At 39.7% G+C, this 53,043-nt stretch overlaps 2 protein-coding genes across 3 annotated transcripts; one reads left to right on the top strand and one right to left on the bottom strand.

Annotated features, from left to right (window-relative positions):
* Positions 1-15,031: 15,031 nt before the first annotated feature.
* Positions 15,032-22,462, bottom strand: alg2 (ALG2 alpha-1,3/1,6-mannosyltransferase). Of its 2 annotated transcripts, none has more exons than XM_034697671.1 (5): positions 22,314-22,462; positions 21,491-21,662; positions 21,207-21,344; positions 20,638-20,805; positions 15,032-16,704 (listed from the first exon to the last, which is right to left on the bottom strand). In XM_034697671.1, exons 2-5 carry the CDS (start codon positions 21,659-21,661, stop codon positions 15,964-15,966), a joined length of 1,218 nt encoding a protein of 405 aa, XP_034553562.1. In that variant the 5' UTR covers position 21,662; positions 22,314-22,462; the 3' UTR covers positions 15,032-15,963. The 2 variants fall into 2 exon arrangements, with proteins under 2 accessions (XP_034553562.1, XP_034553563.1); XM_034697672.1 differs by lacking the exon at positions 22,314-22,462 and adding an exon at positions 22,223-22,308.
* Positions 22,463-22,774: 312 nt separating this feature from the next.
* sec61b (SEC61 translocon subunit beta) lies at positions 22,775-26,101 on the top strand. Its single transcript, XM_034697673.1, has 4 exons — positions 22,775-22,907; positions 23,416-23,513; positions 24,498-24,602; positions 25,551-26,101. Exons 1-4 carry the CDS (start codon positions 22,905-22,907, stop codon positions 25,636-25,638), a joined length of 294 nt encoding a protein of 97 aa, XP_034553564.1. The 5' UTR covers positions 22,775-22,904; the 3' UTR covers positions 25,639-26,101.
* The last annotated feature ends 26,942 nt before the right edge of the window (positions 26,102-53,043 follow it).

The raw sequence follows: 53,043 nt of genomic DNA, 5'->3' as shown, positions 1-53,043 counted from the left end.
TGTCGCTCACACCTGTTCGCACACACCCACACTTTACACTGAGACAGTGTTAGCGATTTGCACTGAGTTGCTATGAGTTTCTCTGCCAGGCTTCCAAAAGTAGCACATTGTGCTCAACGTACCATATTTACATGGTGGTCATTGTTCTGATCATGCTCAGGGTGGGGTGATTAAATGCTTTGGGAATATCATGTCACGGCTCAGTATGTAAGGTTGTAAGATGTATAAATATGGGTACCTGACAAATCATTAATATTTCACAGGCAAATCAAAATCTGGAGGAAAATCTGTCCGTATTTTGAGTTTTAAAAACACGATTGATGCCACTAAAGCAACAGTTAGTAAACTGGTAACATTAGCAGTGACCACCTAACTAGCTAATACACCAATTAGCTAAGAAGAAGTTTGTTTTGCTTGGAAACACTTAGATTGTATGTGCCCAGAGAGGAGCGTCTATGTGCTCACTGCTCTACAGTGGACATAGAGACAGAGATGCACTTCCTCCTCCACTGCAGCAAGTTCTCTTTACTAAGAGATTCCCACTACAGGGAAATTACTAAAATAGTAACAAACTTCCCAACATTAACCCCAGAAGAGAAACTGTCGGTTCTCCTGGGGGAAGGGTCAGCAGCTCTTTTGGCTGCTAAATATGTGTCTGCCTGTCACAGCCTGAGGGACGCACCATCCCATAATATTTGATTTTAGGTGAAGGTTTTATAAGCATACCGCATCAAGTGAGGACATTGAGATATGCTGTATGGGTGACACCATTGTTTATTAATGCGTATAAAATATGTAATATATATATGTATATGAATCTTTTGTGCTTTGGCAACAACATGTCTTTGTTCATGCCAATAAAGCAAATTGAATTGAATTGAAATTGTATAAAACAGGAACAAAGTCTCTGTGACATCATTCATTACTTTCAAATGAGGTGTTATGAAGCCGACTGATAGCTGTCCCTATATTAGAAATGTTAACTGTAGCTAACTTTTACCTAAGTACAAACCAAGCGGCAACCTTCGGTCTCAAACGATGAAGCCCATGTGGAAGTGTTATAAACTGCAATTCATCGAGAATCCGCTTGAGGCTGGCTGCAGAAACACCGGAAACCACATAGACAACGATTGAAAAAAGACGATCTTTGCAGCATTAATAAACATGTTTACAGCCTGGTTCAAAAAACAACTTGGCTCTACGAAGCTAATTTCTGTATCGGCACACACTGTACGGGGGTGAATTTTTTTCTAACTTGACGGTTAAGAAGATATTAAGATTACGAGTTTTTGCCCAAATAAGGACATGACTGACTTGACCCCCAGACGGGAACACATAGCTGTTGGCTAGGAGGCTCAAACTCCGCCTCCTTACGTCACACTCTGCCTGGTTGAGTTCCGCATTTCCAATATGGCTGCCTCCGTCGATTTGCTTCAAAACAGCTCTCAGGAACAGATGGGTGACATCACGGATACTACGTCCATTATTTATACAGTCTATGGTACAAACCAGCGAAGAGGTGCCGTTGAGGCCATAGACTTGCTGCCTGATTAACAGCGACAACGCGGTACAGTTTTTACAATAAAGAAATGAGAAATGTTCAGGTTGTAAACACATTAAAGTATTAAATTTAAAAGAAGGGCTTTGTCGTATACCTTGTGTCACAATTACACAAAACAAATTCCTGGTTAATTTGATGTTAGCTATTACATTGAATTCTAGCATTCCCTCTTGATAAATGGTAGGGAATGGGTTGGCAGTTTTGTGTTATTAAAACAAGAAATAGGTCCAGATGACCCCATGGGTTCTATCATGTTTTATTGTTTTGATACTTATTTTTCAGGAAGCAGTTTAATACCAACAATATTGAGATGTCCTACATTAGTACGGTTAAGTCTTAGAGTCTGGAGCTGTGACATTGGATGTCAGAGGGAAATGTTTGCTGCAGAAATATCGTGAATAGAGTAAACAAACACATAGATAAATAAATGTGTATATAAGTAAAGTCCTCTGTGTCTTCAAGCGAGCATTAACCTGGACTTTTTTTTTTTTTCAATCATATTTTTACTGTTTTTTTTTAAAATTAAAACGAACATACAAGCAAACAAGAATATGAACAGGGCAGCTCAGACATTTTACAAAAGGACACACTACAAGGAAATAAAAAATACGCAAAACAGGTTATACATCATAAGTTACAGGTGGACCGAGAAGATGAAAACGTGAGTCAGTCTGTTAGGCAAACAGGACAGTCCCATTACGGCTATATTCAGGGTAAGGTGCAGTCACTGATCCTATGTGTCCTGGTTGACAGTGTCACTTCTGTTAAGGAATCCCACAGTTAATGTGTTAGCTAGGTTGGGATCAATATACTGTAGATACAGATCCCAAACCTTGTAAAAGGTATCAGTTGTTGAGTGTAGCATACTGTACATGTAAGAAACTCCATGGGCATACACTGCACGATCATTTTGTCCAGGATAACAGAATGTTTTTCCTTGCAGCATATGTTAAAAAGTTAACCTGGACTTAATGACCCATGTAATTTAACATCTAAATGTGTTAGAGTACTTAATGTGTCCATTTCAAATTTTATTTTTTAATTCAATTGGCTTTATCGTGGAAACAAATCGTTTGCTATCATTGAACTTGTAATATATAGAAAGATTGGGTTTTTGTGCAATATATTGGGATTTATTGTTATTAATAAAATGAAGATTAGGCTGTGAGAAGGAAGTCTGCTCTTAGATTTTTTACTTAGTAAATGTAGAAACATGCAGGAAATCAGCACAGTCTTTACCCCATGATAGACTCAGAAATGTTTCATTATTGTTGCCCGAAACAGCAAGAAATCAGTTAAATGAAGGAATCGTAATCAGGGACAGGAGTGTTTCATTTGAAAGCTTCATGTGGAGCTTTGTAAGGTGGCAATATTTTTAAAATTTCCAAAAGGCCACAACAAAATGCTCAAATGCCCCCGTCCATTTAGTATGATAAGAACTAGCTCAGCAGAATAAATGCCTAATGACCACAGGGACTTTCAAACAGGGACAACCCAGACACATTCACACTCATTCACAAACAAATCCCCACAGGACCACAAGGGTCTCTGCTCAGCAGGGACCTTCTGGAGGAGTGTATCTCAGTCGAGCATGCCATTGCCCAGCCTCCTCCATCCCAGTGTCCCCTGTGAGCTCATTAGCCCCAATCATAACCACTTCCCTATGTCTACATTACATGCTCCATCCATCGCCACCCTGCCACACACAAATTACACTCTCTATCAGGATCCCATGGAAAGTGTGTGTTTGTCAGCGTGTTTAAAGGACAAGGAAGGTCGTAGGGCCCTGCGAGCTTACCCGACATGTCCCAGTGGACTCTGAAGACCCCGGTAGAGCTGGGAGGCAGCAGAAGAGGACACAAGCAGGGGCTGAAAAGTAGGTAAGAGGTTAAAAAGTGTGTTTTCAGGTGACTCAGAGGCCCTTGTGTTTCTCTTTTATGCCGTGTGACCCAGATGGGCGGCGAGGGAGAAAAAGAGGAAGGAGGGGGAGGCAGAAGAGAAATAAAGAAAGAGGTTTTTCATTTAAAAAATGAGTGTATGCTGCAGACACAGGAAGGACCCCAGAGGACGGCAGAATGGGATGAGACAACAAAGAGCCCCATCATCAGTTCAGTGAATAGATCTGTCTATCCTTCCCTTTTATCTCTTTTTTTTTCACCTCTTCTTCCTCTCTTAATCAGCCTCTCATTGTGCCATTAGCTGAACCTGTACTCTTAATCAGAGGCTTGGCACAGACATCATCACTTACCACTGCCCTTCTCACACACCAACACACCCACACACACACAACGCTAAATAAACACATTTTAATGCGACACCAATCATGTCATCTACTCAATGAGCCCCCTCTCTTGTCACCCACAACCCAAACATAACACATGAGACGCCCGTGTCTCCCGTCCATCACTCTGCCAACACTGTTGGTCTGAAAATGTGCGTGAGTGTGTGTGTGCACCTTCTTTTGGCATGAATCCCGAGGGGAGGGAGAATGATTTTAAACTCAGTAACCTGAATCACCTCATATCCCAGATCTTCTTTGCATGAATACTGTACACACAAACACACATTACACACAAGCACACTCTTATTTATGTCAGTGAGTGTGTATTGATAATGGCCATTAGCATATTTATGATCATTGCCAGCCTCTTATTGTTTGCATGCTCCATTAATCTTCATCCGCTGCCTACCGACTGACAGCTCAATCTAACAGGCCATCACTGGGCACTGGGCATACACACACTCACAGAGATACACACACACACACACACACACACACACACACACACACACACACACACACACACACACACACACACACACACACACACACACACACACACACACACACACACACAAGATTGCATACTTGTACATAAAGCAAACTTGCATCAACAATCAGAGGGCATTGTCTCACACATGCAGACACACACACACACACATTCAGGCAGACAGCGTGATTGACATTCACCCCTGTGAGTGTGATCACCGGGGGTTATCCTCCCCAGCTGTGTGGGGGTCTGCTCGGCTTTTCCCGTGTGGCACTATGGAGTCGAACCCGTAGGGGAGTCTGGGTTTCTTCTGGGCCATAGCTGGCCACCGGTATGCTAAGATCCTGCACAGCCCACTCCCTACCAGAGCTAAAACAAATGCACCCCCAAGGCCGTAAGAAACAAACGCTCCTCCTGAGGGCAAAAAGCAAGAAATCAGAAAATGCAGCGGGTTGGAGCGCTGCAGAAAACACCCAGGGTGATAAACTGTGCCACTGCTGAGTGCATGTGCGCGTGTGTGGGTGTGTTTTATGTGATGATGACAGCATGTGGGTGTGTGTGCGCAAGTGGAAGCTCATGAAACGTTCACTCAGATGTTAATGTGTTTGTTTAAAGGCAGTGTGACTGACTGACTCACAGCTGATTACTGGATGAATGAGGGCTGGAAGAGAGCCAAGTTCAATGGGAGGTCTGTTCTCCTGTTGCCTCTTCCTTTCTCTTCCCCTCTCATCCCTGTTTCATCCACCTGCTTTGCCCTGCTGCTCCAGGAAGAGCAACTAAGGAGCCAGGGTGTGTTTGTGCATGTGTGTTGGGGCAGATGCTTATCTGGGAGATGAATTTCAAATAGATGAAGAAAGAAAATAGATTTTTTTTCTTTCTTTTTGCTGCAAACCAGAGCACTCCTGCACATGCATGAAGTCTTCGTCTAGCTTCTGGGCGGTCAAACTAACCGTTGGACTTACATACATGCACTTGATAGAACTTATGTCTCTGATATACAGTGTAGTTGTCAGTCAGACTGTGAATGGGTGTGGAGGTCACATCATACAAGCCAGGTAGAGATACATCATTTAAGAAGGTATACTTTCCAAAATGAACCACAAGCTGGCCAAATTGGTGGTCTTCATTAATTGCTTTAGCTTTAGGTTCTTTTTTTTTTTTGTAACTTTATTAATAATTTTTTCCTGATTTTGAACAGATATTTACACGTAGAAACAAACAAACATGTAAATCTCCAACATCCCCCAAACCACCTGACACCCGTAAGGTTGTAAACAGAAAGGAAAATGAATAATAAAGTTTGGCTCTGGTTCTGTTTGCTTAAGTTTGGTTCTGGTTCTGTTTGCTCAAGTTTGGTTCTGGTTCTGTTTGCTTGAGTTTGGTTCTGGTTCTGTTTGCTTGAGTTTGGTTCTGGTTCTGGTTCTGTTTGCTCAAGTTTGGTTCTGGTTCTATTTGCTTAAGTTTGGTTCTGGTTTTGTTTGCTCAAGTTTGGTTCTGGTTCTGGTTCTGTTTGCTTGAGTTTGGTTCTGGTTCTGGTTCTGTTTGCTTGAGTTTGGTTCTGGTTCTGGTTCTGTTTGCTTCAGTTTGGTTCTGGTTCTGTTTGCTTAAGTTTGGTTCTGGTTCTGTTTGCTCAAGTTTGGTTCTGGTTCTGTTTGCTTGAGTTTGGTTCTGGTTCCATTCTGTGGATATGTTAGCAGATTTATGTTAATTTGTACAATCAATAAGTTTGATTAAAATACTAAACCAAAGAAAGAATGGTTTTGTAACAGAATAAATGCACAAAATTAGGCAATTATAAGGCTTCTCATAAAAACACTGTAAGGGTTTTCAACACACAAAGCATTAGTTTTTGCAAAGTTAAGGTAAAATATACGACTACAAAACATCCTTAATTAAGAGCCGTTTGGGAGTTGAGAGAGCCGGCTCTTCTTTGGGAGCCGAGTCAAAAGAGCCTGCTCTCTGAAAGAGTCGGACTTCCTATCATTAGTTAATGGGTCCACAATCATGTTTCTTTATAAATGTCCTGATATCCCCAAAGAAATTTGAAGAGGAAAAACAAAGATGTTTTATGTATAGGTGCTTCATTTAATGTCAAAGTCAAAGTCAAAGTCTTCTTTATTGTCAAAAGCTGCAGTTTGCACTAGACATACAGAGGATTTGATATTATGTTTCTCTCTCAGACCCTAGCAAGGACAACAACAGATAAACATAGGAAATACACACAAGACAAAGAGAATGGATTAGATCTAGCTAGTAAAAGATAAGCTAAAATTAAAAAGAAGTAAGCTAATACAAATAATAAACTACAATTTAAAACAGTGCAAAACTTTGCTATAGTGCAAATCTTAACTTATCCCAGATTTTAGGCTGAACATCTTGTTTTTCAAAACTGTGATGTACTCTGAAACCTTTTCAATTATCACAGCAGATGTTTTTATAATGAATGAGAGCATCCAAAGTAAGAATCAGAAAACCAACAGTAATGAGTGTGTTTCTTAATTTATATGAATCATATTAAATATGTTGAGGATAATTTATGGACCCCCATGAACATTTAGTCTTATCATTAAGTTACATTAATATAAATCAGAACAGTGAGCATTCTACATATATTGTTTTCTTCTCTTCATGTTGTGTTTCTTGTCTGACAGCCAGACAGACCCCAATCAATGATGGCAGAAATTGTGTAACTCTGCATCTTAAATGAGACTCCACTCTTTTTTATGAGCTTACCTACTGTGAATTAAATGACATCCTATGTTTGAAATCTATGGATGCATTTATCTTGAAGCTATTAGAAGGTTTAAATATACCCAACACACAGCGTGGAACAAGTCGTAATGCTTCCTTTTCCTTAGCCATAAAGTTATTTTTATAGAGGCTATCTATAATATTCCACTATCAGAGATTAAAGAAGTTTTATTATGATCTCCCACAGAGAAAAGAGTTTATGAAGCTTTAGTAAATCATTCCTTTCCTCTGTGAGATCAGCTGCTGGGACTGTTTGCCTGTGTGACTGTAAGAGTTGTGCAGCATTAACATTTATGAGGTGTAAGCTAATATATTTGAGTAGTTTATGGAAGCAGTAAAGAGTGAAATACATAATTTGCTAGCATGTACCATGTAAAACAGCTCTTAAAGATGAGCTGTGAATACAAATGTGGATGTTTTTTCACTAGTTGAGCAGATTCTATCATTCATGACCAGGATGGCTCCGTCCCTGCACTACATTTACCCAGCAGTAAAACTCCTCCAGCCTGAGGAGGAACACAAATATGGAGAGAGAAGTTGTTGTGTACTATGTATCTACACAAGACACACAGAATTAAGGAAAATAATCTTTTTTTCAGTCTTGTCATGATACTATTCTAGTTTTTTACCAAATGCAACAGCTTACAACATATTAAACAGGGATATCTTTGAGTATTTTTTTTTGTTTCATTGGAGCAAATTAACTCATCTCTTGGTACAGAAGAATAATACCAATATATTACCCACTTGGCTAGTTAGAGCTCCTGAGGATTTTTTTTTTAAACTGGTGATGAAAAAGACTGACAGCAAAAGTGACACCTCTTTCTAACCTACCAAACCAATCCAAATCATCAGCAACAAGTCTGCTGATTTCACTGTAGTTACTTTGATGCATGGAACCAATGCCAAGGGGTAGGAATCAGATAACCATGCCAAATAAGCAAATGTGAAAATGACTCATACATTTGACTGTCAAAATAAAGCAGGATGATTTTTATCATAAAACACTACAGACACAGGTCCAACAATCAGCAAAGAGATAAGACACACCTATTTGTTCACAGAGGTGCCATATCAACACAAACCCAAAGTTTCCCACGGTAGCTTTAAGATTATAGACACACTTAACCTGTTTACCTTAAAAACTGTAACCACACCCCTCACTTTCCTACTAATACTACAAAAAGGCTGCACATTATTATGTAATCTACTTTACTGTATACACTAATACTGTGCACACATGAGTTATTGTGCAAATTTGGAAAAGTCTTACAATCTAGACCAGGGGTTCTCAAACCTTTTTTTTTTTTTTTTTTTTTTTTACATTTGTCACGTACCCCTAGCAGTACTCCAACGTACCCCTAGGGGAACCCCCATTTGAGAATCACTGATCTAGACAATACAATAAAGCACTATGCACTAAGATTTTGTGTTAAGTTTGGGAGTTAAATCATTTTGTGTTTATGGTGGCTTCGTTTCTTTTCAGGTTTTCCTGTTCCAATTTTTTTTGGGATCATTTTTGGGCTTTTTGCATTTATTCGATAGCATAGATAGTACAGAAGATGAAGGGAGCAAGTGGGGGATGACGTACCCAACAATGTTTGGACCAAGAATCAATTCTACAATCAGTAGGACAAGGACTGTAGCATCGCCCACCCCATACATTTTTTTTTTGTATTTTTGACAAACCAATCAGAGAAGACGATAAATTAATAATTGTGCTGTATAGTAGCAATAAACACTTAAAACTTACAAATCAACTTCCCCTCTGTATTTTATTATAAGTGTTGAAAAAAAAAAGGGGAGGGGGGGGGATTTTGGCTTTTAAAGGCTGTGGTCTTAAACTTTTGATCTGCTGATGAACGGCCTATTTTAGTTTAATTGCTGTTTTCAATAAATTGCTCACTCAAATTTTTTTATGTCTCCCCCCATTTCTTCTTTTTGCATTTTGAAGCTCCATTTAGAACCTTTTTGAGATCCAACAGTGCAAAATGTAAATTTTCATGCAATTTTTCAACTGGTCTTAAAATTTTGATCAGCACTGTAGTGATTATGGTTTATCTGTTATATTTGTTTACTTGTTGTTCTTGAACAATTGTCATTTCACCTATTGAAGTAATGTTAAAAAATTAAGAATATCATTTCTGGTTAAATATTTTTTTCCAATTTGTTTGTATTGAGTTCTTTTATAAATCAAATAAGCCTCTGTAATAATCAGAGAAAAATCACTATGTTTGAATGACCTATAAAAATCTATACCCTACACCATCCATTTCATTACAGGAAATAAATACCACCCCCATGCTTTAAACACCATCCAGTACCTGCAATATTTTTAAATGTCAGGTACATTTCTCTGTTTCAGGGCAATGAGTCCATGACCTGGTTAGAGTGCTGGAGGAAGAGCTCAGATTGATGCATTAGCACTAACTGTGTTTCCTCCATCATCATCTTCATTTAGCCCATGATTAACTCCCAATCATCAGGCAAGATTAAAAGTCAGGGTAAAAATATTCCATACATACTTAATATTCCACTAACAAGGAAACCAGCTCCCAAACTGCCAACAAAATAGATCTACACTCATGACACACACGCACATACGCACTCAAGTACACATACATCTCTCCGTTCCTCGCCTGAAAACACACACCTAAACATTTCACGGCTATCTCCCCCACAGCCCGGTGCTGGCTAGGTGGAATTAGAAAACCAACCCTGCGGTCTCATTAATTAATTAAACACCATGTGCCAGTGGCACCTGGGTACCGGTTATCAGTGCCACTCAGACACACCGTGATCTCAATATCCACCCCACCACAGGGCACTGACAGAGGAGGGGGGGCTGCAAGGGAGGTGAGGGGCATCTTCTACAACTTTGAGTTAAAGACAGTTTCTGTACAGACTGCAGGAGGAGATAGGAAACTACGGGCAGTAAAGTGGGACACATTTACTCTGAATGGAGCCTGATGAGTGTTTACTGCTGTGCGTTTGTTCCTCCCTCACAGGATCCATGGGTCCTTTTATCATCTGGCCTAGCAGGGCCCCTAAATCACTGTAGTAACGCCCTCATCATCTGCTCTTTATACATCTGCACACAGGAACACAAACACACACACACACACACACACACACACACACACACACACACACACACACACACACACACACACACACACACACACACACACACACACACACACACACACACACACACACACTGCTGCTGCTGCTTTTTATTCTTTCCCAGCAGCATTTCACATTAATAAACTGTCTTTAAATGTTTCCTCTGGTTGTTTTTCCCTTTTATTTTAAACACTAACTTTAATAATTGAATACTGTGGGCACTTAAATCACCTTGATTTCATTTTTTCTTTTTTTATACTTTTTATTTAATAGTTTTTAATATATAAAGCAGAGTGAAAATACTCATACATACACACTCACAAAAAACCCAAGACAAAACAAAGACGTAACAGCATGTCAGCATTAGCATGGATTAGTTTGCTTATAATTTGTATAGACAACCTTCTGAAAATTAACAATTAATTTCTAACTCATCCATGAGTATAGGATTTGATACCTAATGCAGAAACAAACTTTAAAGAAAATGTACAAAGATAAAGATCTACAACATCAACAAGAATAAAAACAAAAATGAAGAGGTTTGGTTTATTGTATGTATTAACTATGTAAGTAATAGGTGTTTATCATTTAAGGTTCTGTTTTTGCCCATTGTTTTTTTTTTTTTTTAAAGGGGACATATCACGCTTTTTTCATCAATATATATTGGTCTAAGAGGTCCCCAAAACATGTCTTTAAAGTTTATGCTCAAAAAAACACTTTGAAATCAGATTTTGGCATGCCTGAAAAGCCCTCTTCTTCATTCCTCATCAGAACACTCTGTTTTCCCTCTGACCACGCCCCCTCCGGAAGTGGATGTGCCTCGGCTCTCCAGCACGTTGATCTAATGTTTACATGTTGGCTGAATATACACGGCTGCTCAGAGATCGCGTTACTTCAACCCTCTGAATCTGATCCTGACGGAGAGGCGCCTGTAGCAGGACCTTTCTGAACGATTGGTCACAGATTTAGTGTTTCTTGTTGTTTTATTTATCAGTATGTCGACGTGTGTCTTGGTACACAGCTACGAACATGTAGCTATGTGGCTATGCTAACTAGCGCTAGCACTTATCCATGATAAATAAAAATCATCCACTAGATCTTCAAATCTGCAGACGTGGGGAGTAAAACCGACCTCTGCCAGAAAGGCAGCAGGACCTTTTATGAAGGATTGGTCACAGATTTAGTGTTTCTTGTTGTTTTATTTGTCAGTATGTCGACATGTGTCTTGGTACACAGCTACAGCTACAGCTACAGCTACAGCTACAGCTACAGCTACAGCTACAGCTATGAACATATAGCTATGTGGCTATGCTAACTAGCGCTAGCACTTATCCATTACAAATAAAAATCATCCACTATATCTTCAAATCTGCAGACGTGGGGAGTAAAACCGACCTTTGTGTTTATTAAGACAGCCTACAACTAGCATGCCTCCCTCCTAAGCTCCTTGTTAGCACACATTTGTGCAGGTAATGAAAAACGGAGGGGGGATTCAGTATTACTTTATACAGTCTATGAGCTGAACAAGCTCCGAGCTCTGACTCCGTGACAGACCGGATATTGTTGTTACGTAACAAAAACACGGAAGTCTGAAACGGCTCGTTTCACACACATTTACAGAAAGGTGTAGAAATCAAAACAGGGGCAGAATGGATTTTTTTCATTCTCGGGGGGTTTGTAGACATGCCAGGGAAACATATTTCAGGTAAAGAACCATTAAAAAGTCAATTTTGCATGATATGTCACCTTTAAATAGCTCCATACTTGAAGATATTTAAAAAAGTGAGAATTTGACAGATTTAATTTTTTGAGAGATTCTCAAAATAATCCACCCCTTTAATTGTGCTAAATGCTAAATCTGGTCAGCCCTTTTGCGGCCCATATTTTACATGTATCGTCTGTCATACCTGGTATGAGATCTCTGTCTTTTGCAATTTCTTTCAAACACACTAAATCTTTGTTGTTTTGTTCGTACTAATTTTCTCCAAACTGTACAAACTTAATAAACATAGTCTTTAAATGTGGTTGTTTTTTAGAAATGTGGATTTCAGTAGCTCATATAGAAAATAACACTACATATATATGACATACTTTCTTTCCTGTCTTACATACTTTGGACCAGAGATCACTTAGTTTTTATATCATACAAGGAATATCTTACTGTTGAAGCTTTTTAATCATATATTAAAGATAACCTCATAAAGCAGATTCCTTGAATCTACCTTAAATTACCAAGAAAGTATCTTATTTGGAAGATGATTCATGTGTCTGTGGCAATGCTGTAGGGGCTTCTCCTTGTGGTTATGATGGGCACATTGGATACATTCAATGGATAGAGGTGGCTCTGGGACACTGGAGCTAACTGTTAAGCCTCCGAGTTATCACGGGCCCTACTCGATGAAACACTGGTGAACTGCTTGACCATCTGGAGATTTACTCGCTCTCACTGCCCATCAATCCTCATCTAACTTCATGTCTGAGTTTTGCAAGGACATAAGTGGCCTTGTGGTAGGCTACGTAACTTAACCTTAGAGGATATTTGTATGAGAGCATGCTGGGATGGGTTTCTTCAATGAGTATTTTTTTTTGTGTCATTTGAGTAAAAATCAGCGCATTCAAATCCAAATAAGATTTTCTGTTAGTTATCTGTGATTTTTATGAAACTATGACAAATTAAACCCACAACAAATATTGCAGAGGAAAGCATACAGAAGTGTGATCTCCCAGCCTTCATTGATACTGAATTTTACATCCAAGTATGCACATATCACACACAGAGTCTTTTTATATCTATGTGCATGCATCAAAAATATCCAGATAACTGAGATAAATCTATCACTGCTAGATTTTCATATCAATTTTTAGGAGGCCACCTGCACTAATTGGACCTGTAGGGACAATAATGTTTAGATCTGTTTTTAAAAAGATTTCAGCTTTTGATATTGACTCAGAAGAGATATTTTGATCGATGTGAAAAGTAGGGTTTGATAACTCAGTGCAGGTCATTGCCTATTTTGTAAACAAACTAGAAAAATAGCAGAATAGTCTCATACTTGAATGACTGTGTATATTTTGTTAATACATCGTGGACGTTTATGTTGATATCCATGTTTAACAGGTGCTTTTAAAAACGGTCAGTTTTCCAGGTGTCTTTTTGGGGACAAAGGTTAGGAATCTGTCACCTTTGATTAACAGTGTTATTGTGTGTGTGGTTCCTCAGAGATGAAAGGAAAGGTTGATTTCTATTCCATATTGAGTCCAGTTGTTTTGAAATCTTCATAAATGCTGCAGCAGGGCCAGGTTTTCCGAGGGTTGTGTTCATACCCCTGCTTCTGCAGAAACCCATCACATTATTAAATTGTATGTCCAGCCTTTTTGATTTCCTGGATTTCTGTTACAAATATATTTTCACATTAACATTCAGTGAGGAAATCCAGGCTAAAAACAACTTTTAGAGGACACTACATGCTGATCTAACTTTTGTCTTCTTTTTCAGATTGAGTGTGTCTACAGCAAGGTTTGAACACTTGGCCGAGTTTGCACTTCCATGGACATGAGTGTCTCTTTGGGCTGTTAATGTTGGAGAAGGCTTTGTTAACCACTTTGGGGTTGGAGGTAGAAAACTGAAATCATTAAAGTGTTCCTCATATAAGAACAATGTGGTTTCTTTAACTGAAGTGTGCATGTTTAAGACGAGAATGCAACACAGAAAGCCTGCTGCAACTTCCTTCAACAACTAACGCCAAAGTCAAAAGCTGCCTGTGTCTTAACCCTCCTATTATGTTTGTTTCTCTAGATCAGTAATAATGTTCCTGGGTCAACTTGACCCGGGGCATATTCAATTATCCAAAAGTGATAGAAACCCCCAAAAATCCCTATATTTTTTAATCTAATTTTTAACTCCATTACTAACCATTTAAATCCAGATTTAGTCCATTGGTGTTCTTTAATTCTCAGATCATGGTTCAATGAGGATAACTCACTCATTTTTCATTAAAATTCATGCAAAAGGTCCTAAGTATAAATACAATAGTTCCACATGACATAGATTTTTGAGAATTTTATTTTACATTTTGATTTTTTTTGATTTTTTATGAAGTGATGTTGATAAATTAACACGTCTCTTCTGTCACATGCTGCCCAGATTTTTATACAGCATTTAGCTGGCATATACTGCCTAAAATAGACTTTAAAAAGGGTCAATTTGACCCGCAACATAACAGGAGGGTTAAAGAAGATAAAAAAACAGTTTACCGTACATTATGGGGATCAAAGTGCTTCCAGGAATTATCATAAGGGTCAACAACAACAAGAACAACCTGGTTCCATATCCACAAGATGTGATGAGGAAACATTGGGACACTTTTCTGCACCAGGAGTTCAAGTTTGCGTGATGAAATTCAACGGTGAAGCGAGCTGCATGTAACCAGGTTTGTTGAATAAAACAGTGAATGTCTGATGAGCGGTGAATGTTTTATGTATTGCCAATTTGCTTCAGTTTAATTTTCAAAATATCTTTTCAGATTCCCCTTGAGGAACAAAATGAAGACAATGCAATTACAACTGAAACTCTACCAATGATACTGCAGCAGTGAATGGAGATAGAGAAACTTCACATCTTCCACTCTTCCATCTCCAACTCTGACTTAGTTGATAAGAAAAATAAAACTTCCTCCTGCTACATTGTTCGTGAATGTTTGTGAATCCTTATGTTGCTCTAATAATGTTCCCGTCTGCATGCTCACCCACAGAATCCTTAGCTTGTTCTGTTAAAGGCCAAAATAACTTACCAACAAAGAAAAGCCCATAAGAGTCAGAAAACTATGTGTCCTCTTGTTTATTAAGACTTCTAGAATGTCAATAAGAGCATTTCTATACAGTAGGGGAGCTGAGGAGACCAGCGCGCAGACACAATGACCTTCTGCTGTTCTCCTGCTTGATAATGACCCAGACAAAGACACGCTGGCCATCAGCCAGACCTCTAATAAAGCCAAACATGCTCTATCATCTGCTAATAACCTCCAGGCTGCAGCAGGAGTCACTGACAGGCCAGCGTCTTCTGAATGTGAGGAGGGGGAACAAAGCTCAGTGCGGACAGGAAGTAGTGGAAAGCATCCCGTTTATTGATCTAAGACTTTGCAGTGATGGGACACAGCGGTAACTACATTCTTCTTCGTCCCCCAAACACACAGACAAAAAGATGAACAAAAAAACAAACAGTGCAAAACATCTCACTCTAACAATCAATCCTTTTGGTACACTCATTTGTTGAGCTCTTTGTGGCTGCACTGCTTCACATAAAATATTAACCACATGGACACACTTGCAGGGGAGGTATTTTTTGCCAAAGATAGGGTAGGTAAACTCGTTACTCTTTTCTTAATTGGTACAGAGAATCCTTCCTTTTTTGTTCCTCTCAGCAACCCCTCCAGGGGAATGCTGATTGATTGTCCTCTAAGTCCTCATAATACCCCTCTGCTGCCTTCACACACACACACACACACACACACACACACACACACACACACACACACACACACACACACACACACACACACACACACACACACACACACACACACACACACACACACACACACACACACACACACACACACACACACACACACATTCTCTGTTAGACGGCACACACGTCAACCGTCTATGGTTGTCCAATGACAATTCACAGTTCAGAAGAGGATAACTTTTCCAACGTAGAGCTGTCTGTCTCAGGCCTCTCTTCCAGCTTCCACATCACTGGCTCAGCCTCAAAATGTAGCCGTGCAGCTGGTCTGAGAAGGCCTGCAGAGAGAATTTATCTTGCACCCTCCTCCTCCCAGCTTGTCCCATGTCCCTGCGGAGCTGCGGCTCCCCCACCAGCCTCCCCATGGCCTCAGAGAAGGCCTCTGCCGACGGCTCGCACAGAAAGCCTGTCTCCCCATCGGCCACGCTCTCCAGGGGCCCTCCGGAGTTCACAGCGATAACAGGGCAGCAGCAGTACATGGCCTCTACTGGAACTATCCCAAAATGCTCTCTGCTCGGGGTGTACAGCACGGCCGCACTACCCCGCAGCAGCGCCACCTTCAGTGAGTCAGAGGGAGAACGCAGGAAAGTGACACAGTCCTCCAGGTGGACCTGCGCTGCAAGCTCCTTCAGTTCAGCGTAATGTTGGACATTTTCAGTAACTCTGTCGTCGTAGCCACCCGCCACCACCAGGTGAATACCTGCTCTCTGGTCCAGTGGAAGGCTGCTCCTCAAGGCTGCAAGAGCCTCCAGAGCCAGCCCCAGATTCTTCTTTCTCTCATATCGGTTGAGAGAAAGAAACAAGCAGGAGGTTCCCTCGGGGAGCTGCCCCTCCAGGCTCTGTGTCTCAGAGGACGGCTGGTCGAAGGTTCTTGTGTTGAGAGAGGGGTAGAGGACATCAGTGTGGACTTCTCTCAGACCTTGAAAGGTCTCTCTGAAGATGCCTGCAGTGAACTGGCTGTTTACCAGGATCTAAAAAGAAGCACAGACGGATACATTCAGAAGGATCTCACATATATCACGGGTGCTTTAATTCCTTATGAGTCAGATTCCAGCCTGCAGTCTTTGATTATCCTGAAATGTCATTTCCTTTCTATCAGGGCTCTGAGCCTTTAACACTTCTTGCCTGAGGAGACGTGGCTCTATCTCAAATTAAATTATCACTTAGATGTATTTAAGCTGCTGAAACAGCACACCTTATATTTTGGTTTACTTTATTACACTGAAGTTTTAGTAGTTACAGATAGCTGATCTAAGTCAGCAAGAGACTCCAAATCTACCCTAAGTTGTCAGTTAATTTCTTAACGGGATCAAACTTATCAAAACTCATAAAGCTCTGAACAAATAAAGTGTGTTTGTTTTTGACACTGTGGTATCTTGTCAGAGTGCGGTTGCTCTCTAAATTGTTTGAAGGCACACAAGATTGAGCTGACAACAGAATTTATCTCTTGGTATTTATGTACGTACAGGCTTTGTGTTTATGAAAATCGTAAAGAACACATCATAAAATCTTCAACCACTGTGCTATAAAAATCAGATCTGTCCGATGGTTTGATTTTTGAAGGCACCCTGTCTGTCTACTGAGCTAAAGTGTGTCTATTAACATGAATCTTCATCATATTGCTTTACCTGTGTACAGAAGGTGTGGGCTACTTCTTTACTTTTTATTGAAAGGCTGTGTATATATGACAAAAATATTAGCATCTAAAAACAGAATATCTCCTTCCTGAGCACTCCACATGTTTATTCTGAAGTCAAAATAATCCTCACTACTGTTGTGTGGTGGATATTAAACAGATGATGTACTACCTCAATTCCAATGTAGTTATTGTAAAATGTTAATAAAAACAAATTTTGTTGGTTTGCAAATAATTGAGATCCTATATTAAATATGAAATACAGCAAAGGCAACACATCAAATGTTGAATCTGAAAGATGTTATTGCTCTATGAAAAATATATGAAGAGTTAATTTGCAAAAACAGATTACTCCATTTTTATACATTTTCAAAAAACACATTTCTTCTTTATATACATATTTAATAAAGTTACATTTTTAAGATACCTATAATTAGTAATGTCATTTTGACTATAGTCGATTGATATTGCCTAAAGCTAGTAATAAAAAAATATGTTTTTTGAAATTTTTTAAATGTTTTAAAAAGTGAGTTATCTGTTTTTGCAAATGAACTCTTCGTATTCTCATTGGAAATTTCATGCCAGCAACACATTTAAAACATGTTGGGACACAGACAACAAAATACTGAAAAAGTTGTGTTTTATATAAAAAACAAAAAACAAAAAAAAAAACACATGAAGGAATACCACCCAATTAATTACTTAAATTTGCAACATGTTAGTAACATGACTGGGTATAAAATGGCATTCCAGAGAGTCTCTCAGAAATAAAAATGGAAAGAGGATTACCACTCTGTTCATAATTTGACATAGAGTGGTCTCGACCTCCTATGTTTGTAAAAGCGTCTTGAGATAACATTTGTTGTGATTTGGCGCTATACAAATAAAGACTGATTGATTGATGATTGACTCTGGGAGAGACTGTGTGAGGAATTAGTTCTACGATTTCAGAATAATGTTCCTCAGTGTGAGGTTGTAGAGAATTTGGGGATTTCACCATCTACATACATAATCCTAAATGATTCCAGATAAATCTCTGTACAAAAGGGACAAGGCTGGAAACCAATACTGGCACGCTGCATTAAAACAGACATGACTTGGGGCGCTGGTGGCCTAGCGGTCTCAGCGCCCCACATACACAGGCTAAAGCCCTCGTCACAGAGGTGCTGGTATGATTCCCAGCCGCGACCAAGTACTGCATGTCTTCCCCCACTCTCTACTCCCCATGTTTCCTGTATCTTTTCAGCTGTCCTGTCACAAAGGTAAACCCCCCCCCCCCCCCCCCCAAAAAAAATAGCTAAAAACAGATATGACTCTGTAGTGGAAATCTCTGCATTGGCTCAAAAATCCCTTCTGAAAACCACTGTCTGGGACATTGCTGCATCCACAGATTCAGAACTTAATCATGCAAAGAGGAAATCATGTACAAACATGATCCAGAATCTCAAGCGACTTCCCAAGTCCATTTAAGAGACACTAGGGTGAAGTGTAAAACTGTCCTGTGGTCTGACGAATCAAAACTTGACATTGTTTTTGGAAATCATGGAAGCTGTGTCCTTCGCTCAAAGTAGAAGAAATACCAGCTGGCTTGCTATCAGCACACAATTCAAAAGCCTGCATCCATGATGGTATGGGGGTGCATAACTACTCATGGAATGGGTAGCTTACACATCTGGGAAGGTTTCATTAATGCTGAACATTGGTGTTGTAGTATTTAAGACCGGTCTTGGTCTTGATGCCGCTTATTTAAGGTCTCGGTCTTGTCTCAGAATCGAAAGCATTTTCACTCGGTCTTGTCTCGATCCCGGACTGGGCGGACTCAGTATTTTATATGAAGACCAGTCGAGACCACCACTGATGCACTCTGTGTCCCTGTCATTACTGTGATATGAGAAAAAAATGAAACTTAAGGAGTCAAAAGAAAGGCAACCAAGACAAAACCAAACCTTGTTTTTCAATTTCTATTGAAAGCAAACTTAAATAAAATAAACAGAAGTCTTTATTTTGTTTACCCTCATGATGATTTTTCATTGATATATATGGTCTTGGTCTTGTCTCGGTCTTGCCCTGCCTTGGTCTTGGTCTTGACTCGGTCTCGATCCCTAAATGTCTTGGTCTTGTCTTGGTCTCAGTGCGCTCTGGTCTCGGACATGCATTGGTCTCGGTCAATGTGGTCTTGACTACAACACTACTGAACAATATACACAGGTTTTGGAGCAACATATGCTGCCATCCCTTCTCCAGGGAAGACCCTGCATATTTCAGTAAGACAAATGCCAAACTATATTTTGCATGTATTACAGCAGCATGGCTCTGTAGTAACAGAGTCCAAGTGCTTAACTGGCCTCAAAGGTCAATATGACCCTTAAAGGAATAATAAAACGAAAGAGAACCCGATCTGTTGAGCAGCTGATATCCTATATCACACAAGAATACGGCTTTTTACTTAAAAGATTCCAGAAACTGGTCTCTCAAACATTTACAGAGTGATGTGAAAAGAAGAACTAGCTAGCATCACAAAGAAAATTAGCATGTGTTGTCTTTTTTGCTCTTTTTTCAATTAAATACAAGGTTTAAATGATTTGCAAACACTGAACTTCATTAACTGAATTTCAAACTTTTTAGGCATTGGGGTGTACTTGGTGAGTCAATCAGGTGGTTGTCCTATTTTCTACAGCTTTGTTACAGGTAGCTCATTTTTTTTATACTGTACCATGATAGCACTGAAAATGTCAAAAGTATAATTATTTAATTTTGCATGGTCTCTTACTCTATATCTTAATACTAATATGTGTTTAATATATGCATAGTGTTTAACTATATACCTCTGAGATTTGTCATCAGAATCAACTTAAATTCATGACATTTTGAGATGCTTGTCCCTGCTGTTACATCCAGAGGCTTTGAAGAACAGCATAAAAACACAACCATATTTCTGTTAGGTGTAAAGTTAGCTTTTGAATGAGTCCACAAAGAGGCATACTGTTTTTGCCCCTGGCTCTGCAGACCCAACCTTAGGTCCTCCTCTCTCTGGCTACATTCAAATCCCTGCACAAACACAGAACATGCAATGCACTTAACCTGAAAATCTCACCACTACTTTATTTGGCCAGATCATTTTAAATCTTGTTCAAAGGCATATCTAGCATTTCTGTGGTACCCATGTCTCTGTAGAGTATTAATTGAAACAAGGACAAAATCTTGTCCAGCAATGTGACAGTCATATCCTGGAGACAGATACAGGCTTCAACCCTCAAACTTAACATACCATATCAGCCATGCCAGTGGTGCGTTCCTCTAGCCAGTCGATTGGAGCACGATACAGTTTCTTCAGGAAAGTCTTCCTCTGAGTCAGCAGCTGGTCTGGAAAGTGACAGTAAAACAAAACCTTCTTCTTGTGACGGGACAGTCGCAGCACTGGGATGCACGCTGACACCTGAATGGATTTGCAGGGGAATGAAGAACCGGAATGTAAAAACATTGAACTCACAGTGGATAAATATCTAACAATAAAACTGTAGCCTTAATACAAATTATATTCTGAGTCAATATTGTGTCAATTCTCTGTACTAAGATTGTGTGAAAGGTGTGACCTGTGAGAGAAAGGTATCTTTGTGGATTGGTACTAAAGACAAAACAGTAGATGACAAACATGGGAGTGTCCACTTTATGGTATAGTTTGAGGGTGTGACAATAAATGGAAGACACAAAGAGACAGGCCACTGTAAATATGGATGCTGTTTTCTGAGAGATTGTTATAAGATAAAGAAGACTGAAGAACTCAAATAAGCGAAGACCAAATAGACCAATAGTTAATTCCAGTATGAAACGACTCACCTGATCACAGAAGACAACATCATACTCCACCCCGCTGAGGAAGACCAGATAAAAGGCCACATAGATCATTCTCAGGTATGCACAAAGGGCATGTAGGTAGCCAAACACACTGGTGGGTAGCCAGTCACCTGCACATACCTATTAGAAGGGTAATAGAAACAGTTGAATACTTTTAGTGTGCACGCTCTTGAAAAAATCTGCTTCTTCATTTTAAGTTAAACATTCTCTGTCTCTGTTATTAATCATTGGGGATAACATTCGCAAAGTAAGGTGTGTTGCCGTACCACGGGCAGGTCTGGGTCCAGGGTCTCAGAGAAGCAGTGTGATGGGTCATAATGAGCCGTCCAGATCTGAACGCTGCATCCCTGAGACTTCAGAGCCACAGCGGCATCTACCACCAGTCGCTCTGCTCCACCAATGCCAAGGTCTGGATGGAGAAACACCACCCGAACCATCCTGAACAATAAGAGTAGGTAAGGTTACAAGGATACAAAAAACTCAGTTCAACATACTGTTGTCACTACATCTAAGGTCAGATGAACTTATCAGTAAATGTTGGTATTAAACAGATACAATTATCTCACAGTCAAAAGAAAAAAGATTGTTTTGAATTCGTTTTTTTTATTTAGCACTTTAAGAATCTGAAGGCTGAGATACATGAAATTCAGGATTATTTTTTGGCCATTGAAGAAACTCTAAAATATGACTCAAACAACCCCATTCAGCAAAAACTGAACCAATGAAATGTGAGTAATATCTCTGATGTTAAAAGAAATGTCCCCAAGCTGTGGTGTTAGTTTGTATCATGACATAAAATGAATGACATCAGCTTCAAACCTCCTCAGCTGTCACAATGTACTCAGTCCTGGGACAAATATATAGTTTGTTTTGAATTTAAGAAGTCAAAGTATTGGCAGGAACAAACATAAGATTTGAGATAAGTTAGCTGGATAACTGTGATAACAGTGGCATTGATAAGACAGTGGATGTAAGCCTATGTAGCAACAGAATTTTACCCCGTTTCAGAAAGCTAACATGGTGAGCTGTTGTTTTTGCAGCTGTAAACACGCCTTACTCTCTAAACAATTAAACTACAGTTACTATTACCTTTCAATCTCTTGACCACCCTGTCCAAGTTTTGAAGACTGACTATGCCAGTCTGGATTCCCATAGCAGAAATGCTAACTGTCATGAAACTCTGCCTTTCGGACGCCATCTTGGCTCAAATCAACCGCTGTGGTTAAGGTACTCGCGCTTCTTGTCAGGACCACAATGGCGGCAGTTTCACCGTTGTAGCAGACGCGCTTCCTGTGAGACACGTCTCTCTCAAAATCAAGGAGGACCAATGATATGCCTTTGAATTTAATTACAATTATCCGCGCAAGTTAATTAAATACTAATCAAATGTTGGTACACAAATTGTGTTTTGCCAAATAAAATAAAAATAGACTTATAAGATATTATTTGACTGAAATGCTCTGTGATGAACGTTGCCACCCGGTCAGGCATCTGCTTGGTCACCTGCAATGGTCTTGTGTTTTGCCGTCGTGTCCTTTTTAGACAAGCGTCAGCTCTGTGGGCTCTCTTCTCAAGTTTTGACCAATTCACACACTGACTGTGTGCTGTTCATTTGACGTGGACATCATCTCGAAGAGGGGCTCAGGGTTTCAGCTCGCATCAGAACAAAAATAAAACAAAATGGTAAGATCCTCAGCTTCTATCAGCGTTAAATATAGCAATGTAGCTGTGTTACATTCATTTGAAGAGACCGTTTCAATGTCTGTTAGCTTGCTTGCTAACGTCAGCTCATCATTTGTGGACGTGGCTGTATTTCAGACTTTAACACAGTCACAAAACACACTATTTACACTACAAAACACCACATCTATTTATTATATGTACATATTAACATGCTTTGTTTAGTCCCAGCTTGTAACTACTAGCTAATGAGTTGAAATCAATGAACAGTGTTAGCTAAGTGAAGGCCTTTGCCATCAGTCACTGACATAAACAAAGTTATGAATCAAAGGTAAGTTAGACAATCAATTACCTGAGTTAAATCTCTTCATCTGAATGCTGAGGGTTATATATTGCAGGGAATGTTTGTTGGTTTAGTCATTTGTACCTCTCTGTGATTGTCACACATCAGAGAGGTTATAATTAGGTTGATCTTTGACTGTGTATATTAATTGTGGTTTCTCTTTTTCAGCCTGGACCAGCAGCAAGCGCAACAAATGTCGGGGCATCTAGCCGTTCCCCCAGTAAGACAGTGGCTCCCCGTGCTGCAGGCGCTACTGTCAGACAGAGGTACACACACACACAGAGTTAACTCAACTTTCATTCCCACTCTTTAGATTGACCTGTAACTTTGTACAAGGTCATATAGATGTGCAACAAATCCAAGGAAAGATCTGAGCTGATGGGTGCAGTGGCATCATGAATAAGTCACTCAGGGGCGTGATAAACTTTTAAATGATGTTGAATGTTTGTCACTGTTGTCAGATCACCTGATTTGGTGTCATTGATGGTAGCTCTTTTGAATCACATCATCACACCAAGGAGAAAATATCCCTTTTAGAAGAATTTAGCTCAAACAACTTGATGATTACAGAGAGCTGGGAAACCTCTGGTAGTGACTTGTGTTCTTAATTATATACCAAAAAGATTTCAAATTCACCATATGTGGATCTTTAATTTGTCAAGTCTGCGTGTTTGCGTGTATTTCTCTGAAGACCACATTACAGATAAGGTAACGCAATCATCCCAGCCTACGCACACATGCCAAACTTATTTCCAGAGCCCACCTGCACCTGGCGTCACAGTGAAAAGAGGGATTGATGGTTTTTAGCCCCTCGCAGTATTTCTTTGTTTGCCCTCCTACATAGATTAGAGTAGCACAGATGGATGTTGTGCTGTGAGCTTAATCAGTGTGTAATCACAGGCTCGCTGTTGCCTCTCCCATTACCCATTACTATCACCATCTTCATTACCTCATTAACTTGCATTTAATCTCATCACATGAGTGAAGAAGTCATGATTCACTCAGCCTTTTCATCACCAGCTACTGTAGTTAGATGCATTCTGAATACAGTGTATGATGGCAAAGATTATGATATGATGAGATTAATGGATACTGTTGTTAACTTTCATTGTGTTGCTTTGTTTTTTTGTGTATTTTATAACAGGAAAAATCTATAAGGAATTAAATAATTACATGGGGAGGGATTTTTACAGATTAAGATTGCCATGAAAGCATTTGAATATTCTTGACCTGAGTTGTGTGTCCCACAGGAAAGCTACCAGCAGCGGCACACGCAGTGGTGGCAGGACCACAGGATCAGCAGGTACTGGCGGCATGTGGCGCTTCTACACGGAAGACTCGCCAGGCCTCAAAGTGTAAGTGCAGTGTATAAAAGCAGTTAGATACCACCACCTCCTTCACCCATCTATTCAGACACCCCCGCCCAAACACACACAGAGTCTAGACAACAGGGGACATACACAAACAAATATAACCTTTGACATTTTTAACTTTGATCCGCTCAAGTTGTGCACTGATTCTCAGGATTTCTGACACTTGCTCTATCAGTGTCATTAATGTTCATCAGGTGGGAAAGGAGAAGTGTGTAATGGTAGGAAATCAGGCAGACGTGCCTCTGTGATGAAACAAGTCATCTCTGAGCAGTGGATGTGTTTATATACACACACACACACACACACACACACACACACACACACACACACACACACACACACACACACACACACACACACACACACACACACACACACACACACATTTAATTATGTGATGGAGAGAGAACATTAAAGAAAACTTAAACTTCATAAAGTTTTATTCTGCAGCATCCTCACTCCTCATATTAAAAAGGCGTCCGGTCTCCGGGCTGTAGTTGGCCGTAGTTGATCGATGGTGCTGTGGTGGTTATTGAGTGCGTCTCTCAAGCAGTCGAAGGAGGGCAGTCCAGCCATACAGTGCTGTATATCGAGTGTGTGTTTGTTCCTGCGTTAGACGCCGGCCTCAAAGCTTCATTAAAGGATCCACTCTGAAAGGTCAACTCAATTACAGCCTCCTGACAGGGGGAGGAGGGGGGGCGCTGAGGAGGTGGTTGGCATGGCAATGCTGCTACTTAGCGATGCATCCTCTCCACCCCACCCCCCACTCAGTCCCTCCTTTAGTGATGAGAGTCCCTCCTTGTTTTCCTGCAGCTCATCAATAAAATCAGCCACTCCACTAAGACTCTTGATCTGGTTGGGGTTACAGCAAATGATGGGATTTTGTGTGTGTGTGTGTGTGTATTAACCAGTGTGTCTTTGTTGCAACAGCGGCCCGGTGCCAGTGCTGGTGATGAGTCTGCTCTTCATCGCTTCCGTCTTCATGCTGCACATCTGGGGGAAGTACACCCGCTCTTAAAACTTGTCTGATGACCTCTGACCCTGCGCCTCAGCTTCTTAACATATTGGACCTGGACCAAACAACAACACAACTTTACTCCCCTTTTTCCACCATCATGATCACTACAACACACAGACACACAAAACGGATATTTTGTATGTGACCGTTTCAGTACTTCGTCTGCAGTGATGCTGGTGTCCACCTTGTTGCTTTTGTTCATCCGTGTTTTTCAAGATCTGGGCGGGATGAACAGGAGGAGGCCGTGCTAGCTCACCTCACTTGTGATGTCTGTGTGTGTACCTGGCCCTCCTTTTGAGCAGCATGTTTACGCCACTGTTGCATAAAGGTTTAGAGCCATGTTCAAAGACATTGTTGTTTTCAGGCCCCAGCAAACATTTCTTATCGCCTGAATTGCATTTTTTGTTATCAGCATTTGTACAAATATAATTGTAAAATTGTACAATAAAAAAAGGAAAAACAATTTCTGTTTGAAGGTATTACTGTTTTTTTAATTTATTTGAAGGTTTGTTTGTTTTAGAAAAAAATATAAATTACAGCGACATGTCAGTTTGTGATTTTCACATTGAATCTTTTTTGAAGACTGTCAGAGCATTGAACTCAATACATTTTTCCTGAAGTCATTAACCCTTTAGACTGGAAAAAAAGAGAAGCATTTTGAATGATTGTGCTTTTCAGGACAGGAATGTTAAGCGATAAGCTTCAATCACTGACAGTTCACCTGTGCTCAATGCATTTTTTCAACAGATACACCATCACATTTATTTAACCTGAGTTTTTATCATTTCATCTACTGACAGCCTGATTCCAGATTACACAACTCTCATACACTGTATCATCTTATCTACATGAGCAGAAAAGGCCAGGTTTGTCTGTACACATACCAACCAGCTGCTTTTATTCAAAGTTTGACTGGATCAAAGTTAATGTGAAGTGTGCATACCTCTGAAGAAGTTCAGAGGCAAAAGCCTCAAACATGGGCAGCCCCAGGGTTTGTCTTCATGAATCTCATTTAAGCTTTTTCTCTTCTGCTCTCAGTAATTGCAGACAGGCAAAATTGAGTTTTAAAGATAGCAGCTTTGGTTCCTTTAACATCAGCGTGATGCCAGAGGGCAAAGGACATGCAGGATACCAGGAACAATATTGCCACAATACAGAATGTTAGAAAAAAACAGATTTTTTTTAAACCCTTTTTTTGGTTCTGGGCCTTTTGAGTCACCTTCTCTATATTTAAGAAAACAAATGAGAGTAATGAACCTTTATTTAGAAAGCATAAACCTTTTCAATCTTGTTTAAGTCTTCTCTACAATAATAGTCATTTGGTCTCAAAAACATACATACAGCATTTGGACTCCAAAATTCCTTACCTGTGTAATCTGAAGACAGATTAGCACCTTTAAAGGAATGTGAGTGTAAAAGTTTTCCTTCATGAATCATTTACAGATTTGTCATCTCTGTGAATTTTTACACTTGTGTGTTCCTATCTTTTCCTGAGGGGGGCGCTGCAGACTGTTTTCTGAATGTCCCTGGCTGAGAGGACATAAAGTTATAACCCAACATGAACACATGTTCTGTGGGGATTCTGCATCACTATTAAACTGTGTAACCACTCATGGCTAACTTGGCTAACCACAAAATTCCCCCTCAGTCTGTTTTATGATTGAGTTCATTTTTTACTCCTGATATTTTTCAGACACAACTCTCTACAATGAAACAGCTGCTGGTTTTGTCCAATGAATGAATGAATGAATGAATGAATTTAACACACAATGTTCAGTGTGAGGGTTGCCACTGTGAGGTGTACTTTCTTTTGTGGCGTGGTTGTAGAAGTTGTTGAGGCCCCAGCCTGCATCACCAAGTCCGTGCTGCATATGAAACCAGCAGCTGTCTTTGCTTGTGCTTATGCATCTGTGTGTGTCAATGAGTGTGTGTTTGTATGTGTGTGTGAGTGAGAGCTTGAACCTTGTGTTAAACGCAGCATTCAGATCTGCTGTTCATTAATTCATTCTGTTGCTATGGCTCTCCTTTCCCACAGGCCTCCAGTGTTCGTGGCAAACTCTCCGCTCCTTGCCACATCACTCTCCCTGTCGTCCCTGTCCCACACACACACACACACACACATACGCACACTGAGATACACTAACCAGCTCCACGGCCCAATTCATGGTGGCACAACACGACAGTGAGCCAGAATAATTCAACACAAGCATTAAAAATGAAGGAGCTGCGGTGAGGCCGTCCCTCAGTGTTCAGGAGTGAAACATTGGCCGCTGAGCTTCAACGCTGCTGCAACCTGTAGTTCCAAACTCCTCCTGACACCATCCACGCAAGTCAATTCAGTGCTTCATCACAGGGTGGAAATAAGGTTTTAATTTCCTTAGTGCTTTAAGTTCAGTCTTTGTTTGTTTGATTATAATGTCCTTAAATCACTCAGTATGTCAGCACTTACAGGAGCTCTATTTTTGTATTTCATTGTTGCTTGATGGTTGAAGGGTCTCATTTGACACACCTGCCATGTTAGAATAAACCTAAGTCTGAATTATATCCTGGAAAAGGAAGTTCTTAGGCTAATATTAACGATTAAATTGGAGCAAGTGTGCACATTTAGTATGATTTGCTTCTGTATCTTACTGAAATGGGTGTGTGTTTTCTTTAACTCATTGCCAATCACTGAATAAACTTTATTTATGCAGGGCGTACAGTAACATGTTCAGGTGTGTAATATTGGTTTACAACCTTCGATTAAATTCTACATTTACTGCAACTCTTTCTTGAAACTGAAATTTACAACCAAATGATTTATTCCCCCATGAGACATTTATTAATTTCCACAACATCAAAGAAGATCTCACCAACGTATATGTTCTCAAACCCTACAGTATCTCTCCCCCATACTACATAAATCATCTTGAACATCCGCATGTAAAACACTGTTTGTCTCGTGGGGAGAGAGAGAGAGGGGGGGGGATGCTTGGAGAGAGAGAAAATAAGAAGTTGTCTTTATAGAGCTTCCTCTCTGAGTCTTTTTCAGCAGAAAGCCATATCCTGTGATGAAACCACACGCTTTTAACAAGGGATGGCCCCTTACATGGGGGGTGAGCATGTACAAGTGCACATAAACACACACACATTCAGAAGCAGACCTCTAAATAGGTCACATGCATTTTCTGTTCTACATAACAAACACCTCTCTGTGGTTTTGCATGAAGGAAAAAAGGGTAACACTAAGGTGCATGTATTAACCGTTCACTGGTCACATATTAGCCGCCTTATAATATGGCTCTTTGCTATTCCTCACTCTGCATGACTATTCCACCCTCAAAAACAAGAATGCAAACACATTGTACATGAAAACAATCTAAATCTGCATCACTAAGTATTTCCTTCAGTATCTGGAACATTCTGCATTTCAGGATTTAGGCATCCTTAGCTTCTTATAATAACCAGTGGTTAGGAGGTCATTGAGGGAAAACTCATTCTCAATGAGGCATTGGTATATGCGTTTATAATGTGCTACTAAGAGCAATTTTAGTTAATTTGTATGTTAATTCTGTATCATTTGAAAAGGCATCAAATCTTTGCACTAAAATGTGGAAAAACATGTTGCATGTGAACAGATGCTTGAAAACCTGAGGTGGAAAATGAACAGTGGAACAGTTAAAGGGGTATAATTATTTCTATGTAGAAGTAGGGTTGAATAAGGGACTTATCAATAGTAATTGTCTAACCTAAAGGTTATCCCGGTCAGCTCAGACCCTTTGAGGAGAATCCAGCCAGAGTACTGGAATGGAAGCTAGGTTAACAACCCCTACAGACGGCATCAAGCCTCTCACATGATTCAGCACATGTATGCTCTGAAGTTAATGAACATTTTCCAATAGTGTACACTTAAATCATCATTGATGTTTGAGTAGGAGTTTCTTAAAATTAACTTTAATATGGGATAGAGCTAACCTCCATTAGCTAACTGTGGCAATCAGGCATCCAGAATGACACTGAATTATTCTAAACAATAATGTTGTACTTTTTTCCTGCCTACTTTGTTGTCTTTTTTCTTTGTTGTGGAAAAGTTCACGTTATTTAAAGCAATGAAAATTTGTAATGAAAGGTGAATATGTGACTTTTTCTATGAATGGTTACAGAATAACACTGAAAGACCGCTCTCTTTCTTGCTCTATTTTTTTAGCTCTACTTTACTCTTGAGGCATGTCACTCTCTCACTCATCCATCATACTTGTGTTTATGCCTGAAGATGTTCCACCCTGCAGGCAAACTCAGCTATCAGGATATCAGGTGCATCGGAGGACTGAGGATCTGAAACTCTTCTTTCCTTCAAAGAAGCTGAAGAATACATCTCTTTATATATATGAGAGAGAGAGAGAGAGCCCAGTCATGCACACATATATGCCAAGTTAGAGTGAGTATTTTTGAACAAATCACATGGTTGGTAAAGCGTGGAATGAACGGAAGGACGGGTTGGATCGATCCACGCTCAACGGCCAATTGAATCCTGAGGGACGTCCCAAAAAATAAGGGTCTATTCAGGGAATGTGGGGACACCTGGATTTACACTGCAAAATGATGTGAAAACTGCATGTACACAGGCCTGATGGCAGATTTATTTACTGCTGACATTATGTGGTGTAGTATACAAGTATTTTAAGTGTCATGAGCTCTTTTATCCAAGCAAAAGTAAAACAATTTAAAATAAAAACATAGAGAAATTTTAAGTAAAATGTATAATAAATGTGTACCTACAACAGATAAATGATCCTTCTTACCTCGGTCTCGTAAGTAAGAGTACACTCTCTCCAGGATGGTCCTCTTAAAGTGATCATTAACACTGTTCCAAGGGTTTGAACGGTATCCTGACCAAAGTGACCACTTTAAACAATGTGCAAAATGTGCAACGCGTTTCTTGTATGTTTTTGTTTTTGCTAGTTTTTCAGAATTTTTTTTTTAATATATTTTGTATCATTTTGCTTTTACAACACTTTTACTTCTGTGCTTTAAAAAAAGGTTTTATGTAGATAAAGAAAAATATTTTCAAAGGCCTCTTACAAATGCAAGGCAAGCTTACTTACACATTACCAGTTCAAAATGCTTTACAGAGTCAAAAACAAAACATGAATAATATTGAAAGCATTAAAAGAAATATGACATTGAGCAAAAATAAGACATTAAGGCATACAATGTAATGAAATATATAATTAAAAAGCAAAGAAAGATAACATGAGGCAAAAATAAGATATTAATATAATACATGTAGGGATGTTCCGAAGCAACTCATTTCCATGTTGTTTAAAAGGGAACTAAAATTCTGACCAACCATCTAGTCTGAAGTAAGAAAACACTTGATTACAGTGTAAATTGAGCATAATTTATTAAAGACAGGTCCACAGAGTCTGGTAGATCAATGTCAACTTGGTCTGCCGGATGTACAAAACAATAGCAGAGCTAGCACCAGCAGACTACAATCCTCCATGCAGGTTAACCTCTTGTGCTGGTTACACATTGCTCCAGTTGAGTGATGAAATACCAGTTTAACCTGACACAGCCTACGTACGTACAACTTCACCTCCATTTCCTAGATCAAAATACTGCCAAACCGCGCTGTGCAACTGGATGTTATACCTTATTGCAATATCCTAAAACCGGGCAATTACTGATAGATAATCCACACTGTATGCCCACCTGTGTTATAGTGCTCTTAAGTCACTAACTACAGAGTCTCACCATCTGGATAGATACAGATTAGGATTCTTTAAAAAAACAAACAAACAAAAAAAAAGCATCTTCCCTAAAGCGAAAGAGTGGCTTTTAGAATTCAAGCTGAGCATTTCCAAATGGGTCCATTTCTCTATTTATGTGAAGAATATTTCATTTATTTAACTGTGAATTTAATTGTTAGTAAATTATTTGTTGTATGAGATGAAAAGATACAGCGTTCAAAGCCAAACTCTTCAGTGTTTATAGTGAATGCTAATTTGCAACACTAACATGTAAAGAGAGCTTTTATGAAAAAAGAGATTAATAGCACACATTAAAAAACGACATAAGCTTTTGTGTCCTATTAATGTTGTTTAATGTTGATAAAAAAATCCTCTGTGAGTTTAATTTATTTATAATATAAGTTTAAATGCAACAGAGCGTCATTTATCAAAGGTTACAGCATCAGGACAGCGTATCATACATGCGTGTGTTCTGTTGGTCCGGTTGCCGGGATCATAAGACCTGTGATTAGTCGGTCACATAGCAGCCAATTGGTGCAAGAGTCTGTTAATGGCCGCTGATCAGTAGCTCAGGATGGTCTGCTGAGAGGTGAGAGCTTGTTCACTGTAAATTTATCTGACTGCATATCCTGCCCTCCTGACCACATGGTCGCTGTGATATAACTGCAAGTGGGTCAGGAGGGTCCACAGTGTGTGTGTGTGTGTGTGTGTGTGTGTGTGTGTGTGTGTGTGTGTGTGTGTGTGTGTGTGTGTGTGTGTGTGTGTGTGTGTGTGTGTGTGGATGCGCCAACTGGAGGCTCCCTGAACTTTGTGTACTTGGACCTTCATTCAGAGAGAAATAAGAGAGTCAGTGTGGGAGCCAAGGCTGAGTGTGCATCTATCAGGAGCTCATCTCTGCCTCTCTAATCCTCTACAGGACACACACTCACCTCGTGCTTTGTGCATGGAAGTTGAAGCGTATCAAACATCCTAGAGTGACTGTTCAAAAATAGAAGTCTTAGTAACTGAAAATTTTTCTATAACTTCTTTATCAAGAAGAAGTCCAAGTTTAACTGTGTTCTTGAAAAAAAAGTTCTATTTGTCAAATTTAGATCTTCAAATATTAGAATACAAACAAGCTGACTCTTTTATTTGTAGGGCTGTTGAAACACTAATTTTTCAAATTGTGATTAATCGCTGAGTCTTAACAGTAAATCACATTCAACTGCATGTTTAAAATTCTATTATTTTGCATTTCAAAATGGTTCAAAGGTCTGTATTAATAATGTAAAGCAATTCTTACCAGTGTCTTGGTTTGAAAATCAAACAAAAGCGATGAAATGTACTTTATGATATTGACTAGTAGATTTATTATTCAAAGAAATGCTGCACTCCTACATGAAAATGTTCTGACACCATGACTCATACATAGGAGAAAGATTCACTGTGCTTATTCTGTGAAAGACAGTGTTTGTTTTTATTTCTTTGTTTCTCATTTTTAAAGAGTAACACTGTTAGGAAGGAGTGGATCTACAAAGTGAGCAGCATGGTTTAATTTCAATAAAGTGTATTTCAAACAAAAGCACATCATAGCTTTATAACCGTTGCCTGCTGTCATCAGTCTGTCATCAGTCTGATTAGCTGCACCTGTGTGTTTAGGTCAAAGGTATCACCAAGTATTTCGGTGAGCCGTCTGGGAGTTCTTATAAAGTAAATTGTGCCATTCAAAAGTGCAGTTATGTCATTATTTTCTATCAAGGTGGCAGCAGGAAGCATGAAGAAGCTGTGGCAGCTTAACTACAGTGTGCCACAAGGGACAAAACACGATAAAAAAAAATATAATGTTTTAATTCCAGACCTTAATCTGATTGTGTTTAACACATTAACACTGACAGCCCTACTTATTCGTTATATTTTTGATTCTAGCATTATGGCTTCAGTGCTTGCTCCACTCATGGATACTCTTAACCTCACTTGTGGAAAAGGGAAACATTCATGGTTGAAGAATGAAGACACTCCTGCTTTTCGATCAGTGGTGAACTTGACAGAGCATCCAACAGGTAAAGAGACAGGATTTCACAATATACTGTCAATGAATGCTACTCCTTTTTCTGTCACTTTCCCCCTTTTTGCTGGATGTGTGTTTAACTGTTAAGGGGTTTGCTTTACAAAACTAGATACTATGTCAGTGTTTTGTTCTTGTTTCCATCATAGCAGCTTTTCTTTAAAATCAATAAAATGAGTCAACCAGTCAACTAGAAATAACACTTAGTTTAGCAGGGCACAGAGGAAAAACAAGGAAAGAGAAGAAGACACAACAAATAACTTAAGATGAAAACAAAATTAACATAGGAAGATAGATTAATTAGAGAATAAACAAAGTTCTGTGTGTGTGTGTGTGTGTGTGTGTGTGTGTGTGTGTGTGTGTGTGTGTGTGTGTGTGTGTGTGTGTGTGTGTGTATCTTCCTTGTTAAGTGTGTGTGTATGGAGGGGAGGAGCCATGATAAGGTGTATCCCATGTGCGACGCCAGTTAGATCCCTGTGACCTCTTCACCTACCTCCTCCTCCCAACAGCAATAAAACCGCGTCAGGCCCTTTATACAGTCTATGGTCAGGCCTGGTGATACCCCGTGTGACTGCCACTGGCATGGAGGAAGAGCCAACTGGGCTGTGATGTCATAAGCATGTGTCCCCCTCAGCTCCCTCCCCGCCAAAACTTATCACCCCCTCCTCCCCCTCTCCACGCCACTTAATGCCAGCCTGCAGCAGAGCGGATCAGTCTGGAACCTCAGGGACACACCGTCCACGACTGCAACTAATTTAGGGGAGGAAGGGAGGGTGACACGGCTGTGCTAAGTGTCTCAGGTGTCAGCCTTGTGTTTTCTAATATTAAAAAACACTCTGCCCCTCTGAGTGTGTGTGTGTGTGTGTGTGTGTGTGTGTAGCTATGCGTCTGTGAGAGTGTTGTTTATGTGCGGTGTATTTTTAGGTGACAGTATTTTCCACTCCTTGTGCAGCGGTCCAGGACAGAGACTGGGGTGGAGGTGTTTGTAAGAGTTGGGGGTTACAGTGAATCTAGGGATTCTCTGGCACTTATGTACGATAATAATTGTCAATAATATATATTAAAAGCTTTACAGACTTTACATTTATATCATAAAAAATCTTTGCAGAGATTTCCCAGCATCAAACAACACAAATTGCTTTTAATGGGCCAACTGTTGTTGTCCACTCAAGCCCACATTAGCAGCAGAAATAGTTCAAATAATGACGTCTTTCTTTTAAGGGTTTTATTACAGAGGCAACAACATTATCACTGAAATCTTATGAGTCATATTCATCATTTTTCTTGGCTTGCTTGTGGTCTGCACTGCGCTCCTAAATCGAATACTTCCTACATGGCATAAAAATAAAACAATATTCCGAGATCAATAATTTGAATATGAGGGAGCAGAGGAGGCATAATACTTGGCACAGACAAACATCCTGTAGCAGTGCTGAATGGCACAACAACATATAATTTATTTTCTAAGGAGATATTAAACTGTTGTTGTGCATATTTGTGTGTATGAGTGTGTTTGATTGTGTTCATGTAGCGCAGATGTGATGACTGGGTGTGGTAGACAGAGGTTTCTTTAAGGGCATATCTCATCCATTGTTTATAACAAGATGTTTCATTAGGAGATTCAAACTTTTACAACTTGCCTCTGTTTCCTGGACCCACGCCAGCTACTCTACAGGTGTGGTTGTTTTTGCGGTTTATCATTTCACAAACTTTCCGCATGTGACCGGCGTGCAGCTGATGAATGAAGACAGCTGATTAGAGCAGCCCTCAATCACATGCTCAGTAACCATTAGAACACGATGCTTTTTATATACACTAATAATAGAGTTATAAATGGTAAAAATAATCTGCCCCTAGTGCCGTCTACCATTTAGCCTGATATTTTTCTGGCAACTTGTGACTGAAATAGTTGGCGTGTATCCTCTTGGTTTAAAGGTTTAATGAGTGACATTTTTTAGAAACATTGTGACTGTTGAAACAGGCTGTCAAAACCAAGTATAGTATGTCAATATATTTTAAGTTAATATTGACAACATGGATTTGCATAAGAACAAATTCAGCTAAAGCAGCAACATTAATTCATTCTTAAATGTGTTTTTGACTGAAGTGGGGTACATACTACAAAATAAGGCCAATTTTGGACCATATTCACACCTTAAGACAAAAGTCAGCAAAGGAGCGATTATCTGATTATCCTATGATAATAATAATAATAATTTTACTTGGAGAGCACTTTTCAAAAACCAGCTTACAAAGTGCTTTACATGGGCAGCAAAATAAAAAAGGCAGATCATAAAAACACACAATGGTATTAGGTATGAGTAATTAGACTTCCCCTGATCTGCTCAAGGTCGCTCTAATTTGAAATAAACATGTTCAATGTTTATGATTAGAGATCCACTTGTGCATGGGGAAGCACAAACTAAGAAAGTCAGAAATGCCAAACATGCCCTGTGTAACACAGCACAGTTTAACTAACAAGTAAAAAGAGTTCAACAGAAATTGCTCCTGCAATGGGTGCCGCAGGTATTTAAGCAGCTAGCAATGATTAGTTTGGCAACTACTCCATAGTCCGCCCTGTGTGTTTACTCTTCAGTCTCATTCTTCCATGAGAGATTTTGTGAGGTCTTAAGTTTTTAAATTGTGGACTCTGGTCACTGGAGAAAATAATCTGTCAGGGTGTGGTGTGCTTTGTTAGTCATGTCATGTAACACCACACACTATCAAAACAAAACTGTTCAATCTGTCTCTACTTGTCCTCATACGTGGGGTCTCACACATTTGCATATCAGGTCAATTTTTTTTTCACTTTCTTTTTATTGAATTCTAGGCATAGATAAAACAGAAAAACAAGACAAACATTAAGGAAATAATTAAGTAAATAAGAATAAAAGAAAGATGCTATAATGCTGACAGTAGTTGAGGTGGTGAAATTTACAGCACAAATAAAAGAGTCATACAGTCATACAATATAAGAGAAAAATAAAAGACAACGTAAGCATCAGCGTGTTACAATGTGAGTTGGTGGCAGCTCTAAAAACACAAGTGTCATCTGAGTAGCTAAAATCAGTTCAAATTTGAAGAATCTTTTAGTGTGTGCCAGGCTTAAGTGATGAAGGTGCGTACAAAATGAACCCTTGTGTGAAACAACTCAAGTTTTGGCTCCTTGGATAAATATCACACTCAGCTAGTTGCCTTTCTAGGAAGAAGAAAGTGGGTCTTCCAGAGCAATGAAAACATCTGTTTTTTGAAATGACCTGGTATTACCTGACAACCAAAACAGAAAAAAAAAAAAACAGTGGATCCAGAAACAAAAGCAATGCCTTAAGACACTACAGAGAGTGACAGGCTGAGTCAGAGAGAATTGATAGTTATCTTTGTGTTCTTGCCCTACATTTTGCATTCTTCATAAAAAGTTAATACAAAAGTATAAATGAAAAAGTCAAAGGCTTTTGATTTGCTCTCTAAACGGTGTATGACCTCCAGACTGCATAGCTTTGCTACACAATGGAAGAAATATTGAAAAAATTTGACAACATATTACATAAGCTTCCTTTTATTTCCAATTGAGTCAGCCTACTTTATTTGCATATAAAGGCTGCCTGCTTTGCATATAGTATGTTCTGTATTAGGCATGTTCATTCTTTCTTAGCAGGTCTGTCAGGGCAGGTTATTGCATGTTTTGAATGCGTTTGTCTATGAGTGTGTGTGGGTCAGACTGCGGCAGGTGAAGGTGTATTATGTAATTTTAAATGTTAAGGGAGTGGAAGCACTTAAGGAGTGGGGATGTTATTTGAGTCGCTGTGGCATTAGAATGCACCCCCCCAACTTTAGATAACTAGCACAGCCAACAGAGCTGTGTTTGTGTGTGAATCTCTGATTTTACAGCTTCTATGCTTGTGATTTGCTCCAACTGTTGCATATAATAGAGGGCTCTCAACAAGGGCTTCTTGCATTTTTTCCTTTAGGCTTGGCGTCAGATCACTTATGTAGATGAAAGGAATATTTGGTTAACTTGATAATTCTCTCAAAACAGCTCTAACCTCTCACCCAGAGTCTCATTGTAACCCGGAAGGCAGTAGCGTCTTGACACAGTGCCCTGACTTACACATCCTCCATAAATGTTATGTAAGCTTTTATTCCTGCATATGTGATGCAACCGTTCACTCTGCTCGTCTCCACATCTTTGTGTTGAATGAGCACATACTGCACCGTACTACCAGGATATTTGCTAATCCATCTCTGCTGCTTACCTGCTGCAGGTCTGAGCAGGGAAACCCCTCTTGATACTCAAACGTAAATCAGGTTAAGTGCTTGAGGGGCTTAAGTGGGGTCTGTCAATGAACTTGGATGTGTGTGTTATCATACAAATGTCTAAACCACAGGCCATGGAGAGGAAAATAACATAATGACAGGCCAGTCCTGCAGTCATAAGTCTGCTGTCGCCTCGGGGTGAGGTGTGTTTGTGGGGGGATGATGTGCCAGGAAAAACCCTGATCATACTTTTTCTCTTCTATTTACCAACGATCTCATAAAAATCTAAATGTTTCCTGTTCCTCTTTTTACTTTTTACTTTCTCCATTTCGACAGTGTTAGATTTGGATCTTTAGCATTTTTTAAAGTACCACTACAACACTGCAAAAACTAGCTATATTATAACAGCAGCCTCAATAAAACTAGAACATTAATTCTTTATTACCCAGCTGTGTTTAATACTTCATTGTTATTGGTCCAAACCCATACTAATAGTGATTACTTCTCAACAGTATAGTTGTGCCAGTGACAATCTGATCACATACGTCCGGTTTAATCAATCTGCCTGTTGACACTTTGGCAAAAATGAGAAAAACTGACAGATAACATAGCCGATATCTCGTTTGTTAAGAAAGAAAAGAAAATAGAGGAAGAAGACAGCTCAGAAGATGCAAGGGAGGTTAAATGGATAGTTGCTTCTTTTGAAGTGGGGTTGTATAAGGTACTTGTCAATAGTAAGTGTGCCAGCTGCAGGGGATGCTGGGCAGCTTGGCCCCTTTGTTCAGAAAGTGTCCGGAGAACCGGATCAAGTACAGCCCTACCACATAAATAAGCCAATTTTAACAAATTCCAACTAAAGCACACTTACGCCAAGGACAGTACTGTGGTTGGAGATTGTCAAAACTGCTTAATTAAGAGGTAGATACCCAGTCTGCAACACTTGATATCCTAGCATCCGTTACGCTTCTCCAGCTGCTTTTTCAACAAAGGGGCTGAGCTCACTGAGATCTCCTGTGGCTAACACACTTACTGTTGGCAATTAACTCATATACAGCCTACTTGACAAAACCCTGAACTATCCATTTAAAACATACAAAAAGCTGAATGAAAGAGTTGAAGATGGACAGGAAACAATCACAAAACAGAACGATGTATGTGCCTAGGTAGTGTTAAAGGGCTGGTTAAGTGAAAAGAAAATGTCAACAGACATTGAGAGTTATGGGGCAGAAGACCTTAATCAGGAGCTCCTGTCCTTTTATGCATCAATTTCCAACGAAAAGATACTGAAGTTTAAATTGTACCGTGAATGAAAATGTGAAGATCAATGTCTACTCCAACCACAAGTGAGCTGATATGAATATACTGCTGCTATGGAAGCATCCCCCAACTTTGGGTCTGAGGGACCTTTTTTTTAATTCAATAGAGCCATCTTAAAATCTATATTTTTTGTCGACTTGTTTATTTCTTTTGTTGGTAGCTGAGTAATCCCTCCAGGGTGAGACAAGATCCCTCCACTTCACATCAGGTAAGAAGCCGTGCTCACACTGTCATATCCCTAAAATATTTTGAAGGGCTCAATACACGGGCAGAATGTGATCTCACTGAAAAATGGCAAATGCAAGCCCCTTTCCGAAACATTAATAAGCACACTGAAATATTTGTGTTAATAATAAGCATAACTAATATGTAACTAATATTTTAATATTTAACGTTTCTACTTATTCTTTGTTTAAGCAAAATTAGTAATGTTGCAGTGCTTCAATGCAGTTGCTTAATACCTGAGGCTTAGGCCACTACAAAGTGTCACCATTTAAATCCAAGGTGTCCTGCAGCTGAAGAAGAAGACAAAGAACATGTTGCACGGCCAAACACTTGCTTATATCAAAGAACTGCTGAGTCCGTATAACACCATAGACTGTATAAAAAGATGGACTGTATGACAGCTCCTGAGAATCATGGCCAAAACTTTTAGAAGTGTAAATATATCAATAAATAAATACTGCCACCTCCATTATAACTGATGGACTTGGTTTAAACTTTAAAATACACTTCAATTAAATTTTTCTCAAACATACTTTCTGTCATGACCATTATTTCTTATCACACTCATCATGTGCAAGCGTTGACAACACAAGAGTCATTGAACTTTCTTTAACCATGACTCTTCAACACAAGAATCTGTTCTGCTCTGGACTACACCAGCTTGAGGGATCTTTGTCATTTAATAGGTGAGTTAATTATGTGTTGTGATTTGTACAGTGGGTTTAACATCAACTATGTGGCTCCACCAGCTAGATCATCTCTATGCATGCCTCGGCCCAAAAAATATTCACCAGCATACAATGGCTGTTTTTGGAAAACCACCTGCTATTCTAGCAGTACGTACTGATTTGGCCAAAATTCAGTATGTAGTATGTAGTATGTGAAAAAGTGCAAAATCTGCAGCACGCCAAAACTCCCCGGATGTCTACTGATTCGGGAAAATTTCACAGTATGCATCAGACCAGTCTGCCTCATGTACTGTTTCCCACAATGCACAGCTCTCGTTCAATTTTAATCATTCCTCTTCTTTTTTTTTGAGGGGGGGACTCCGTTTCTAGGAGCAGTGAAAATTATTAAATTCCATATAAACCACTTCCTAACTTTATAAATCATAAGTGATGCTAAAGAAGCATTTTTCCGATCAGCTTTGCCGTTGTTTACTTCCGCACTCTGAAACCAGAAATTTAATGACGTCTGGCTCAGCGTACTGCAACACAGATCAAACAGAACAGTCATACTACAGACTAAATTCAAACGCAGTATGTAGTAGGCAATACCTACTGCCTACTACATTAGTAGGTAGTTTTTTGTGCAATGAAAGGACACTTTTGGAACTGATTCCTACTGGAACTAAGAACTGTGGACATTTTTAAAAAGAGCCCCATTTGTTCAGACTTGCCTTTGATCAGTCTGTCTGTTTGCTTTTATATCATTGTTTGTATTTAATGTCTGTTTAAAATCTCTCTTGTTAGTGTTTTAATCATAAGCATCTTGTGGCATCTGTTTCTGAAAGTTGCTGTATGAATAAACTTCTTTACTGGATGTGGTTCAAAGACGAAAAATACATGGCATATGTATTTCATGTGAGAGGGTGGTAATAGGAAAAGAGTGAGATGATCAAAAAAATGCAAACTCCTGATCACTGTGTCTTATGAATATATATTCAAAAGCAACATTTGATACCAGACCTTCATCAGGCTAATAGTTGAAGTCCCTCTCTATTTCGGACTATAAGGACTGCAGAAAAAATCATCGGTGTCGACCTGCCCCCCATCCAGGACTTGTACCGGTCCCGGGCCAGGAAACGGGCAGGTAGCATCACTGCTGACCCCTCACACCCTGGACACAAATTCTTCAAACTCCTCCCCTCCGGCAGGCGCTACAGATCACTGTGTTCACAATCCCAAGTTTCTCCTGAAGGCAATAGTGACTGTTTGAGAGTGTGACTAGTACTGATAGGCAGTTGGGAACAACCTCTGCAATCAGTGTGTATGTGTGTGTGAAAGGGTGTGTGAAGTTTCTATAAAATACTTTTCTGTAAAATGTCTTTGAATCTTTTAAAAAGCGCTGTATAAATAAAATGTATCATTATCATTATTATTATTTAGAAGTGGATCACAGCCATACAACAAAATAATTGGCAGCCTGCTGGTTCCTATGCTAACAGGCTTCCATGATCCAGACACAGATGAAAAAACTGAATGTATAAAAATATTTGCAAAAGGATTGGAGCTGGATTTATCTTACAAGCATGCGAGGTGAAACTTGTGACTGAAGCGAATGAAAGTAACAACTCATACTGTTAGGTAAACACAACTACTGCTGGATTCAAGTTAGCAAAGGAACCAGCAGGGCCATATGAGAAGTGCAATAACACCGGCCTCTGCAAGTTCCTCTACATACCTCTATTTGTGAGCGCCCTCAAGGTTATTCACCTCATTTTGCAGAGTCACTAACATTTTTGTTAAGAAGTGCAATTCTATAATGTTACTTCTGTTACTTTAATGGCTCCCAAATACACCCCAAACTCAATTATCCCTAAAATGCATGGTAGCCTATTGTCAAAACTGCTACTTCTGTCATCTTCTGTAGTGAGTGACGTTATTGTGGACACGTGAATGCAAGTGGTCAACAGACATCCAAAATATAACAAGCTGACTTGAGGACACTCAGTTGTTTGTGAGCTGTTAAATAAATGTGGTTAAGTAAAAAGAACATTGTTCCCCCTTGAGTTCAAGTAGAATAAAATAAAAAAAGGTAAACGTAAATAAATAAAGTGTTATAAAACTATATCTACAAGTTCTCATCTTTCCCGTTCCTTCCACCTCACCCGCTCTGGGCTCCTGCCTCCCCCTTGACGTTCACCAGTTGCTTGCACGGATGAATGAATGAGGAGGAGAGCAGGTAAAACAAACCCGAACACAATCTGCTGGGGGAGAAAAATGCAGACTTGCAGATTTTTTCTCACAGAGATTTGTCACGGTGAATGACTGATGTGCGGAGACTGACAGAAACATGACAGCGGCAGCATGTGTGCGCATTAGCTCTGAGCATTGAGCTGCTTCACTATGTATTATTAAGAAGCTGAGAAATACAAAAGAAACACAGAAGCTTGTCTTGTTTAGCAGAATGTGTTATTCTTTTATGAGGCTGTTTGCAGATTAATGACTCTGTTGTGAGTCAGTGATTTGTAGCCAAACAGAAATAACTTTGATTCAGCTTAACGTGTTGGCAACTGCACAATGACCTTTTGGATACTTTCATTTAAATTGTTTGTTTTCACAGTTAGACCGATTAGACCGGATAAGTAAGAGACTTAAATGGTAGCACACAAATATGCAAGTCTGTGTGTGTGTGTGTGTGTGTGTGTGTGTGTGTGTGTGTGTGTGTGTGTGTGTGTGTGTGTGTGTGTGTGTGAGTGTGTGTGTGTGTGTGTTTGTGTGTGTGTGCGCGCGCGTGAGTGCGTGGCTTTAAGCAGTGGCTGATTCAGGCTGCTGTTGGATGTCATGTCTGATACTGTCACATGGCCACTGGGACTCTATTATTCATGAGATCAATGCTGCGACTCAAGAAGGCCTGATGCAGGAGGATCTTTCCCCCCTGAGGCTTTCCCCCCCTTCCATCCCCTCCATCCTTCCGCCCCAACATTTCTCAGAAGATTATTTTCCCCTCACACTTCTCTTTTCTGCTGAGATTGAGTTGTGGGAGTTGTGAACATGAAAACTGAGAGTGTTCACCTCAGGGGATGAAAGCCGGTGAGAGACAGCGCAAGGGAGCCACCCGACATGACCAGGGAAGCATGAACCTGAGTTACATGTCAAATAATTCCCTTACGCTGGGTCACTCATTCATCATGTGAAAAACACTAAGGCAATGACTACACTGAGACTTCAGACACTTTTTATCACAGCAATACAACACTGAGAGAAGTACAGAAGAACTACATAATTATAAGCTCATGCTCTGTAGGATTTTCTACACAAACAATATTTCTTTCATTTAAAAGTGAGGATATATTCAAATTTGCAGTTTCAAAATGTTAAATAGGGATTCATATTTTCTGAAGTGCAACTAACAGTCACACAAAACTAATTCCAAGAAGAAATAAACAACAATAAAACTGTCAAATATAAGAGAGAAGGCTGCTGCATGTTACTCTCTATCCTGATTATTCTTTCCAAACTCAACATGCAACAATTCCACCCACACACACACATTTGAATTCTGTGGTGGAAAACGTGACTGTTGTGCCGGGAGCTGGAGCCACAGGGAAACAGAGGCTATTCATAAATACTGATTGATGCCTCACAGGTCCATCAAATATGAACTTTTTATAGAACAGAATCACTATAAATCAAGCGGCAACCTCCAGTCTAAAAATATGAGTCCAATGCGGAAGTGCTAAAAACTGCAGTTCATAGAGGATCCACTTGAGGCTGGCTCCGGAAGTACTGGAAACCACATACACACCAATTAAAAAAAGACGATTTTTACAGCAGAAATAAACATATTGTTAGCTTCGGCCAAACAAGAAAAGTCAGACGTCTTTGCAGGAGGGAGGATAACTCTGGACACAGGGTGTAACGTTAACCTCAGTTTACTGTTGAGGATGAAACACTGACAAACCCACTGTCTGTGGAACACTCTAGCTCCATTGTAGACAAACTTATCAAGTCCACACCAAAGCAGGCAAGCGATCACAACAACAAATGGAGTACAACAACCTGGAACCAGTATTTTCCGCAACTCACGTAGTTCCAGTTCAGGTAACCTACATAACATTATAGTTTCTCTGGTACATTGAATAACAATACTGGAAGCAATAGTACCTGCATTACAATATTTACAGCCTAGTACAAAAGACGAGTGTAGTCTGGATAGCTCATTTCTCGATCGGCACACACTGTGGGGGGGTGAATCTTTTTCTAACGCGGCAATTTCGAAGATATTGAGATAACAAGTCTTCCAATGAGAAGCACGGCTGACTTGGTTGACAGGCAGGAACACTGTAGCTGTTGGCTAGGAGGCTCAAAGCCTGCCTCTTTACTTCACAATCGCTTGACAGCAGCAATATGGCTCCCGCTGACGATTGGCCTCAAAACAGATGGCCGACGACACGGATCCTATGTCCATATTTTATACAGTCTATGATACTGATTGATGCTTCACAGTTCCATCAAATATGAACTTTTTATAGAACAGAATCACTATAAATACAGGGCAGTGTGCAATACTGTGAACAACCAACCAAGACCCAACCACTCACCTCTTATACAGACATGAGAATGGAAGAGCTTGACCCTCACTGCGTTAAAGTTGTGGACGTCTTTCAGAACAGACTCAGAAACAGCTTCATCGTATTTGGTATTTTCGTAAACCCTACCCGTGACATCTGCTAGTTGGAATATTAAGAAGAACAGTGTGAAAAATTAGTAACAGTGTGAGAAACCAATAAAGCGTGGTATTATCATGAGAGGGATGGTATCTTATCAAAGATCAGCATGGCTGTGATCCAGTCATGGAGGGTGAGTGCTGAAGAGAAGCAGCACTGTGCTGATATTCTAATTTGCTTTGATCAAGGAGAAGTGTTCAAGTCTTGGTTTAGGAACCATGTTTGTGATACATGTTTTTTAGGATTTTGATTTTTTTTATATATATTTACACATCATGACTATTTCCAGTGGAGAAAGTAACAAAAAGGATTTTCTTCACCAAGCTATGAGTTGACACCTAACCCCTCACAGCAGTCACAGGTAAAAAATGTTATAATGGAGAAATACATACACGTCATTCAGTGCCATTCAAGCCGATGAAGCAGATAATTGATAATAATATTTCAAGTCAATGCAAGTCTTCTACTTGTGCCTCATATCATACCTTTAAAAAAACTAAAAAACCTCTTGTGTTTTTGTTTTTATGGAAGTTTTACACGACGTCCCAACTCTTTTGGAATAATACAATCCTATTGTTGAATCTGTATCACAGTCTCTCAACAGATGGAGTAGTATCTTAAAAATAAACATGCTGCCTTTATCACTTGCTTCACTTTACCCTAGACAAATCTTTTTTCCAATGATTGAAGAAAGTATTCACTTCATTTGAGACGACAGACACTCAGGGCTCAACACTCTTACCCTACTTTACCTACCTTATGACAGAGGGGGTTTAAATTAAATCTACCAAACTAGTGCTGGTGGCACACACATTGGGCGGCACAACTGAGAGGTGCCATGTGTTATGTCCCCTCAAAAGATCCACAAATTTTGGGTAAAGATTGCATCCTGCTCAGCACATGATTTACCACTTAGCATATCCACTCTTCTAAATGAAAATAAATCAGGTAAAAACACAAAAAACACTTTGTTAAACTGGCCTGAAAGCCTGAAGCCCTAAAACATTCAGGGTAAATCCCCCCAACACAACAATGGAAGGCAAATGTCATTTACTGAAAAACAAGAAACGTTCGATATTCCTACAGCACTTTTTAGAAGAAGAAGAAGAAACGTACTTTATTGATTCCCAGGAGGGAAATTGAATTTTTTCACTCATGTTATATATTTTTTGGTTATGCTACATGCACAGTTTGGTGTATATACACATACAATTCTGTGCCTTACTCAAGGGCACCTAAACAGTGCCCAGGCAAGTGAACCAGCACCTCTCCAGCCACCAGTCCACTTGCCAAACTTCGTCCATGCTGGGACTTGAACCAATGACCCTCCAGTTGCCAAGCCAAGCCCCCATGGACTGAGCTACTGCCGCCACACTTTTTAAAGTTTATACATATGATAAATTGTATGTATGTTTCTAAAAACAACTCACGTCTCTCAGTGCTGGAAGCCCTTGCAGTGAAGCATGTTATTGGGAAGGGATAAGTATCGCTGCTCTATGAAAAGTCTGCAGAAAAGTCTGCAGAAAAGTCTGCAGAAAAGTCTCCTGAATCTCCAGAAGATAAGCGGCAAAACTGGAATGTAGATTTTCAGGAGGAAATTTTAGATGAGGAAAAGGCCAAAGTCTGAAGGATAAACACGAACAAACAACACATGCCATTAGCTGCTATGGTACAAGTTTTACAAGCCCGAATTACACCATCAAAATACTTTAACCCTATTGTGCCAGACACATGCTTTGAATGTAACAAAACTAAAGGAACACTTTGTCCCTGCTTGTGAGATTACAAGGCTGTAATACGTTTTTGAGAGGAGGTCCCTGATAACAAATTACATCAGAATCAACCCCAAAGAAGAGGGAGCGTGCACCTGTAGGCTTGTGTCTCTTGCAAACTTAAAGAGCATTTACTACATAAAATTAAGTAGGAATTGATATATTCAAGATCCATCAACATGTTTTACTTTGGAAAACTTAGAAGGAAAGACAATTTAAGTTTTTGAAAATATCTGGGGGACCTGCAAAGAGTTTTAGAACTAATTGTACTAAACGATCAAATCAAGGAATGTCCACAATACCAAGTCCATGTGTTTGTCAACATTTCTGCACTACATCTACATAGCCTTTGTCTTGATTATTTTTTCCTTTTCCAGCTTTTTCGTGTAACGAAACTCTGTATTTACTGTCAGATTGACCATTATATGAATGTGTAATGTTTGTTTGTCAGGGTAAAAAAGTAAAAATCAACCTACACAATTTCTCTTTTTGTGTCTGAATGTAGAAGTAATAATAATAACAATAATAATAATAATAATAATGATTCTATTTGTAGAACACTTTTCAAAAACCAAGTTACAAAGTGGTTTACATGTGCAGCAAAATAAAACAGGCAGATCATAAAAATTCACAAGTCAAGTTAAAGAAATAAGAATATTTCAAAAGACATAAAATTCCACTAAAAGAACTCTAAAGGAATTTTTTTTTTTTAAATATATTTCTTAAGACGGTTAAAATAAAATAAAGTCAAATAAAAGTCAGATAAAATCCGGGAAGGCTCTGCGCTTAAAGTTTGTTTTAAGAAGGGATTTAAAAGAGCTCACTGACTCAGCAGACCTGATCTCCTCGGGCAGATGGTTCCAGAGTATCGGACCCCTCACTGCGAACGCCCTGTCCCCTTTTGTTTTCATTTTTGTGATGTGAATGTAAAAATCATTTCTAAATTAAGTTTTTACTTACCACAACCTCTGCAACAACTGGGTGATACATCTAACTTAAAGTCTGGTGCATATGTACTCTATATCAGCACCAATAAGATATCTCTTATATTTACTTAGAATTAAATATTAAAACGTATCAAAATAAATAACAGTGTGTTTGAGCCGTCCATTGTAGTGGCTTTTTCAGGTATAAAAGTGAAGACACCAGTGAATGGTGGGGCCTTAAAACAATCAGACATTAATACAGTCAAAACTTTTTAAGTAAAAAAATCTGAAACAAATAAAAGACAAAAAAAAGAGCTTTAGGTATTTTTGATTCTCTGATGCTATTTCAAACATTTGTATGTTTCAAAAGTATCTGGATCACATCTCAGCTGTTTGATCATGTCGAACTCTTTCTGGCTGAATTCACATGTGAACCTTGTGATTTTTAGAGAACTGCAAATTAAAAAGTCTAACAGCAGTTTTGATGGTAACATTCAAGTGTTCACACCCGAAATGCAAATGTTAGAACACTAAAACAATGTAAATACGCCTTTAATACAATATCTGTTCCTCCCATGTGACCCATAAAACACATCAGAGTTTCATAACATCGCAGAAATAGTCCAGTACCCATAATGCCTTACCCCTGAGAACTACAACTTAAAAAAAGAGAGACGTCAGTGTGTCTGTGTCAGTTGTCTTAGCTGTGACGTCTCTGCGGGAGTGCGTATGTGCTGGTCTGAGCAGCGTGTGCGTGGACATCTTGATAGTGATGTCATCACATGGGCTGTGGTGGCTGTGGTCAGTGGAGTTGGATTGAGGTTTTGAGAGCATGTGGAGCTGCAGCAGCTGGAGCAGACTCCCAAAGGAGAGCTGGGAAAGTGGACACAAACATCCCTCCCCCAAAGGACTGAGAGAGAGAGAGAGAGAGAGAGAGAGAGAGAGAGAGAGAGAGAGAGAGAGAGAGAGAGAGAGAGAGAGACAGAGACCCTGACAACAGCATGTTGATTGCAGATGTATTGTGATACAGCTTTTCATTACTGTGCACCACATTGTTGTGTGTAGTCACTAAAATCATCTTGTGTTTTATGACTGTGGGTGTGTGACGCTCTCACACCACCTACAACAAAAATTATAATGAAAAGCTGGAGCTTGCGAGAATCAGCCCCCCAGCAAACACATGGAAAACTACCACAGAGCTGTGCTTTGCTTGTTCTAGTGAGTACACTAACTAACACTGGCTCAATAAAGGCTGAGTCAGGACACTCCAGTCTGTGTGTTTGGGGACAGAGAACAGATGATGGCAAAGCAAATTGGTTTACACACACTCACATGCTCCGCTCTTGACACATGTGAGGATAAACATTGATTTCCCTGACTGACGTTAACACCCTGTTGAGTAAACACACACCTTAACTTGCACCAAGGTAGCTGCGTACGACAGCCCCTGCGACACTCAGACAGACGTATACGCAACTCAGCTGCATTGACAGCCGCCTGCTAACCGCCGACAGGTCCAACAAACAGCGCCACTTCAGGGTTCAGAGCGGCCTCGGTACAGTTCTCCCACACGGACAACCACTAAACACAACATCACCTACCTGTATTATGGCTTAACAGCCACCCATTGTCAAGGCGTTCACTGTTATGCCCCACAGGGAAAGGAACAGACAGACACAGGTCACACATTAAATCCCATCACCTTTTGTTGCTATTCACTCACTGAAGTCTGAGCCGTGACTGCAATATTTCTGAAATCAAATATTTGATTAAAAATGTAATTATCAAGTAAAAGTAAAGGGGCTTTAATCAAATATGACTGTTGGCGCATTGGCCCATGAGCCCAGTTCTCACTAATAACCAGAGGTGTCAAGTAACAAAGTACAAATACTTTGTTACCTTACTTAAGTAGAAATTTGGGGTATCTATACTTTACTGGAGTAATCATTTTTCAGCCAACTTTTTACTTCTACTCCTTACATTTCCACGCAATTATCTGTCCTTTCTACTTCTTACATTTAAAAAATTGCCTTGTTACTCCTTTTTCATTTCGGCTTGTCATCTTTAAAAAAACCCACAAAAAAACAAAAACCTATCCCCAATAAATCGCGCCATCCGGATAGAGTGAATTTGATTGTGGTTGGATGAGAAGTATAAACATGATACATTAACATATTAATATAACATTATAGTCATTATGGCTTTTAGAAACATGTTTTTTTGGGAGGTGGGGTAGTGCACTATAGGCCACTGTGGCTCAGCCTAAGCTTTTGTCCTTAATGGCATTTTTTCCTCCTCACATTACTTTTACTTTTATACTTTTAGTAGTTTTGAAACCAGCACTTTTACACTTTTACTTGAGTAAACAGCTTGAGTTGATACTTCAACTTCTACAGAAGTCTTTGTAAACCCTAGTATCTATACTTCTACTTGAGTAATGCAGGTGAATAATTTTGACACCTCTGCTAATAACAGTCCATGCAGTACAATATACATTGGTCACTTATACTATATGCCCCAAACCTCATAACTTATTTTTTAACTGCAATAATTCAACCTAGCCTCCGTTTTTAGTTTTGTTCTGAATTTTAGGTTGGGGTGTGTGGGTGCAGTTTCCACTGTGGCCTCTTTTTAGCTTAAACAGACAGAAATAAATAACTTTTATTACTATTTTATACTCTAATAACTGTCACCTCTCAGATTCACTATATGGAGTGTGTGGACCTCTTTCTAAATTCTGTCTTACAATGTCAAAGTTTAACACATTCCTTATTTAGGGCCCGAGCACCGATGGTGGCGAAGGCCCTATTGTAACCCTGAGGGTTTCATATTATAGGAGATTGCAGTTTTGGACCCCTGAACGTTAATGAAAGCGCGAGTATTTTTGCACACTCATCGGGCCTGGTGAAAATTGCAAGTTATTATAGGTCTCGCAAAAAAAATCTCAGTAGCGCCCCCTAGAGGTAAAAATAACACCCTATGCATTGAGTTTTTTGAGCTACATGCATGAAAAATCTTACACATATTTATGGCATCAGGATGCACAAAAAAGTCAGTGGCACCCATATTCAAAACTCAACAGGAAGAGCGCCACCTAGCTTTGAACATGAAAAAATGGGCCAAAATGGGTCTGTGCAAGGGTGCATACTTTTGCTCATTTCTCCTAGAGCTTTTCTCCGATTCAGTCCAAACTAGGCACATTCTATAGTAAACCCATTGACGATTAATACAAATTAAAGGCATTCCGTTTAGACGAAAGATGTGGGCATGTCGGACTTTGGGGCGGGGCATCAAAAAAAAAAACGTCGGAAAATGGATTTTTGTGACTTTAAAATGCACGTAATTTCACCTCATCCAACACACTCATCAGTCCAGGGAAAAATTGCGACATTTTATGGGTTTCGCAAAATAAGTCGAAAAAATGTGCTCACTAGCGCCCCCTACAGTTTTCAAATTGAGCGTCTGCGTCTGCTAAATGACATTGTAACATTGTAACATTGTAACATTACTATTTCCTCTTTTCCACTTGTATTTTATTTTTCTATTTTACTTTGTTTGAAATAAATACATCAAATCAAATCAAAAAGATTAACTGTTAAAATTCAAAGACAAAGCAGGGTTGAAAAAACTAATTGTTTGACATCCCAATTTAAACAAATGAAAATGTATTTGAAGTCCCTGTAGGTCAAACTAAACTTGAAGTATATTTTAATGACCCTTTTCTAAAATTTATTCACTGTTGAAAAAAGAGTTTTCTGTTACAGTGAAGTTACAGTCAAACTGGATAAAGAAGGGCCTATATGCACTTTATCAGCACAGTTCATCTCAACCTCGTCCGTCCTCAAACACACAGTGATGAAGACAACCAGTGTCTTAGGACTACACAGTTCACGTCTGTGAAGGCAGGATTAAAAAAGTTTATTGAGGCAATTTTTCTCAAAGGGCGAAAAATTTGAAATATTCTCACATGAAGACCACGCTGGGATTTTGTAAGATTGTAAAGTAAACCTCAATTTCAGTAGCTCCCCCTCAGGCCGCAGGCCAAGAAACACGGAGCTCAGGACGTCACTGTTAGACGTGAAATTGTGTCTCTGGGCAAAGTGTGGAGCTGATGTGCGTGTTTTGTAGAATTCTTAGAATTTATGTTTCTGGCCTCCTTTTGTGAATAAATGTGAACAGTTGTGTTATCAGGTTTCTTGCTGAATAGTGTAAGTGTGTTATTTAGGTTTATGCCCTACATGACAGAAACAGTTGCACAGTGAAGCAGTGCAGAGGAGGCAGTCATGATACTATGAATGAATCCCTCTACTTACCAAAGGCGTAAGAGCACAAAAAAGACGCAGCATATGAACATGGTCCAGGGGGCCGGCCCGGGGTGGCACGGGCCCCCTTTTTAAATGTGATTGGATACCCAACAAACAGGGACGGTGGGACGGTGGGACCGTACCATTCCACTAGCCAATCCCTACTGTGCACACTCTGGCTCCAGTTCAGCGCTCATTGTGAGAGGTATTTTGGCTTCACTTCTGCACAACAGAAGTAGGTGAATACTTCATCCATCATTGTAAACAGTAAGTGAAAATGTCTTATTTTGAGTGGTAAAACTAGATATGATTATTGAAGAACTAAAAGGTTAATAATGCAATCCAGATATTAGTATATGTATACAACTTCATGCCACCCATTCATAAATTAGTTCCCAATTTGGGCCACCAAGGTCAGAACATACTGGACAAGCCCTGCTTATTGATACATGTGCGTAATCTTTTGGCTTTTTATCATGCTTTATTTTTTTTAAGTTATATTTTCTGGCCTTTTTGACTGTATTTGATAGGACAGCTGAAGAGAGACAGGAAATGTGGGGAGCACAGAGCAAGGGAAGACATGCAGGAAATGGTCGACCGGCCGGGAATCGAACCGGCGACCCCTGCAATGAGGGCTGTAGCCTCTGTATGTGGAGCGCGTAGACCGCTAGGCCACCAGTGCCCCTTATCATGCCTTTATTGAGAGGAAACAGGTCAGATTTGAACCCAGGCTGTCCGCTTTGAGGACAATAACTGTACATGGGGTGCACAATTTAACCATTTAAATCAACGCCCTGAAATGTTTACTTTTTTGACCACATTTAATCCTTGCACTTATCCCACCTGTTGTGGCAACCTGTTCAAATAGCTAAGTCTAGCCATGACAGAAACTCAAATGAGTCCACTTCTCTCCTTTTATAATCCAGATCTGGGAAAGATGAGAAAAGAAACACTGAAAGCAGCGTCAAGGAGGGAAATGTCCTGAATGTGCCAGTGTAAACGGGTGGAGGGTGGCTGGAGCATGGTGAGGTAGGGTTTGCTCTGGAACTTGCTGGAGGATAAGGCGTGTTCCCTTTGGCAGCGGGTTGCAGTGTAAATCCACCGATACCATCTGACGCCTGCGTTTGTGACGGTGCAGCAGTGTGCAGCGGACACTGAGAAAAGATCTGGCAGCTATAAATAGGCCGTGTGTTAAAGAGGCACGTTGTAAATATAGTACCCTGGTGTGGTGTCACTTTACACCCTACCATCCACACCCCCTCCCACACTAACACACCCCACCCCAAACCCTACCCCATCCAGCCTCCACCGGACTCTATTAACAGTTTCATTATGCCTGAGTGCGTCATGAGTGCTGGAAAAAAAGAATTGAAAAGAAAGGAAGGAAGGAAGAAAGAAAAGAAAAGAAAAGACGAGGTCTGGTAGGACAGCAGTTGGGA

This window comes from Notolabrus celidotus, chromosome 12 (assembly GCF_009762535.1).
Source record: "Notolabrus celidotus isolate fNotCel1 chromosome 12, fNotCel1.pri, whole genome shotgun sequence".
Classification (NCBI taxonomy): Eukaryota; Metazoa; Chordata; class Actinopteri; order Labriformes; family Labridae; genus Notolabrus; species Notolabrus celidotus.
The sequence above is the reverse complement of the archived record's forward strand: the minus strand, read 5'-3'. Positions and strand labels throughout refer to the sequence as shown.

What these genes read in the sequence shown, in the direction of transcription:
- sec61b (XM_034697673.1), top strand. An exon ending in GGCGCTACTGTCAGACAGAG is followed by an intron (nt 23,514 to 24,497) that starts GTACACACACAC and finishes TGTGTCCCACAG; the next exon opens with GAAAGCTACCAGCAGCGGCA. An exon ending in GACTCGCCAGGCCTCAAAGT is followed by an intron (nt 24,603 to 25,550) that starts GTAAGTGCAGTG and finishes TTGTTGCAACAG; the next exon opens with CGGCCCGGTGCCAGTGCTGG.
- alg2 (XM_034697671.1), bottom strand. Translation starts at nt 21,661, where the DNA reads ATGGTTCGGGTGGTGTTTCTCCATCCAGACCTTGGCATTGGTGGAGCA. An exon ending in TGGACCCAGACCTGCCCGTG is followed by an intron (nt 21,345 to 21,490) that starts GTACGGCAACAC and finishes CCCTTCTAATAG; the next exon opens with GTATGTGCAGGTGACTGGCT. An exon ending in ATGTTGTCTTCTGTGATCAG is followed by an intron (nt 20,806 to 21,206) that starts GTGAGTCGTTTC and finishes AAATCCATTCAG; the next exon opens with GTGTCAGCGTGCATCCCAGT.